Source organism: Stomoxys calcitrans, chromosome 5, assembly GCF_963082655.1.
Source record: "Stomoxys calcitrans chromosome 5, idStoCalc2.1, whole genome shotgun sequence".
NCBI lineage: Eukaryota > Metazoa > Arthropoda > Insecta > Diptera > Muscidae > Stomoxys > Stomoxys calcitrans.
In genome coordinates, this window is record NC_081556.1 from 78,944,242 (window position 1) to 79,016,330 (window position 72,089).

General features: G+C 40.7%; 2 protein-coding genes across 2 annotated transcripts; both read left to right on the forward strand.

The window, feature by feature from the left end:
- The first annotated feature begins 12,755 nt into the window (after positions 1-12,755).
- Positions 12,756-39,926, forward strand: LOC131997939 (uncharacterized). Its single transcript, XM_059369826.1, has 4 exons — positions 12,756-12,834; positions 19,093-19,344; positions 35,615-39,576; positions 39,804-39,926. Exons 1-4 carry the CDS (start codon positions 12,756-12,758, stop codon positions 39,924-39,926), a joined length of 4,416 nt encoding a protein of 1,471 aa, XP_059225809.1.
- On the forward strand, positions 33,762-42,624 carry LOC131997854 (uncharacterized). The gene is made up of 2 exons (XM_059369687.1): positions 33,762-33,995; positions 40,977-42,624. Exon 2 carries the CDS (start codon positions 40,983-40,985, stop codon positions 41,868-41,870), a length of 888 nt encoding a protein of 295 aa, XP_059225670.1. The 5' UTR covers positions 33,762-33,995; positions 40,977-40,982; the 3' UTR covers positions 41,871-42,624.
- Positions 42,625-72,089: the final 29,465 nt, after the last annotated feature.

Genomic DNA, 72,089 nt, shown 5'->3' on the forward strand with positions numbered 1-72,089 from the left:
TAAGCAAAAGAGGGATGTTTTACTTGCATTTGAATATGGCGTAATTAATATATGCTCATGCATCTTCATTATAAATCATCACCATTTCAAGTGTTTGTCACCAGAAGCAAATAAATCACGTGACTCGTGTGGACATACATGAATGAGGAGAGTTCGTTCTTTTTTGTGAGTGAGCGGCTGGCATTTCCCTGTTGAAGTTTTTTACTGGAATTGAAGTTAGTATCCGATCCCTGCGATGTGGCGTTACCTTATGGTTAAAAATGTGTTTATGTTGTCGGGAATGCCAAATATTTTTTTTATTATTTTAAGGTATAAGAAGTATTAGGGAACACATTTGAATTTGAATTAAGCTGATATAAAAAGTTATGGTATAAAAAGTTATAGTATGCCATAAATGTCAATGCGCTGCCTGCGCTGGCAATTTGGGTCGCACCTGAGGTATTGAAAAGGTTGGCTAAAAGGCTAAATCAAATACCAAATTTGCCCATGAACATTCTATTAATTCAAGTTAAAGCTCAATGATAAGGAACCTTCGTTTTATAGCTGAATCCGAACAGCGTGCCGCAGTGCGACACCTTTTTGGGGAGAAGTTTTTACATGGCATGCCATCAAAGTACACTGGTACAACAGCCGTTTTTGGATGACCTTCACGAAATTCGGCTTTGAGCGAGCGTCGACCACGACTGACTTCGTTGAACCAATTTTTATATCCACCACCGTGGGATAGGGAGTATATTCATTTAGTCATTCCGTTTGCAACACATCGAAATATCAGTTTCCGACCCTACAAAGTATATATATTTCAGATCGTCGTAAAATTCTAAGACGATTGAACGATGTTCGTGTGTCTGTACGTCCGTCTGTTCACTCTAGATCACTCTATTACTCTAGAGCCTTCAAAAATTGAGATATTGAGCTGAAATTTGGCACAGATACGTCTTTTCAATGCACGCTGGTTAAGTTCTTGAACAGGCAAAATCGGACCATGTTTGGATATAGCTGCTATATAGACCGATTTTCCGATGAAGGATATAATGCCCATAAAAACTTTATTTTTCATCCGATTTTGCTGAAATTTGAAACAGCTACCCGACAACTGACCCAAGTATGGTTCAGATTGGACTAAATTAAGATATAGCTACCATATAGACCGATCTCCCGATAGGGGTATAAAGTCCATAAAAGCCTTTTTATTACCCGATTTTGCTGAAACTTAAAACAGCAAAATGCAAATTGCAAATTTTGCCATTGAACATTCCACTAAGGAACAGGGGCAAACTTATCACATATAAATGAGTGCAGTCCGATTCAAGTTTAAGCTCAATGATAAGGGGCTTTCTTTTTATAGCCGAGTCCGAACGGCGCGCCGCAGTGCGCTCTGCCACAAAAGCTTTATTTATTACCCGATTTCGCTGAAATTAAAAGCAGTTGGTTATTTTAAGCCTCCCAACATCTGACGTAAATATGGTTCAGATCGGACTATATTTAGATATGGCTGCCATAAACGGTTTATATGGGAGGTAAATCAGGTGCTTGAGTGATTTGACGGTACTTGGCACAGTTGTTGAAAGTCATGACAGAATACTGTTTGCAAATTTTCAGTAAAATCGGACAAATATCGGTTTTTATGGAAGCTATATCCAAATCTGAACCGATATGGCCCATTTACAATCCCCAATGACCTACATCAATACTAAGTATCTGTGCAAAATTTCAAGCGGCTAGCGCGTTCGACCGGTATTGTGATTTCGACAGACGGGCTGACATGGCTAGATCGACTCAGGATGTAGAGGATCAAGAATATATATAATTTATGGGGTTCTAGGTAGATTTATGGGGTCCTTCGCTGAAATTTGGAATAGTGCGCAGTTTTAAGCCTCCCAACATCCAACCGAAATATGGTACAGATAGGACTTTATTTAGGTATAGCTGTCATATAGACCGATCTGCCGATAAAGTGTCTGAGGCCCATAAAAGCTTTATTTTTTAACCGATTTCGCTGAAATTTGAAATGGTGAGTTTTTCTCAACCTCACGATATCTGACCTAAATATGGTTCAGATCGGTTTATAATTGGGTCTGCCAAAAAGACCAATATTTTGTTCTGCAAAATTGAACAGTGACATATATATTAGACCACTCAATGTCCGTGTCGAATTTGGGTGCCTAAGTTATCCAATTTTCACCGGATTGTGACGAAATGGGGTTTACATACATACCCGTGGTGGTGGGTATCCAAAGTTCGGCCCGGCCGAATTTTTACTGCATTTTTACTTGTTCACAGTGCTATAGGATGGTGCTTAATCGCCATACAAAGATTGAAATGCAGCTATGCACTCTTTTCGTGATAATCCACATCGAAAGCGAAAAATAGTCGCATGAAAATGTTCATGAGTTAATTCCATTATTTTTGTTAAATTTCTGTAAACATCACAAATGATGATGGTACGTCTTCGGCAATGGCATGCCAATATCTTGGGTGATGTACTGCTGCGGATATGTTGCGGAAAATTTCGGAGGGGTCACATAGGCCCACGTCAATAACGCCAAGGGTGTTATTGATGCTTTCAAAACTATCTTCTACTGTTTCTTTTAGAAACGATATGGCAACACCTTTTTGGTTTTTGTATTTCAGCTTAACTCTGGGAAAATAATTAAATGAAAATCCATTAATTAAGTTGAACAGAAAACCTTATAACACATTACCCACAAAATTTGGAATACAGTGAAATAAATCTTCGATTCGAGTTTCGTTATGGTTTCGGGAAACATCTGTATTAGCATAATGTTCGTGGCAGGATCTTCATTTGGGTCAAATGAAATTTCTTCAAAATATTGTTTTCTAAAATGTTCCGCCTTCACTGTTTCGAGTTTCAAGCACCCACAATCCATTATCCTCACACACACTTCACCAACATCATCATTATTGCCACCACCAACCACTTCAGATGATGTAGGTTTCGATTGTCAACAAATCCACAACAACAAAAAAATGAAAATATTAGGTAATTCCAAATGGAGTGCTAAGTTGTTCCATATTTGCATGGGTTGTGGGCAACCTAAAATGTGGCGGTATGTCCATTGACCTTTTCCAGAGGGCTCATTTTGGGTGTCTCTGGCAAAGATGATACTATAGAATGATTAATTGCGATTTGGCGTTCCAAGTGACTAATTAGTTTGTTGGTGTTAAAGGGGGTAATGTGAGAGGGAAATGGTTTATTTTCAGATGTAGGCGGAATGAGGCAATTGTTTGCTGGGCTATTAGATGTGGAGTGAGACAAATTATTTTGATTTTACTTGGAGTGAAAAATCGATTGTTTTGGATTTCAAGTTTTTTTTCAAATGAATTGGAAGACTCTATGGGCTCTGTACGTAGGAACTGAGGAATATATATATTTGACCCATTTCTATCATATTAGTATGAACATCAAATGTGACAAAAATGATTCCTTCTATTAAGAAAAGCGAAATAGCTTTATTAGCACCACAAGTTGGTACGATAGGTAAAATCACAACCAGGAATAACGAATGAGCAGATGCAAGATAAAATTGCCTTGAATTATTGTCCCATAATTCCTAGAGTTTCTTAGAATTGATTCTTGCAAGCGGCACATACGAGTAATTACAAGAAGTGCTCCTTGTTAATTGCATAACAATAAAAACTCATGATGCACTACGCTACATTAGGCGATGAAAACATGGAGCCAAGTGTAGATTGCATATGAAAGGTATTCGGGAGTAGATTGCGAATATGGTCAGGAAGGAGAATAGGCTTTTATTGTTGATTTCGAACGGGGGCGGACTCTCCCCCTTTACCCAAAAACACCACCCAAAATCAAAAGTGAACCGATCGGGACAATATGGGTATCAAATGAAAGGTATTGGAAAATAGAATACAAATATGATATTAAAATTTAGATCTATGTACCCATCGGGCCGCTCAACCCTAAAATTCCCCCAAACAGCCATATTGGTCGATCATGTCAATATGGGCCTCAAATGAAAGGTATTCGGGAGTATATTTCGAATTTGGCATACAAAATCAAATCGAAGTATAGGGGTCCCCCTTCCCTCCAAAAACGCTTTAAATGGGCATATGACCCCTCATGACTATATGGGACTCGGTTTTTTTATTTGTTCCGTAGAATCAAAAACGGCTGAACCGATTTTTGTAAAATTTTCACACATTGTGTTTGGAAGGAAATATAGGCTATATATTGGGTTGCCTAAAAGGTAATTGCGGATTTTTTAAAAGAAAGTAAATGCATTTTTAATAAAACTTAGAATGAACTTTAATCAAATATATAATTGCCATTTTGTTCGATAACCTTTTGCCATCTTCCTGGCAAATTTAGTATTCCACGCTCATAGAACTTTTGGCCTTTATCTGCAAAAAACTGAACCAAGTGCGATTTTATAGCCTCATCATTGCCGAAAGTTTTACCATTTAAGGAGTTCTGTAAAGATCGAAATAAATGGTAGTCTGATGGTGCAAGGTCAGGGCTATATGGTGGATGCATCAAAAGTTCCCAGCCAAGCTCACTCAGTTTTTGGCGAGTGACCAAAGATGTGTGCGATCTAGCGTTGTCCTGGTGGAATATGACACCTTTACGATTTACCAATTCTGGTCGCTTCTCCTTGATGGCTGTATTTAATTTGTCCAATTGTTGACAGTAAACATCCGAATTAATCGTTTGGAAGCAGCTCAAAATTTACCACACCCTTCCAATCCCACCAAACAGACAGTATAACCTTCTTTTGGTGGATATCAGCCTTTGAAGTGGTTTGAGCTGGTTCACCATGCTTGGACCATGATCGTTTTCGACTAACGTTGTTGTAAACAATCCATTTTTCATCTCCATTTATGATTCTTTTAAAAACGGATCGAATTCATTGCGTTTAAGGTGCATATCACAAGCGTTGATTCGGTTTGTTAAATGAATTTTTTTCAATACTGTGGTACCCATATTAAAATTGACGCCAAACAAACAAATGTAAACAAAATTTCGCGCACTTTTTTTCTAAAGCAAGCTAAAAGTAACAGCTGATAACTGGCAGAAAAAAAAATGCAATTACAGAGTCACAAGCCGTTGAAAAAATTTGTCAACGCCGACTATATTACTACTATATTACCGACAATTACTTTTTGGGCAACCCAATAATTTTTAGATATCCGATGGAGGCTGTCCCTCCCCCTTACCACAACAATGGCACCCAAAACCAAAAGTGGACCGATTGGCACAATATGGATATCAAGTGAAAGGTATTGAATACTAGAATATCGAATATCGTATTAAAATTTGGATCCAAATACCCAGCGGGCATTCCCAATCCAAAAACTCCTCTAAACAGATATATTCGACGTTCATGTCAATGTGGGCCTCAAATGAAAATTATTCGACAGTAGATTACAAATATAACACAAAAAATTAGGTCCAAGTAATGGGAGGTCGCCCCACTGCCAAATACCCCCAAATGGTCATATTAGCCTACCATGTCTATATGGGACTCAAATGAAAGGTATTTGGGAGTAGATTACGAATATGACATTAAAATTTGGGTTCAAGTCTAGGTGGCGCTTTTCTTTTCAAAATTAAATCAAATAGGTTCAAATGAGAGGTATTTGAGAGTAGAAAAGGAATTTTGGAGCAAAGTGTTTGGGGGTACGCCTTAAAGCGCCCCTTAAACTGAACTTCATTTCCGATTATGGCAATATGGAGCTCAAATCAACGGTATTTGGGAATAAAGAACGAATTTGATATCTATTTTTAGGGCAAAGTGCCGGTGGCCGCCCCATCCCCAAAACACCCTCCAAACATTTCATATTTACTGACCATGGCAATATGGGGTTCACATTAAATGGATTTGGGAGTGCAGCACTAATTTTATATCCATATTTGAGTCGAAATGTCTGTGTGCCATCTCTCCCCTAAAAAGCACTTCTCATTACCCTAATTGTCAACACCAGATCTTGCAGATTGGTAATGCTATTCGTTCGAAATTTTATTTTCACTCTCACAGTCTATGCAAAACATTGTTTTTATCGTTGGGGTCGGGTGCCTCGGGTGCCGTCCAAAACCCGCCAAATGGATATATAGTTCAATCATGACAATATGGAGCTCAAACGAAAGACGCTTGAGAGAAAAAAACGAATTTGATAACCAATTGAAGAGCCATGTGTTTGGGGAACTGCCCCACCCGAAAATACCTCCCTATTATATAAAAGCTATGTTTAAATTGATTGATTTTCGGGAAATTGATACTCATTTTCGGGACAAAGTCCCTGTGGTCCATCCCACCTTCAAACAGAATTTATTTTCCGATCTTGCCATTGTGGGGCTCATATAAAACGTATTTGAAAGTAGACTACGAAGCGTATATTTACATTAAGGGACAAGTGTTGCTCTTAAACGGAAATATTTACTAATACGATAATATAGGACCCAAAAGGAAGGTATTTGTTAGTGGAGTAAAAATTTACCCAGGAACCGAGAAGAGGAACATTCTCACACATCAATGAAAGCTTTTAGATTCAAGTTTAAACTCAATGATAAGGGACTTTTTTATAGCCGAGACTGAATGCGGTGCCGCAGTGCGACATCTCTTTGGGGAGAATGGCATAGCAAATGTCGCCAGCATTAAGAGGGGATCACCACCGCTTTAAATTTTGTCCGATTACTTTACTACTCATCCGAACACTTTTGGCAAAGTCCATCAAGATCAGTTCATAAGAGTAGCGTTGAAAATCTCACTCTAGATTATGTAGATCTACTTAAGGCTTCTGGACTGTGGATACCTATCCACAAGATGATGATTTGAATGGTCCGGCGATAACAGCTCGGAAGGTATTGTTGGGACAGCATATAGTTATATATGTCTTCGCACGGGGACCGCACAAGATCTTTGTCTCTTGTTGGAGGTAGTCCACATGAGAATGAAGAGACAGCCCGTCGCAGTTCGAAGAGCGGTATTCCGAAAGATCAGCATTTTATTCCACTGCGTGTCACATAGCTGTGTTCTTCTCAGCTCGCGCTGGATAACGCATAACATACCGCAGACTGGCCAATTACATTGTAAGTGGTCAGCGATATTTCTTTGTCAGCTGTGGCATGTGGGGAGAATGTATAAGAGCTGTCAATTGTGATGCTCTATCGACACTCACTTTCAGCTCATTTATCAACTCTCGCGTGTTTAAAGTGAACAATGTGGGTGAAGATTTGATGGTGGGATATGTTAAAATCTCAGGCAGCGAAATATGCGGCAAGCTCGTTGAGGTAAACGTTTCGCTGTCGGTTCCCTGTTTGCTAGGCAGCAGTGAGTCTTCTGTCTCTCTGCTGCCGGATGTTTCTAGACCCTAGTCTTCCCAATCTCGAAAAGACATCCTTGGTCATGTAGAACGCTCTACCTTTAGTCTTAGTCAAACTTACCATGAAGACTTGAATAGTTCCTTCACAAGAAGAATTGGTTTCTCATTCTTCTCCCTGTGAAAGATCACCAATTCCTCTGTGATGCTAATCTTAATCTTGCAGAATTCCATTCCGTTCCGTTGCAAACTGGTCTTTGTGAGCTATGAGATATGCCTCTTCCCATCAAGTCGAGCTTTGTGCCCTACCAGGGAGTGTGTATACTTTTTGATCACATCAATACATCCTGCTGTTACAAACCGCATCATCAAGATTCCCAACTATACTCTCAGCTCAAAATCTGCATGAGTAGACCCTCGCCAGAGTTCAAAAACTATTCCAATGTCTGCTCATTAACCAGATTCTCCACTTGAGACTGATTATCTGGTGGAATCTTGAAATCGATCGTACGTCATCTTGTATCTGTTGTATCTCCTGGCTACTTTGGCGTAATAGGGCGGCTCCTCACATTCATCAGAGTCCCTTTAGGAGCCACAGCCCTCCCTGAAGACTCATGGACCACTCAACTTGGTATCCCTCTGGAAAATACTGTCTGTCTCGGATGCTCATCCCACTTTGTATTATTAACTCGATATTCCCAGATAGCTTAAACAGCGCTTCTCCCTTGGTTTAAGGTCTCTTCACACACCGAGCTGGTCGAATACCCCAAGTGCGGCGCAATTTCCCGGCGCAGGCTGTGGTACTCGCAGACGAGCCTGATGAGATTCGTCGCACGGACCTCACTTACCCCAGAATCAGCGAGCTGAATCTGGAAATAAACAGGGTAGTCGACAAACATAAGCCGAATTTGAGGTACCAACACTGTTAAGTCACTCTCGAACCTTGATAGACAGGATGACACGTCCTTTTGGCGAAGCAATTGTGGCTGACCCGAAGAGATGTCCCAGGTTGTTCAACAGTCAATTTATTGAGCACCCCGAGAGTGACAAAGCTATCACAAGTTAATGTGGACGAAGTTGCGAATGTCATCCGTCTACAATGTCTACAATGGGTGGAGGGACTGATGCCCAAACCATACAATCAGCCGCATATGATACGATTTCTATGCCGTCTGAAGGGGGTGGGATGGAGGGTGGGTAGAGGTTAAATAGTGCCGGAGATATTACCCCACCTTTGGGGAACACCCTGTTTCCCTACACCGTTTTTCGACTTCGTATCCCTAAATCCCACTAACGACTGGCGACCACATCAATAATTCACGACCCAGCGTTTCAGGACTGAATGGAGGAACGTGTTGGCGATGTCCTCAAATAATTTCGAATGCTTTCGATAGGTCCAGTGCTACGAGGACCGTCCTATCACATGGCCTGGACTGATTGAAGCCACGACAAATGTGTGCAAAGCAGCTAATGCTCAGCGAATGGAAATTTTTCAACGAGGCTGGGGAGGAGTAGTCCCCCAAGCGTCTAGGCTACTTGTGAGAGGAGGGAGATCGGTGTATACGACTCCTCCTGGCTTCGGTAGCGGGATCACTCTGACTATCTTCCAGACATCGGGTACTAAAGAGTGTTCAAAGACATGTTGAGAAGATCCAGAGTCTTCAACATCAGTATAGAGATTCGGTCGGGGTCCAACGCCTTGGATGACTTCGTCCACGGTAAATTATGATAGCCTAGTCACATCTCTTTGAGACAGTCATAGTTACGTCGCCAATAGAGTCTGAGGTCCTGTCATCCCTTCTTCCGGGGTTCGAAAGTGACTTAACAGTAGACCACAAGCTTACCTAGGCCGGTACCTATGTTATTTACATTGCTTCAAGAGTTCCAGCCAAATATTCCGCTACCTTGTTTCTAGATTCAGCTCGCTGATTCTGGGATTAGTGTGGTCCGTGCATCGAAACCCATCACCCTCGTTCCCGTGTACCACTGCCTGCGCTGGGAAATTTCTCCTCATTTCGGGTATTCGACCGGCTGGTATAAGCGAGCGACTGCTGCGTTTATGATGTCTCCGCATTTGAAAAAATCGTAAACCCAGGATGACACGCAGTTTATCCTCAGCCTTTCAATGGAAGTGGTGTTTCCGACGCAGAAGCAAACAACGACAATGTCAATAAATTCGTTATTGTTGCCAAATTGAAAGATGCTGGATGGTAGCAGAAGTGACGGAAAATATCGCTAAACTCACAGTGAAACCTGGCGAAAGTGCAGGATGTTTTGGGACACCATTGAAATTCCAACCACTTTTGCAAAAGCTGGTTAGTGATACTGGTTTCCCGAAGAATTGACACTGCCTCAAATCAAATCGAAAGCTTTCGAGAGGTCTGGAGCTACGAGGACCGTCCATAGCCCGGGCTGATTAAAGCCACGACAAATGTGTGCGGTAATGGCATGCAAAACAGTTGTTGTGCTATGTAGTCTATGAAATCCATGCTGATGCTCAGCGAATGCTCGGAGTAGTCTCTTAAACGTCTTGGCTACTGGTGAGAGACGTGAGATCGGTATGTACGACTCCTCCTTGCCCGTGTTCTCTCCAGGCTTTAGTAGCGGGATCATTCTGACCATCTCCTAGACATCGGGAACTATAGAGTGTTCAAAGACATGTTGAGAATAGTTGTAAGGTACTCGATTCCAGAAGATCCAGAGTCTTCAACATCAGTATAGAGATTCGGTCGGGGCCCAACGCCTTGGATGACTTGACGCCACGGATGATGTTCGTAACTTCGTCCATGGTAAATTATGATAGCCTAGTCACTCTCGGAATAATCAACAAATTGACCTGCCGCATCTCTTTGAGTCAGTCATAGTTACGTCGCCAATAGAGTCTGAGGTCCTGTCATCCCTTCTTCCGGGGTTCGAGAGTGACTTAACAGTAGACCACAAGATTACCTAGACCGGTACCTATGTTACATAGCTTCAAGTGTTCCAGCCAAATATTCCCCTACCTTGTTTATTTCCAGATTTAGCACGCTAATTTTGGGGGAAGTGGGATCCGTGCATCGAATCTCATCACGCTCATTTGCGTGTACCACTGCCTGCGCCGGAAAATTCCACCTCATTTGGTGTATTAGTGATGTCTCAGTATCTGAAAAGCCCGTAAACCCAATGTCAATAAATCCCTCATTGTTGCCAAATTGAAAGATGCAGTATGATAGCAGAAGTGATGGAAAACATTGCAGACCTCGCAGTGTAATTTGGCGAAAGTGCAGGATGTTTAAAGATACCATTTACATTCCAACCACTTTTGCAGAAGCTGGTTAGATATACAGGTTTCCCGAAGAATTGACACTGCCTCAAATCAAATAGTTTCGAATGGTTTCGAGAGGTCTGGAGGTACGAAGACCGTCCTTTCACATGGCCTGGGCTGATTGAGGCCACGACAAATGTGTGCGGTAATGGCATGCAAAACAGGTATTCTGCTATGCAGCCTATGAAATCCATGCTGATGCTCGGCGAATGCAAACTCTCCAATGAGGCTCGGAGTAGTCCCTTAAACGCCTTGGCTACTGGTGACAGAAGGGATATCGTTCCGTACGACTCCTTCTTGCTCGGGATCTCTCCAGGCTTCAGTAGCGTAATCACCCTGACCATCTTCCAGACATCGGGTACTATAAGAGTGTTCAAAGACAAGTTAAGGACAGTTGTAAGTAAGATCCAGATTCTTAAGCATCATTGTAGAGATTCCGTCGGGGCCCAACGCATTGGATGACTTGGCGCCACGGATGACATACGCAACTTCGTCCACATTAACTTGAAATAGCTTTGTCACTCTCGGAATGCTCAATAAATTGACGGTTGAACAACCTGGCGCATCTCTTCCGATCAGTCACAATTACTTCGCCAAAAGCGACTGAGGTCGTGTCATCCTGTCTACCAAAGTTCGAGAGCGACTTAACAGTACTGGTGTCTATGTTGAATTGCCCCAAGCGTTGTCGACTACCCTGTTTATTTCCAGATTCAGCTCGCTGATTCTGGGGTTAGTGAGGTCCGTGCGACGAATCCCATCAGGCTCGTCTGCAGCCACAGCCTGCGCCGGGAAATTGCGCCGCACTTTGGGTGTATTCGACCGGCTCGGTGTCTAAAGAGACCTTAAACCGAGGGGGAAGCGCTGTTCAAGCTCTCTGGCAAGATCAAGTCAACCCTTCAAGACAGACAGTATCTTCCAGAGAGAGACCAAGTTAAATCAAGCGAGAAGGGAGCACCTGTGGCCCATAAGTCTTCAGGGAGGGCTGTGGCTCCTAACGGGACTCTGATGAATGTGGGGAGCCGCCCTCTTACGCCAAAGTAGGAGACACAACAGAAACAAGCTGACAAGCGGTAAGATTCCACTAGATAATCAGTCTCAAGTGTAAAATCTGGTTAATGAGCAGACATTGGAATAGTTGTGGAACTTTGGCGAGGGTCCACTCATGTAAATTTTGAGCTGGGAGTATAGTTGGGAATCTTGATGTAACAGCAGGATGTATCGATGCGATCAAAAAGTATACACACTCCCTGGTAGGGTACAAAGCTCGACTTGATGGGAAGAGGGATATCTCATAGCTCACAAAGGTCAGTTTGCAATGGAACGGAATGGAATTCTGCAAAATTTAGATCAGCAACACCAAGTTTACAAAGGAATTGGAGGTCTCCCACAGAGAGAAGAATGACAAAGCAATTCTTCTTGTGAAGGAACTCATCAAGTCTTCTTGGCAAGTTTGACTAAGACTAAGGCAAACCATTCAACATGACCAAGGTTGTCTCTTCGAGATTGGGAAGACTGGGTTCTAGAAACATCATACAGCACAGAGGCTGAAGACTCACTGCTGCCTAGCAAACAGGGAACCGACATCGAAACCATCATCGATTCCTAAAAAGTCCGTTTACTGAAGCACCAATGATCGAGGATGTTCAGATGAACCTTCACTTGAACGAGACGGCAACACAAGCTCTGATGGATTTAATAAGTACAGGTAGGGAATATCTGGGGAATGCGTGCACTAAAAAGAAATCTCTTTCTAATGACAAAATGACAATGCAGCAACGCACAGGGGAAGCCGGAAATCGATCGAATTACAACTTAGTATTCTGTACCGAAAGCAGGCTATCGATGGAGAAATCGTTGAAGTTTAAGGCCATGGTTGCGATAATAAGAGGGCGGGAAGTTTTTTTTCGTTTTGGCGTCATTGCTCTTGACCGTCTGCCCAGGTATGAATGTTTTCACTGCTAAAATCCTAGCAAGGCCAGCCGATGATAAAAATGCTAGGAAAGGAAATAAGGTGCACGAGCCGACTGCAACTATAGCAGATTAAACTGCACCATTTCTATATAGATACGATTCAAAATCTTGCGAAAATATCGCTTTATATGGTCCGTGTTCCTTTACGTACCACTACAGAAATTGTTTTTGAGTTAACATGGTAAGGAGAGGAGAGAATAATACAGAGGTTGAAAAAAACCAACTAAGAGTGGTTCAGGGTCCCTTTGGAGACTTATGTATGTATATTAGATGTAATTCAAGCATTTCCGTAGATATTTCCAGAGCTTGTAACACTGCGTTAAACTGAATTATGTAGCCCAAGAAGTTTTAGAATGAGCATTATTTCAGTGTGTTTTTCACGCCCTTTTCCACTCCATTCTATGGTGGTGCGGTTACCACAAAGGAATTGAGATACAAGTAAGTGGTCTATTATAACTTAATGGTATATTTAGCGCCCACGATTCTTTTTACTGGTTGAAACTGTTTACAAAATGACTACGATTTTTTGCTACATCTTTCGCATATCCGCATTCAGATAAAAAATTCCTTGAAATTCATGAAAAACCACAAAATTCTCTCAAAAAATTCTAAAGAAAATGTCACACCCTTCCTCACAAACAAGAAGTAGTAATACAATAATAAAGCGTTTACGAAACACAAATACCATAATTAAAACTGTATGTTTTGGTTAATATCTAATTTGATAATTGGTTGTAATTTATGGCCTTGTTGCAGCAACGTCATTATTCATAAAAGCATCACACCACTGCACTCCATCAACCACATCAGCCAGTCTGTGGAAAGACTCCCCAAAATTTGGAGTGCGCAGTGCTGCTGCTATTTCTTCAAAACCGTTTTCCAGGGACTTGTTGGCGTTTGTGTTGGATGTAGTGTCTGTCGGTCTGTCTGTCTGTCGTGCGTATTTCTAAGAAATAAAGACATCTTAAAACATGAATGGATGGTGATGATCCCGATTCGATTGTCCCCACATGCAAATGTAAGTAGCCTGTTTAGCACCCATTTATGTGGTGCTTTGTATAAAAAATGATTTTGTCTTTCTCCTGCTGCTGAAAAGGTGGCATTTTGGTGGTGGGGCATGGAATAATGATCTTATGATTACTGTTTGGCTGGGTGCAGCAAAGAAAATTATGATTTTCTGTTGAGAAATAATGTTCGAGTGAACATTGCTCTGATGTGTTGTTTTTTTTTTTTTTTTTGTTTCTGTGAATGAATTTATGATTTAAGTGTCATATTAAGATTCTTTAAAGATTTACAAAGAGGTCATATAATTAGCATTTTTTTGTTTGAAAATATTCCTTGTCTTTAATTCGAAAGCCATCGGAGGTTAAGGGTGCCGTGAGGCCTAAGGACAATGGGGACTGTTATATTCCAAACTCGAATGATGCTGTGTACCGACTGACTTTTATTGATTAAAAGGAATTGAAACGAAGTGTCATACATACAGTTAGGGAATGAGAGGGAAGTGTATACGTATAAGAGATTATTATGGTAATAGACCTATAGCGAAGACTTATAATACACAAAATTCGTAGTATCAATGACGAATGATCTAATCAAATTCAACTAGTTATTATACCCACCAACGAAGGATGGGGTCATATTCATGTCATGTCATTCCGTTTGCAACACATCGAAATATCCATTTCCGTCCATATAAAGTATATATATTCTTGATCAGCGTAAAAATCTAAGACGATCGAGACATGTCCGTCCGTCTGAAACTTTGCACAGATTCTTTTTTTGTCCATAAGCAGGTTGAGGTTGACTATATCTTGACATTGCCCTCATATAGACCGATCCGCCAATAAAAGCCATATTTATTATTCGATTTTGCTGAATTTTGGTACAGTCGGTTGTGTTAGGAACTTCGACATCCTACGTCAATTTGGTCCAGAACGGTCCAGATTTGGATGTAGCTGCCATATAGACCGATCCTCCGATTTAGGGTCTTAGGCCCATAAAAGGCGCATTTATTGTCCGATGTGACCGAAATTTGGAATAGTGAGTTAGGTTAAGCCCCTTAATATACTTCTGCATTACCGCACAGATCGGTCCATATTTGGATATAGCTGCCATATAGACCGACCTCTCGGTTTTAGGTTTTGTGGGCCATAAAAAGCGCATTTATTGTCCGATGTTGCCGAAATTTGGGACAAAGAGTTAAGTTAAGCCCCTCCTCATCTTTCTGCAATGCCTATGGACTGATCTCTCGATTTAAAGTCTTGGCCTCATAAAAGGCGTATTTTTAATCCGATTTCACTGAAATTTGACATACTGACTTATGTTATGCTTTTCGATATCCGTGTCGTATAGCTGCTATGGTGCTTGAGGTATACCGGATTTTGACGAAATATGGTTTACATATATACCCGAGGTGGTGGGTATCCAAAGTTCGGCCCGGCCGAACTTAACTCCTTTTTACTTGTTTTTTTTTTTTCTCGGACGACACGAGATAACTAGGAGCACTAGACAGGCTGGAACTTTGAGCTCCGACTTGTGTGGCGTTATCACGGGAAGCTTAGCTGAAAGCTACCGGGTGCGTCCACAGGTTGCGGATGGTGGAAACTTCCGATTTTAGCGGAGTAGCTGCAAATGCGGTTGCGGGCAGTCAGCGATTTTCGAGACGAGGGTGTCAATGCGGAGTCAGGTGGTGAGTGCCAATGATACTCGAGATGACAAGGCGAGTTTTTGGCGCCTTCAAATACCCAATATCAGTGTCTATTCCCAGTTTAGGGGCAGCTGGAGGCTAGCGTAGGATATTGGAGCAAGCGGCTCGCCACAACGAGGGACATATGTGCAATTCCACAAAACCCATGCGGTTGGGGAGCTGGGCCAGTAACCCGCCCCCGGAAAACTATGAGAAACGAAGGAATAGTAAAAAAGGACCCCAACGTTGACGACCCACGCAAACAAAAAAAGGATAATGATTTGCGAATCTGCACCTGGAATGTCCGCACTCTTTATAGAGAAGGTGCAGTATACGCGCTGGCGGATGTATTAGAGAAATACAAGGCAGATATTACCGCCTAACAGGTAGTGCGATGGACTGGGAATGGCGTCACTACAACACCAAACTGTGACAAACTATACTATAGCTGCCATAACACGAGGCATGAATTTGGCTGTGGATTTGTGGTTAGTCGGAGACTGAAACACCTTGTCTCCAGAGGCTTACTCCAGTGGATGAGAGGCTAGCCACAATCCGCATAAAAGCCAAATTCTTCAACATCAGACTTATTTGTGCCCATGCCCTGACGGAAGACAAAGACGGGTAGACCAAGGATATTTTCTACGAACGCCTAGAGAGAGAATATGACCGCTGCCCCTCCCATGATATTAAAATCGTTCTGGGAGATTTTAATGCGAAGATAGGGAAGGAAGACACTTTTCGTCCAACAGTCGGAAAGTATAGCCTCCACGAGATCAGGTCCAGTAATGGGTTGAGGCTGATAGATTTCGCCGCGGCAAAAAACATGGTAATAAGTAGCACCAGATTTCAATATAAAACTATTCACAAAGCCCCATGGCTTTGTGAAGGCATTCCTCCAACGTGTTAAATGTACGATCGATCCGTGGAGCGAATATAGATGCGGATTATTACCTTGTTGCAGCAAAGGTTCGTCTGACCCAACTGCTTGATGAAAGCACTCCTTGGAACAGAAGTGTCGAGATGCTACTAAAGCCAAGAATGCGGCATATAGAGCAACCCTGCAATCATTGCAACGCGTCAGATGAAGGAGAGGTATCGGGAGAAAAGCAGAGAAGAGAAACGTATATTCCGCAGAAAGAAGAAGGAAATGGAAAGACATGAGTGCGAGCGAATTGAGATGTACAGGAGTCAGAATGAAGTCCGGAAATTCCAAAGAATTAAACATCAAACTGATGTTTTTTGGTGCAGCCCCATCCTCCTGCAGAGACAAAGAAGGAAAATTTGTAACTGACACCGAAAGGTATTTCAAACCATGTCTGAGTTTGGTATCCCTGTAAAATTAATAAGACTATGCAGGATGACACTTGCTGATACGCGTTCCTCAGTAAGAATAGCAAAAAATCTCTCCGAACCATTCAATACCAAACGAGGATTCAGACAAGGTGAAGATTATACGACATGCAGATGTGAATAAATAGGGCACACTAATCACAAGGGAACACATGCAACTCGCCTATGCTAACGACATCGACATCATAGATCGGTCACCGGAAGTAGTAACTGCAGCATTTGAAAGAATCGAAAGAGAGTCAGTGAAAATAGGTCTGACAGTAAATGGAGATAAGACGAAATGAATGGTTTCAACTCCCAAAACGGTTTGTACAACCGAACAAATAAAGAAAATGGAGATAGTTGGGAACCACAACTTTGAGATAGTCAGTAACTTTATCTACCTCGGCACCGCTGTAACCGAAACGAATGACACCAGTTTTGAGATAAAGCGAAGAATAATACTGGCAAACAGATGCTACTTTGGACTAAGTAAGCAGTTTAGAAAAATAGGCCACCTCTCGACAGACGAAGTTTACACTATTCAAGACACTGATATTACCCGTGGTATGGTTCTGAGGCATGGGTACTTGTGAAAGCAGTGAGGCAGTGCTTGGAGTATTTGAGAAAAAGATTCTTCGTAAAGTATATGGACCAGTTTGCGTTGATGGAGAATGTAAGCGACGTATGAACCACTAGCTGTATAACGACGATATCATAGTTACTCGCATCAAAATACAACGGCTGCGTTGGCTAGGTCATGTTGACAGAATAGATGAAAAAGCTCCAGCAATGAAATCTTTTGAAGGCAAACACGGTGGTACACATAAACCAAAAGACCAAAAGCCCGACGGAAAGATCAAGTGGTGGGAGACACTTCGAGACTTGGTGTCAGAGATTTTAGAATGAGCGCAGAAGATCGAGGCGCTAGGAACGCTATTTTACGGCCGGCAAGTGGAACAAATGTTCTGTTATAGCCAATTAAAGTAGGTAAGTTTTTTTTCTTCTGCGTGTTACTACTCCACTTACATCTGTCCTTGTTTTTGTAGCCTCAATTTTAAAATCGTAAGGGCTAATAAGTTCTTCTGATTTTGTAGTTTCAACTATCTCTTCCCCGGGTCCATTTACTTGTATTTGTTTGTATTATAAAACTCTGTTCATTATATTTTATTAAGCTGATTAACGTGTGCTTGTGGTAAATTCTCTAGAATGTTACCCTCTATCCATTTTACAATATTAGAAAATATTTTTTTTTTACTCGTTCTCAGAGAATTTAACACTTTCTTGACTTAGTACTTCTTTACTGCGATTATAATTATATTTCAAGTGACTATTATTATTTAACAATTTTAGTAATGTTCTTGGCCTGGTGTATTTCAATACCTCACTAAAAACCAATCTATCTTCGGTTGGAGTTCTGTCCCCGTCTTGTCCTCTAATAACGACTTTCTCAAAGTCGTCTTAAACGGCTGCATAGCCCTCCTGTGCCTCCATTCGACAGATGATGATATTGTGGAGACCTAAGCGGCACTATACCGTCCATAGCTCAAAAATCATTAAACCCCCGGGAGTTAAACAGAGGTCCGTTATTGCAAACAATTTGCGAAGGTAATCCAAATAAAGATCAACATTTTTCAATAACAATTCGAGCAAAAGTATTTCGCATCACAAAACCATCCATTGAATTGGATTAGGTTAAAGTGGCAGTCTGCCATCAGACCCTTTGTGACCAACTATCATTCGTTGTCCTTCGGGCCTGACCCTGAAAACTTAGCTTACATGTCGCTAGAGGGATACGCACAATTTCAGTTCCTCTAGAAAGTGTAAAGTAGTTCCAGGTCTCGCAAGCTCGTCCGCTTTACAATTCCTTGGGATATCGCTATGGCCTGGCACCCAGACAAGTTGAATTTTGAACTTTTCAGCCATCTCGTTGAGAAATCTGCAACAGACGAGCGCTGTTTTTGTATTTAGCAATACGTTCTCCAAGGATTTAATGGCTGCCTGGCTCTCTGAGAAGATATTTCTGCCAGTTGTCGTTATGACATATCATAGCCAGCACTTCTTTAATTGCAAGGATCTCCGCTTGATATACACTGCAGTGGTCGGGTAACCTTCTCGATATGACCAGTTCTAGTTTTTCAGAGTACACCCCAAATCCCACCTGTTCGTCTAGTTTGGAACCATCTGAATAGAGGTCTATGTAACTTCCATTACCGGGGATATCGTAGTTCCAATCGATTCTATCAGGAATATTGGTACAGAACTTTTTATCAAAAATCGGCACAGGCAGGGTGTAATCCACACTGCCTGGATCATCGGACATTGTATCGAGGTTAACATAGTGTGCGTAGCCGCCACATGACCAAAGAGAAAGTTCTCCTAGTCTCACAGCAATGGTTTCCCGGGAAATGTGTGTCAACGAGTAGTTCTAGTGTTACCTTACTAGACATTGTCCATGCATTCTCTGACTTCTGAATATATCCCACCGTAATAGATCTCGATGATAGGATTTTCCTTAGTCTAGTAGCCTCAGATGTATCCTCCACGGAGCTGCAGAATTCCACACAGGATTTGTTCCGAGCCTTTCTAAGTTCAGCCTTATGGACGTCCCAATCGTGTGGTGCCCTTGTGGCTTTCGCTCTGTTGAAGTGTACTCTGCAGTCGTTCCTTACACCAACCAGTTTTGGGGTCCACCATGGTGGTCGCTATTTGCCACTTGGCTTGGCATTAGAACATGCTGACACAAGCAAGTTATTCAGTGACTTCGTGAATTGCTTGATCATTTTGTCTATATCCTCCGCAGTTTCCACTTCCTTTTCTGGTCTAGAAGGGATATTCATGCAGAATGAGTGCCAAAATCTATCCCAATCCGCCTTTCTTTTGTTTAGCCGAGGGACAACTTCTGCAATATTTTCCCCAAGGGTGAAACTAATATACCGATTGTCAGAGAAGCTGTGTTCATCCAACACTTGCCAGTCACATATCTATCCGCTGATATTCTCTGATGCAAAGGTAACATCTAGTACCTCCTGCCTGTTCCTGGTAATAAAGATCGGTTTATTTCTTTTATTACAAATCGCCAGATTTTTAAGCAGCTCACCCCTTTCGTTTATATCCGAACTTCCCTATATCTGGGGATGTGCATTAGCATACTCCCAACTATGAGGCTGTTTTTCCCTGCAGAAGCGGCTTCAGCCGGCCTCTTAAGGTTTGAAGGCAGCATCTCCATATACAGGAAAGCCAACCAGTAATGAAAATTATTTATTTCAAGGCTGGCTACTAATGAATCTGCAGGGCTTAGCTACGGAAGTAGAAAAACATTAAGACTACTCTTTTCCCGGCACCGGATAGCTGTGAGCACCACACAGGCTAGAACAGTCAGGTCCGTGTGTGGTGTTCATAGCTGTCACGAGAATTTAAGCTGCGAGCCACTGGGAGCGTCCACAGGTGTCAGATAGTGGAATACTCCATACGGAGTAGCTGCAATGGCAGTCGCGGACAATCAGCGGTATCGAAGAGTCTCAGTGAGAGGCTACGCGGCACCGGCTCTTGCACAAATACTGTGTGCTAATGATGCTCGATATGGCAAGGCGAGTAATTGGCGCCTTTAAATAACCAATAAGCAAATGCGGTTCCTGCTGCGATCGGTCGGAACGAGCTTTTTCACCTACAGGAGCTTGATGAGGATCGCCACCTCCACTAAAATACAGGCTCTGTGTCTCCCATTCCCCTCACCCTTAAGAAGTCCACGAACCATTCCTCCACCCACCCATGGTTCCTGGATAAGAACCACGTCAAAACCTCCTGCCATGAGAGGAACCTTTAGTGCCACCGAAGCGGCCTTATAATGGTGGAGATTTATGTGCAGAAACCGGACCTTAGTCAAAATGCAAAGTTGCTCATGAACAGGCGCAAACTTCTAACATATCAATGAGTGCTGTCCGATTCCAGTTTAAGCTCAATTATAGGGGGCCTCCTTTTTAAAGCCGAATCCGTACGGCGTGCCGTAGTAAGACACCTCTTCGGGGAGAAGTTTTCACATGGCTGTCATACCAAATGGAGAAGTTTTTACATGGCTACCATACCAAATGGTACAGTACCTCACAAATTTCACCGTCATTAGGAGGGGAAAACCACCGCTGATATTTTTTTTCTGATGTTCTCGCCAGGACTTAAACCCAGGCTTTCAGCGTCATAGGGGCATGCTAATCTGTGCGCTACAGTGACCACCAACCATAGTCAGGATTCTGATTTTCCAAACAGATGCGTTAGCCTCGTCTTCTGAGTCGGTCAGGAATTCATCCTTAAATAGATTCGCTCGATCTTGTCACGATGAGTTTCCTTACGCATACAGCGGTATTTGAGATAGCATTGGAAGCACTCATCTACGGGACATTGAATACTTGCGTTGTGGATGATTACTCCTAAGATGCTTCACTTGCTGGAGCTGTCGAAGTACTTTATGTGTCCGTCCTTCCCCGCTGGTGTAAACCTTGATGATCCAACTACAAAGGGTTTGTCAGGTTTCGTTTTGACGCCTTCTCCTCCTGTTTTGAACGTGGCAGGGGGATTTTCAGTCTTCTGCAATCCACCAGACTTTATAGATGTTGTCTAAAGTTCCTCAGGCAAGAGTTCAACAGCAACTGCTGAGTTGTCTCCAAATTTCCCAACCCCAACGCTTTTAAACACCTTCAGTTTCACCTTGTTGAATCCATAGGATACAGGCTTCTTGAAGTCTGCGGGACAGCCGGATTTAAGTACGAATACTGCATGTCTTCTATCGCCATCAGCCTCATCCAATCTACCAATCTTCCAGTCGGTGGTAGAAAGTCTCTTAGTCTCCCAAGCGTGTGCCATTGGTCGAGAAGGAATATCTTCATTCTTTGAGCAAAATATAGAGAACGGAACAACCGATGTCATATTGAGGGCAATAGATATAGCTGAGGCAAAATGTATGCTACGATCCGTCTGATTTGCTTATGAGAAACTTTTCCAAGGAGCTCATAATACGACCAGGACTATTGTTTAGCCACTGAAGTGAAAATTATAGCTAAGGGATTAATTTATAGCCAGTGGCAATGATCATGTTTGGTTAGGTAGGTAAATTCCTCATATATATGTAAATATAGTAAAGTCTGACAACCTAATGCATCCTTTGTGTAGGTACGATAGGTTAGGTTAGGTTTAAGTGGCAGTCTGCCATCAGACTCACTTAGATGTTTTCGTTCATTGTGATACGACAGGAGCAGAATAAATCCGACAGGTTCTCAATGAAATGTGTAGCTATCTCTACATTCAAATGTTCTGCCATCTATGATCTTTGTCTCGTTCGCTAAGGATCCGAACGAGCTATGCATAAGGTCCGAAAGGGTCTTGCATATGGCATATAACTGGGCAAGACCCAGGGGTCTCAATGTTAACCCAGAGAAGACTGAAATATGCCTGTTCACGAGGAAGACGAAGGTGGGCCAATTTAACGCACCACTTTTCCTCAATAAGACGATTTCGATATCTGACAAGGTCAAAAACTTAGGTGTGATTTTAGACAGGAAACTGAATTGGAAGTGTCACATTCAGGAGCGTACTGAGAAGGCTCACAGGGCACTATGTAGACGGGCCATAGGCTCGAAATGGGGCCTGAATCCGAGATAGTTCACTGGATCTACAGGAGCGTGATTAGACCAATAATTAATTGGTGGACTGCTATGGAGAAAAAGTGCAACATAAGGACCATACAACAGGTTCAGAGAACATATTGTCTTGGCATAGGCGGAGCGATGAGGACCACGCCCACTAGGGCACTGGAGACTATTCTAGATGTCCGACCCATTGACATGCAGATTAAGTGTGAGGCAGCCACTGCGGCTATGAGACTTAAGGCGATTGGAGAACGGATTGAGGGTGGGAGCAGCTCATACCTAGTATTGTCATCTGGAAGATCATGTTATACGGATGGATCAAAGCTAGAGGACCCACGGACTGAGATCTGTTTTAGACTGCCTGACCATAATACGGACCTGCAGGCGGAGATCCGGGCGATCACAAAATGCGTGAAGTGGTGTGGTGCTAACGCTAGGACGTCGATTGTCAACATCTTTACCGACAGTAAAATTGTCATAAGGACAATAACAACCAGGACGGTAAGGTCACGAACAGTCTTGCAGTGTAAGAATGAGATTAACGCCTTCTCTGAGGATGGCAAAATCCGCATCGTTTGGGTGCCGGGCCATAACGGAGTAAGGGGAAATGAATGGGCAGTCGATTTGGCGGTAAACGCCATAGGACTGCCGTCAATAAACTTGGTTAACCCGAAGCCTTTCGGGTCGGCGCAGTCCGAGTTAAGGAAGTGGGCAAAGAATGTGCATGCAACATGGTGGAACAGCGAAACGGTCGGTAGGACGGCGAAAATCCTATGGCGGGATCCAGATCGTGAGAAGACGAGGCTATTACTGAAAGGAGGCAAGAAGGAGGCCAGTATAGCTATTGGTATCATAACGGGACACGTAGGACTACGAGCTCACTTATATAAAATCGGTGCGGCAAGTGACAGCATGTGTAGGGCATGCGCGGAAGATGATGAGACATTGGAGCATTTCCTTTGTCATTGCCTGGCTTTCGCGTCCAACAGATACCGGCACTTAGGTGGAGACACAATATCAGACATGAACCATGGTATTGAAAACAATTAAGGATTTTGTAAGTAGCACGGAATTCCTAACTCAAAATTTTCTTTTTAGAGGTTACTTTGTAGTTTTTAGAGCGCACAACAAGCCGATTACTGGCTTCGGTGTATGTCCATAGTGGCATGGGGCGGATTAATATCTGCACCCTCTTTTCAACCTAACCTAACCTTTGTTCTTTGTCACCAAAGTGACGTCATGCCACTCTCTATTACACGTTTACATCACGGCCCACCAAGTAGCCCTAGTTATCTCATTTATCGATCGATAGGTTGGACCCCCAAAAAAACTCTAGGGATCAAGTAGCGTTGGAAAATCGGCACGAGATATAAATTTCAGACCCAACCTATTTACTCTGTCAAGATCCCTCAAATCCATCACATGCTCTGTTACTGGGCAGCAGACATGACCATGCGTCAGCAATGGCCGTACCACCACTGAGAACAATTTATAAAAATATCAGAGTCGAACTGCTATAAACGTTTTTCTGGATTGGTAAACGGCCTTAAACTCCTCCTTTATCCCAGAATCCCTATGAAGATTCTAGTTAAACGTAACATACTTTCTAGAATTGCACCAAGAAATTTCGATGAATTGGCAATTCCTTTGAAAAGGCAGCCTAAGCCCCTGAATTCTCCTCCTCCGTCCACTTAGTTATTACTTGCTTCATCCTGTGCCTCTAGCGAATGTGTATTTGGGAGTAAAGCAAGTATCTGACCATCAAAATTGCTTTTAAGAATCTAAGGCTGCCAGACTCTAAAACTCTCTTAAGCGGACATTTTTCCAGGCAAATATCCATGAGGCTTTACATTTTTGGACTTTTTCTTTTATGCAATAAAGTACTGGTGAATGGGCTTGTCTAGGAGTGTTATCCACGTGGGATTATCTGTTAAACTGAAGAAATACAACCAAACATTTAGATGAAATCTCAACTTTTGTTTTACCTTTATATATAACATTTGTTGTCTTCGACGACATTGGCCACGAATATCTGCAAGGTGTTAACATCTATGCTAACAACGGTGAACACTCAATTGCATCCATAGTCTAAAGTGTTTTGAGTCAAGAACAAGAAGTACTCGCGCTTTCTTGGAAATTAATTAAAACATATGCTCATCACTTTTGGCCATAAATCTGCCAACACCAATTATCACTTGTAATCTGTCCTTAAGAAGTGTTTGATTTCAAATTGCCAAAGACCTAGTGGTGGCGAATGCCTGCCTGACAACCGCAGAATGGAATAACACCAAAAGGGTTGTTGATGCGGATGTGGATATGATATTCATGCGCCAATGCCACAGAGTAAATGAAGGGCGAAGTTTTCGCCAAGAGATTTTAAGAATTTCATGTCTGGTGGAGTAAGTTACATCTATGTTTACGATAAACACTTCGAGTCAAAGAGTAATGATTTACCCTATTTAGGCAGAGTGGTATTGAAAGTTAGTCATTGCGGTTGAATAAATAATATGTTGTCATTTGCATTAATGTCCTCTCCGATTGTTTTGTGAGTGAGGTATTTCACTTAATCGATGTATGTCTCTACTTGTGTTTTTTGTTTGGATGCCAGATATGAACTATAATCCCTCAAACGCCCATTACTAGAGTTCCACATTGTTCAAATTTTAAGTTCAAACCAGGGTTTGAATTGCTGACTTCAAAATAGTAACGGCACAGAAAAATTAACTTTGCTTGAACTTTTTTAAGTCAAAAACAAAAAAGCAAACTGATTACTAAGGCTGTGACTATGAAAAAAAACAAGTAATAACATCAGCAAAACCTAACCAGTAAGGAAGGGCAAAAGTCAGGCGGTACCGACTGTATAATACCCTACTCCTACCCTATAAGTACAATGTGAGCCTATATCCAATTCTGAACCAATTTTGATGGACCTCGGCGAGCAAATATGTTCAAGCTGTAAAAACTACGGTTGACAAATGACAACATTATGGCAAATAACCCAAAATCTGACGAACGTATATATGGGAGCTATATCTAATTCTGAACCGATTTCGAGCAAACTTCTTAGATAATGTGGTAGTCGTCGAGGAAAGCGTTGTGCAATATTTTGGCAAGATTGGTCAATAATTGTGCTTGCAGTGGCTCTAGGAGTGAAAATCGGGCAATATATACATATGAGAGTTGTATCTAAATCTGAACCAATTTCCATGAAATTCGCTAGTAATGTCGACGGTCGTGAAAAAAATCCTTCCTGCCAAATTTCGAGAGAACCGGTTAACAAAAGACAATTTTATTGCATTATTACTAAAAATCGGACGAACATATTTATGGGAGCTATATCCGGATCTGAACCGATTTTTTCCAATTTCAATAGGCTTCGTCTCTAGGCCGCAAAACATGCCTGTACCAAATTTGAAGACGATCGGATGAAAACGGACGAACATAGCTAAATCGACTCAGAAAGTGATTCTCAGTCGATCGGTATACTTATCAATGGGTCTATCTCTCTTTCTTTTGGGTGTTACAAACAAATTCACTAACTTATAATACCCTGTACCACAGTAGTGGTGTAGGGTATAAAAAGAAGCAAGTAAAAGCGTGCTAAGTTCGGCCGGGGCGAATCTTATATACCCTCCACCATGGATTGCATTTGTCGAGTTCTTTCCTGGTATCTCTTTGTAGACAAACAAAGTATAAAAGAAAAAAATTGTGCTAATTGAATTGAATGTTGGAGACCACAGAAGAAGTCTATGTGTAAAATTTCAGCCAAATCGAATAATAATTTTGCCTTTTAGGGGTTCAAGAAGTAAAATAGGGAGATCGGTTTATATGGGAGCTGTATCAGGCTAAAGACCGATTCAGACCATATTTGAAACGTATGTTGGAGGTCATGGAAGAAGCCGTTGTACAAAATTTCACCCAATCGGATTATAATTACGCCCTCTTGAGGCTCAAGAAGTCAAGATCCCCGATCGGTTCATATGACAGATATATCAGGTTAAGGACCGATTTGAAAAATATTCGGCACAATTATTGAAAGTCATAATAAAACGCCTCATGCCAAATTTCAGCCAAATGGGATAAAAATTGTGTCCTCTAGTGGCTCAAGTAGTCAAGACCCGAGATCGGTTTATGTGACAGCTATATCAGATTATGAACCGATTTTAACCATACTCAGCACAGTTGTTGGAAGTCACAATAAAACGCCTCATGCTAAATTTCAGCCAAATCAGATAAGAATTGTACACTCTAGTGGCTCAAGAAGTCAAGACACGAGATCGGTTTATATGGCAGCTATATTAGGTTATGAACCCATTTCAGCCATACTCAGCACAGTAGTTGGAAGTCGTAATAAAACACATCGCGAAAAATTTCAGCCAAATCGGATAAGAATTGTGCACTCTAGTGGCTCAAGAAGTGACTTCCGAAAATCCGAATAGTTCAAATCGGTCAATAACCTAATATAGCTGTCATATAAACCGATCTGGGGTCTTGACTACTTGAGCCACTAGAGGGCGCAATTATTATCCGATTTAGCTGAAATTTCGTACAACGGCTTCTTTCATGACCTTTAACATAGGTTTCGAAAATTGCATGACTTGGTTTATAGCCTAATGCAGCCCCCTATAAACCGATCTCCGTATTTTACTTCTTCAGTCCATAAAGTGCGCAATTCTAACAAGATTTCGCTGAAATTTTACACAATGTCTTCTACTATTGTCTCCAATGTTCAGTTCAATTATGATCCAAAATGAACCATAACTTGATATTGTTCCAATAACATAGAAATTATTTTCTTTTATTCTATGTTTGCCTAAAAAGAGATACCGTGGAAAGAGCACGACAAATGCGATCCATGGTGGAGGGTATATGTTTTGTTATGATATCCAACAACTAGATAGATCTCATATAAGCCGATCTTGGGTCTTGACTTCTTGAGCCTCTAGAGGGCGCAATTCTTATCTGATTTGAATGAATTTTTGCACGAAGTATTTTGTTATAATATCCAACAACTGTGCCAAGTATGGCTTAAATCGGTTCATAACCTGATATAGCTGCCATATAAACCGATCTGGGATCTTAACTTCTTGAGCCTCTAGAGTTTGCAATTATTATCCGATTTGCCTGAAATTTTGTACGACGGATCCTCTCATGACCATCAACATACGTGTTTATTAAGGTCTGAATCGGTCTATAGCCCGATACAGCTCCCATATAAATCGATCTCTCTATTTTACTTCTTGAGCCCCCAAAGGGCGCAATTCTTATTCTAATTGGCTGACATTTTACACAGGTCTCCAACATAAAAAAATTTAATTGTGATCCAAACCGGACCATATCTTGATATCGCTCTAATAGCAGAGAAATTTGTTAATTGCTTTAACCGTTGCTTTTCTTGTTTGTTTTTCATGGTCACAATTAATTCAAATAGTCTAGCATTGAAAAATAGTCAAGCTATTCAAACCCTGGTTCAAACCTTTAATTTTGGTACTAATGTGTCTTGATTGCTCTATGTGTGTTTTATATGAGTCCGGTGGGCGCTGTCACACCAAATTTGGATGTTAGTTCCGTGTTTTTGGGTTCAAGAAGGATACGAGCAAGTCGCTTCACTCATCTCCATGGTATCGAATTGTTTTGGAAAATTTCGTGAGTGGATCGATATTTGAATCTTCCATAGGATGGCGGCATACAGACTTATTATATCTTTAAAATATTAATACAGACGTCTTTTCTACATGCTAAAGGTAGCGTATTCCAAATGTGTGTGCAATGTACTCCGTTTCACAGATAAAAGCCTCTATAATTGTCATGGGGCATAAAACCACACCAATTAGCACATTGGCGGAAAAGAGAAGCGACATCAATTTAAAAGCGCCACGGAATTTGAGCTGCTGCTGAGCCAAATTGGCCATTGGGGTAGCTGGGATGCCATATGCTTGGATGGATCCATGATAGGGTGTAGCTGTACCAGTCGTACTATTGTGTTGGGTTGTGATAAACGATTGTCTCCTCTAGTAATTTACCGCTATTTACAAGATCTTTTGCGTTGACTTTTTCCAAGATGGAAATCCCAAACGAAATTTAACCGAGCGGGGGGAGTGAGTGATACGAACTAGAGCCATAAATCTATGTCTGCTGTGATTTTTGTTTGTTGTTTCCATTGCATTTTCCAAGTGCTGCAGAAGATGCTGATGATTTTTGTCAGTTACCGCCACTGCCACTACCAGTGTCTCGGCTAATGCGCCTGTGATGTGGTGTTGATGTCAAGATGAGCAAAGGAACAATTTGAATAATTGTTTGGGAATTAATTACCAAATGGGTCAAAGTTGACATTATTTGCTAATTTTGGATTTAATGATGGTATTTGTTCAATTAAACGAACACTAATTGCATTGGAATCGAGGATTCCCTTGGGCAAAGAATGTGCCTTGAATGGCGTCAATGTGATAAAATATAACACAAAGCCTATAAATATAAAATTGATTTGTTCTTCATCCGATACCAAGGCAGGGGGAGCAGTATTTTATTCATACCGTTTGCAACACATCAAAATGTAATGGCACTACGAAAATTTCTCACGAACATCCTTTATAGGAATAGAGGAAGGATTTTAGGGAAAAGTTTTAGCTCAATGTCCCTTTTGAGCCGACATTGAACTGCACTCCGCTGAGCAACGATTTGATTACAACAGACGGGCTGATGATACGATGAAGATATCGAACTGAATTTTTGCACAGATTAATTTTTTGTCCATACGCTGGTTAGTTCTCGAACGGGCCCTATCAAAGAGATCTTTTGATTTTGGGCCTTAAGCCCGCAAAAGCCGAAGATGATCTAAATCGGACCATATTTAGATTTCGCTGCCACTACAACAGGTTAGGTTAGTTTAAAAAGAGGGCGCAGATTCAAATCCATCCAATATCATTATGGACATACATACACTTAGCAAGTAATCGGTTTGTGGTGCGATCTAAGTCCGAAAAGTAACGCCCAAAAGAGTCTATGCCAGGAATTCCGTTTTGTCCACAAAATCCTTAATCGTTTTCCATTCTATACCCCTAAGTTGGACAATGCGATCCCATGCATTCGCACCCATGTACTGAAGTCAGTTAGCCATGTTCCAAAGTCTCATCATTTTCCCCACATATCGTACACATGCTGTAAATTAGCGCACCTATTCTGAATGAGTGCACCCACAGTCCTTTATGCTTGTAATCATGCCGATAGCCGTACTGATTACCTTCCCCCTTTCTCTTAGTAGCACCCTCATTTTCTCATGGATACCCCCCCCCCCCACCATTGAGGTTTCGTCATCTTGCCCATGCCCTTAACTCATTGCAACAAAAAATTAGATTTGATTACTTGACGTCCATATCGAATATGATCCACATCAGGGGTAGTTGCCTTAAAAGGGTCCTGATTCTAGGTCTTGAGTCCGTGGAAAAGACCTTTATGAGGGGGTAAACGGCCGAAATTTGGTTTAAGCTCAATATTGTCATGAAAAATTTTCATGTCCGTTTTTAGAGTTGGGCTAGTCCGGCCTCCTGACAAATTGACCACAAAATGCGATATGAGATTCGAACTCTGTTCCAAAATTTCATTCATTGGAGCCCCACTTCGTCATGATTTATGTACATTTTGGTGGTAGAATGCCCTTAAGCATTTGGCCCCGAAATTCGATTTCAGATTTGTACTTTTCCCTCAAAATATCTTGCAATTTTGTTCAATATTGTCGAGATTGGTCTATATGTTGGTTTTGGGGGTAGGAGGCCCCCGGAAATTTGGACCAACATTTGGATGTCAGATTCATATACTAATCCCAATTAAGTTTCCATTGAAACCTATCTTGTCATGACCTGAATATATCTCACTTTGGGGTGTACACCCTACACCACTACTGTGGTACCGGGTATTATAACATTTGTTTGTAATAGACATATGAATGGGCTAGACCCAGAGGTCTCAATGTTAACCCAGAAAAAACTGACCTGTTCACGAGGAAGCCGAAGGTGGGCCAATTTAACGCACCACGTTTCCTCAATAAGACGATTTCGATATCTGACAAGGTCAAATACTTGGCTGTGATTTTCGAGAGGAAACTGAATTGGAAGTGTCACATTCAGGAGCGTACTGAGAAGGCTCACAGATGTTGGGCACTATATAGACGGGCCGTAGGCCGAAATGGGTCCTGAATCCTAGGATAGTCCACTGGCTCTATAGGAGCGTGATTAGACCAATACTTACTTACGCCTCAGTAGTTTGGTGGACTGCTATGGAGAAAAAGTGCAACATAAGGATCATACAACAGGTTCAGAGAACATGTTGTCTTGGCATAGGCGGAGCGAAGAGGACCACGCCCACTAGAGCGCTGGAGACAAATCTAGATATCCAACCCATTGACATACAAATAAAGTGTGAGGCAGCCACTGTGGCTATGAGAGAATGGATTGAGGATGGCAGCAGCTCATACCATCGCAGTATAATCGAGGCGACGATAGGCAACCTGCAAGGAATGGAAGAGGTCCGGGAGATCCTGGCCATCACGGAATGCGTGAAGTGGTGTGGTGCTAACGCAAGGACGTCGAGTGTGAACATCTTTACCGACAGTAAAACTGCCATAAGGGCAATAACAACTAGGACGGTAAGGTCATGAACAGTCTTGAAGTGTAAGAAGGAGATTAACGCCTTCTCTGAGGATGGCAAAATCCGCATCGTTTGGGTGCCGGGCTATAACGGAGTAAGGGGAATTGAATGGGCAGATGATTTGGCGGTGAAGGCCAGAGGACTGCCGTCAATAAACTTGGTTAACCCGAAGCCTTTCAGGTCGACGCAGTCCGAGTTAAATGAGTGGGCGACGAATGCGCAGGCAAAATTGTGGAACAGCGAAACGGTCGGTAGGATGGCGAAAATCCTATGGGGGATCCAGATTGTGAGAAGAAGAGGCTATTACTGGAAGAAAATAGGAAAAAGGTCAGTATAGCTATATCATAACGAGACACATAGGACTACGAGGTCACTTATGTAAAATCGGTGCGGCAAGTGATAGCATGTGTAGGGCATGCGGCGAAGATGATGAGATGTTGGAGCACTTTCTTTGTCATTGCCCGGCTTTTGCGTCTAACAGATGCCAGCATTTAGGTGGAGACACAATACCATGAACCAACTTAGGGGAGTGGTATTGAAAACAATTGAAGATTTTGTAAGGAATTCCTAAATTTTCTTTTTAGAGGTTACTTTATAGTTTTAGAGCGCACAACAAGCCGATTACTGGCTTAAGTGTATGTACATAGTCCATAGCCTAACCTAACCTATGTTCTGGCTTCCAACAACAGTGCCAAGTACGCTTCAATTTGGTTTTTAACCTAATATAGCTCCCATATAAACCGGTTTCCCGATTATCCTTGCTCGCTACCTAGGAGCTTTAGTTTTTGCAGGTTTGACAGAAGTTTGGTATGTTAAATAAAATTATGCCGTTCAACTACATTTATTTTGTATAGATTTTTGGCAGAATCCATGGTGGTGGATTCCCAAGATTCAGCCCCGTCGAACTTAGCACGCTTTTACTTGTTATGTAATGAATTAATTCATTTTTACTCTACTTTTATTTTCATCTTGATTTTATCATTTTATTATACTTACCACCGAAGGATGGGGGTATATTCATTTTGTCATTCCGTTTGCAACACTCCGAAATAACCATTTCCGACCCTATAAAGTATATATCTTCTTGATCAACGTAAAAATCTAAGACGGTCTAGCCATGTCCGTCCGTCTGTCTGTTGAAATCACGCTACAGTCTTTAAAAATAGGGATATTGAGCTGAAACTTAACACAGATTTTTTTTTGTCCATAAGCAGGTTAAGTTCGAAGATGAGCTATATAGGACTATATCTTCATGTAGCCTCTATATAGACCGATCCGCCGATTTAGGGTCTTAGGCCCATAAAAGCCACATTTATTATCCGATTTAGCTGAAATTTGGGACAGTGAAGCAGAAATTTGGGACAAGAAGTTATGTTAGGCCCTTCGAAATCTTTCGTCAATTTGGCCCAGATCGGTTAAGATTTGAATATAGCTGCTATATAGACCGATCCGCCGATTTAGGGTCATAGGACCATAAAAGCCACATTTATCATACGATTTTGCTGAAATTTAGGACAGTAGGTTGCGTTATGCCAGTCGACATATTTCTTCAATTTGTCTCCAATCGGTCCAGAAATTTAGGACAGTAAGTTGCGTTATGCCAGTTGATATCCTTCATCAATTTGGCTCAGATTGGTCCAGTTTTGGTTATAGCTCCCATATAGAACAATCTCTCCATTTAAGGTTATGGGCCCATGAAATGCGCACTTATTGTCCGATGTCGCCGAACTTTTGGGCGGTGAGTTGTGTTAGACCCTTCGATATCTTTCTGCAATTTGGCCCAGATCGGTTCAAATTTGGATATAGCTGTCATATAGACCGATCTCTCCACCATAAAAGGCGCATTTATAATCCGATTTCACTGAAATGTGAGACACTGACTTATGTTAGGCTTTTCGATATCTGCGTCGTATATGGTTAAGATTGGTTTATTTTTAGATATAGCTACTAAAAAGACCAATATTTCGTTAATTACAATTGAACAATGACTTGTACTTATTAGTATTTGGTCCAAATCGAAACATATTTCGATATAGCTGCTATGGGGCATAAGGTATGCATTTTTCACCGGATTTTGACGAAAGTTGGTTTACATATATACCCGAGGTGGTGGGTAGCCAAAGTTCGTCTCCGTCGAACTTAACCCCTTTTTACTTGTTTATTTTTTTTATGTACGAGACAAAAATTCTGATAGAATGTAAAAGTTAAATGAACTAAATAAACAATTATTAAAACATTTCACAAACAGGTGAAGTGATTTGTTAGTCCTTACAGGGGGAAATGACTGTTTTTGTTTTTCAAATCGTTGAAGTGCGCGTTTTTCAAACCGGAGAAATTACCGATTTTTCAAACCGGTGAAAAAGTCGATTTTTTTAAATCAGTGAAATTACCAGTGTTTTAAACCGATGAAATTACCGGTTCAAAAGTTATTGGTCCCTAGTTATGACATGCTCATATAAAAATCACCGGTAATATGAATAGTCAGGGGACCGGTCAGTGGTCACTGAAAACCAGTGTAATCACCAGTTTGGGACCCGTTCAAAGTCCGGCAGGGTAATTAAATACTCATATAAACCAATCTCGGTATTTGACTTTCTTATTGGAAGATGGTTGCCGCCAACTTTTATGTCAGTGGTGCAGTTAATGAGATTATATGCTTGAGTTGTTCTCCATAAATTATTATAATTCTGTCGATGAATAAAAGTTAAAAAAATTTAAGTTAAAAAAAAAAAACAAGTAAAAAGGCGTTAAGTTCGCCCAGGCCGAACTTTGGATAACCAACACCTCCGATAAATATGTAAACCATCTTTCGTCGGGCAATAAATGTCATTTTATGGCCCCAAAACCTTAAATCGAGAGATCGGTCTAATGGCACTGTTAATGCCAAACCTTGTTCCTACCTGGTCCCCCTAATCTACTTTCTAAGTTTCGCAGCTATTTGCATTTGCATACACCCACATACCTCATACTTTATATGTGTGTGTGTGTGTGTCTCTCTTTGTACTAAAGATGTCTCGCTTTCAGCAGCCTTGTGTACTCCGTCGGCCTTTTCCTTTTCTTTTTCCTATTTCAAACTTACTTATTATCTGGGCTTCAACCACTGCTGTTCTTCCTGGTAAGAGTTTCGTTCAATCTCCAATTCAGAGCTTTCTTTTCCATCCAATAAAGAGATAATTGTAAATTCCCAATTTCTAACCCACCTGTGTTTTCATTTTTTCCTATTCTCCCCAAACTCACCTTGCGAGGAAAATATTTCTACTCCGAGAAATATTTTCCACGACTCCAGTGATTAAACCATCCACTTTCCTCCAGAGCTAACCCCCAACATTTTCATTGTGGTCCTTCGAACCGGATTTATTACTGGAAATCATCCCTTCATCACCATTTCATCCAACCCACATATCATCATCGTCATCATAGAAAAAAAGGTGAGTTTGTGCTTTGTTCTATTCCATAAAAAGTGAAAACAATAGTGCTTTTTTCCAAATATTCATTGTGCTTCAGTTGTGTTTTGCCGACGGCATTTCGACATTTCCTAAACAGTGCTTCGAAATAAAATTTTTCAAAAACCGTACTGAAAAAATTTTTTTTTTTCCAACTATTCGGTTATTAATTTTCTTAAAATTTGGTGGAAGTGAATTTCATTAAATTCCATAGAGAAATTTAAGTAACAGTGTGCTTTGCCTCTATAAGAATTGCCATTAATTTGCAAAAAAAATAACATAAGATTTTATATTTCAATCGGTGTCGCGGCAGTGTGTTCCTTTGGTTTCTTTTCTTTTTCAATCGTGGTGCATTGAAAGTGATCTTTGCCCTCTTTCATATGCTGCAGTCGCGCTGCCCATAGCATTATTTCGTCGTTGTTAATAGTTCTCGCACTTCCACAGCCTTTCCTACAAGCACAGTGATTGTTGTTATTGTTTTTTTTTTTTTTAGAACTAACCAACGTTGATCTCCATAACTAACATCCAATATACATACATCCATATATACACACAACTGAACGTACATACAAACATTTCTTGTTATTCGCTTCTATTGAGTTTCGTTGCGGGTGACATTGCTACTGCGAAGAGAATAAGAGACTTCTGTGTTGCTTTGAATTTGTTCATTCGCTCTTATATACTCTTTGTTTGCCGTGCACCCTACAGTCATTCCGTTTGTGTGGTCGCGACTCGGGGCGTTTGAGACATACCTTATATTTTGGTTCCATTGGCATATATATGCATTTGTGTGATACCCTGATCGGTCAGAGATATATATAGTGCACCCTACAGCCGGTCATAGTCGACTTTTGGTACAAAACTTTGATTTTTTCGAAAAGTAAATTTTTTTCTGATTTTCTTCACGAGACTGTTTTCGTTTGGTGTTCGTGTAAAGCAAAAATCGTATTTGCACCCTACAGTGAGCCAAGGTCGACTTTTGGATCCAAAAAGTTCGAATTTTCATAATTTTCAAGAGAATTTTTTTTTCCTCTGCTGATTTTAAGAGTTTCAATACTATAGAGGCATTTCGAACTTATTTCAACCGGCGCAACTGTTCATTCTTCTGTTCTCCGGAAATATTACGCATACGCCTACGTCATTTTCAACGTTTTTTTTCGATACCAGTTCCATTTTTTCGGATTTACTGTTCATTTAGATAGGGTTTTTCCCTAACCTATTTAAGAGAGTTAAGTGCGTCTGGTTCAGAGCTAATTCTACTTTTTTCTTTCAAGTTCGAATATGTCTTTAGAGTCGTTCATTCGCTTAGCTGATCGCCTTGTCGCATTCAATGCTGATATAGGTGATAATACGCTTCCGCTCTCATCGATTCACTTAATTAATATACACATGACAGAGCTGAAGTCATTATGGAGCGACATTAAGTCCACTTTCGATACATTCATGGCTGATCGTGATAGTGAGCAAGACGAAGACGAGGGCGGAGCAGACGATTCCGTAAATGCATCCGAGCTGGAGACCTTCCGAGCCAAGTTTAAGAGTTCTTATGTGACTTACTGCAACTGCTTGGCGACATTGTCACAGCTCGCGGAGGAGTTTCAGTTGCCGGCAACTAAGATTTCTCCAAGCCAACGTCTTGTCGCAAATCCACCTGTTTCCGAAGGTCATCCAGAATTTCAAGACACTCCGTCTTCTACGGGAAGGACTGATTATTCCTTTCATCTCCCGCCATGTGATACAGAGGTTTTCCACGGTGATTATATGTCCTGGCCTACTTTCAGAGACATGTTTACGGCAGTGTACATAAAGAATTCCAGACTTAGTTTTGTCGAGCGTCTGTTTCACTTGACGCAAAAAACGCGAGGCGAGGCTCGTGACATTGTTCAGAGGAGCCCTTTGACGAATGATGGTTTCCATTTGGCATGGAAAAATCTATGCGCTCGTTATGAGAATAGACGAATCCTTGTTAACGGGCAGCTAAAGGTTTTGTTCAATCTTCCTTCCATTTCCAAAGAGTCCGCCAGTGCACTTAAACAGTTGCAGCGCGACCTTACTTCTTGTATCTCGGCCCTAGAGTTGTGTGACATTGATGTCAGAGGTTGGGACCCTCTATTCGTATTTCTCTGTTCGAATCGTCTTCCAGAGTCCACACTTACCTTATGGGAGCAGGGTCTCGCAGATAAGACTGCAATTCCTAAGTGGTCTGACCTTGACTCCTTTCTTACGAATAGATACCGGACACTGGAGTCCGTTTCTGAAATGCGTGCCAATCCCAATGCAAGGGATCAAGATTCAAAATCCAATAGCACGAATACTAAGAGTTCGAGAAATATTAATTCATTCCAAGTGAGAGTTTCGGGTCCACAATGTCCTTTATGTCCAAGAGAGTTCCATGTGATTAGGAAGTGTCCTAAGTTCATAGCAATGGACATTAATCAGAGAAAGTCCGAGATAAGGAAGCAAGGTCTGTGTTTGAACTGTTTTTCTAAAACTCATCACGTTCGAAATTGTACAAGCAAGAACACTTGTTTCCAGTGCCAGAGGAAGCATAATACTTTGCTTCATGAGAGTTCCGCTAATCCAGAGGCCAGTAACTCAAGAGTGCAGACTCCGGCAAATACAAATTCAGGTTTGAATGCAAACTCCTCACCTTTCGCTCCTAGTCCTATACAGTCCACTAGTTCTGGTACGGGAGTCGTTCAAACCTATTTCTCTTCCAGTTCTCGTGGCGTTTTGCTGGGGACTGCTTTGGTTGATGTGTTGCACTTGGGTGTTACGTACCAGGCACGAGTGCTTTTGGATTCTGGGTCGCAGGGTACATTCATTTCAGAGAGACTTTTCAATAGATTGCAGCTCCCATATAGAAAAGTCAATGCTCAGATTTCTGGTCTGAATGATTCCATGGCTGCTTCCGTTCGAAAGGAATGTACTCTGCTTCTATGTTCGAGATATGCAGATGCTCAAATTTCGGTTAAGGCCTTCGTTATTACTAATTTATCTGGTGCCCTTCCATCTCATTCAATACCCCCCTCCATCTTCTCTCAGCTGCCCCAATTCGAGCTGGCAGATCCACTATTTCACAGGAGTTCCAGTATTGATATTCTGATTGGTGGTGACTTCCTTCCTTCCATCATGCGGTCCGGCGTGAAGCATGATATTTGTGGTTCCTTGATGGGCCAAAATACCATCTTTGGATGGATTTTGACTGGCCCCATTCCGATCCAATCTCCATCTCCATATTCCAGAATTATTTCCAACTTTTGTGAAATCTCTTTGGACAAAGAGATTTCGAGATTTTGGGAGGTGGAGAATCTTCCAAGGAAGAACTTTGTGTCAGCAGCTGATAGATTTTGTGAGGAATTGTTCGTTTCAACTACTAAGAGGGATGAAGATGGAAGGTACGTTGTTCATCTTCCGTTCAAAAGAGATTTTCCCAAGAGTATATCTCTAGGTAATTCACGGACAAGTGCTATGGCCCAATTTTTGAGAAATGAAGTCCGCCTCCTTCGCAATCTTGCGTTCAAGGATGAGTATGATTCCGTTATCCAAGAGTACGCGAATTTAAGCCACATGTGTCAAGTTGAGACTTCTAGTTCTATGGGAAGTGCGTCTCATTACTACCTGCCGCACCATGCGGTTATAAAACCAGAGAGCACTACCACCAAAGTTCGGGTGGTTTTCAATGCTTCTTCACCTTCCTCTAATGGCGTGAGTCTTAATGACACTTTGCATACAGGTCCTGTGTTGCAGAGTGATCTGACTGTGTTGATTCTCAAGTGGCGATTCTTTCGGTATGTGTTCAATGCCGACATTCAAAAGATGTACCGGCAGATTAGAGTTCATCCCAATCACACACCGTTCCAAAGAGTTCTATTTCGAAGAGATCCAAGTGACGACGTTCAAGATTTCGAGTTGAAGACTGTCACTTTCGGTGTGAATTGTGCTCCATACTTAGCTATTCGCACTCTTTTCCAACTTGCTGATGACGTTCAATCCAGTCATCCTATTGCCAGTGAAATACTTCGCAGTTCTATGTACGTGGATGATGCCCTAGTGGGTGCACATTCGCTGCAGAAGGCAATGCAGTCTAAGGAGCAGTTGATATCCGCTTTGGCTTCGGCCGGCTTCCTCCTGAGAAAATGGACAGCAAATTCAAAGGATATTCTAGCAGGTCTTCCTTCCGATCATTTGCTGTGTGAAGATTTTTTGGACTTCGACGACAGTAGCACAGCAAAAATGCTAGGAATTCGTTGGAATGCTCGATCCGATTCGTTCTATTTCACTACCAAGCCATTCCCAGATTCATCCAGAGATACTAAAAGAGAACTCCTTTCCCAGATTTCAAAGCTTTTCGATCCTGCTGGTTGGCTATCGCCATGTATTGTGGTAGCAAAGATTCTTATGCAGAGGATATGGTCAGAGGGTACGGGCTGGGACGAGGTCGTTACCCCTGGCACACTTGCAAAGTGGAAAGAGTTTCAGACGTGTTCTTCGGCTATAAATGAAGTTCGAATTCCGAGGTGGCTTCATTATGTTCCTTCCGCCGATATTCAATTCCATGGCTTCTGTGATGCTTCAGAAAGGGCATACGCAGCAGCTTTGTATGTGCGAATAGCTACAACTACTTCGGTCTCTACACATTTGGTCTATTCAAAGACAAGAGTGGCTCCTGTTAAGACATTGTCCATTCCGAGGTTAGAGCTTTGTGGGGCTGTTCTATTGGCAGAGATGTTAGATACATTACTTCCGACACTTAACATTCCCAAGTATTCTCTTTTCTGTTGGACAGACTCCACTATTGTCCTTTCCTGGCTTTCGAAACCTCCGTGTTGTTGGGCAACATTTGTTGCAAACCGAATTTCAAGTATAGTTCAAGTGGTTGACCCCTCCAAGTTCGGTCATGTTCCCTCAGAGACGAATCCTGCCGACCTCGCTAGCCGAGGTCTCCTGCCTCAGGATATCGTCGCAAATGAGTTGTGGTGGTCGGGACCTGAGTGGCTCCGCGACTCCCCTGAGTGTTGGCCTAATTCTGTTCAATCCACTATTCCCGAGATAGATTTGGAGCGTAAAGCCATAAAGGTTCATCATACTTACTTTCAGAACTACCAGGACGTTCTTGAACGTTTTTCTTCCTATCCACGAGCGCTACGTGTACTGGCTTATGTGTATCGATTCTTCTATCGTACTCATCCAAGATTTCGTTCCAGCTTTTCAAAGCAGTCCACTTTGATCACAAGTTCTGAGCTTGTACTGGTTAGAGATGGATTGATTCGAGTGTGTCAAAAAGCGTGTTTTCCAAATGAGTACAAGTGTTTGTCGTCACAAGAGCAAATTTCGAAATCAAGTTCTATTCTGAACTTAAACCCGTTCCTGGACGCTGAGGGGCTAATTCGTTCATGTGGCCGGCTGGAATCGTCAGTCGGCCTTCCGTACAATGAGAGACACCCGATAATAATGCCCTACGGTTGTCAATATTCCAGGCTGCTCGTGAAGTTCATCCACCAACTTACTATCCACGGGGGGAATCAGCTTGTACTTCGTATGGTCAGATCACAGTACTGGATCCCGAAGGTCAAGAATTTAATCAAAACGACCATCAATAAGTGCAAGCCTTGCATTCTCTACAAGAGGCGTTGTCAGCAGCAGCTCATGGCGGCTCTGCCGCCAGAGCGCACCGAGTTCACTCGTCCATTCACTCGAACGGGTTTGGATTTCGCGGGTCCTTTCGACATAAAGAGTTACAGTGGGCGGGCCTGTCGTATTACGAAAGGCTACGTCTGCGTTTTCGTGTGCTTCTCCACAAAGGCGATACACTTAGAGGCGACGTCCGATTTGTCCACTCCCACGTTCTTAGCGGCTTTCCATCGTTTTGTTTCTCGGCGGGGTTGTCCGTTGCATCTATATTCCGATAACGGTACAACTTTCGTCGGAGCTTCCAGGATCTTAGAGAGAGAATTTATTCATGCTGCTCGTGCTGGAACTGAGTCGAACTATGCGCACCAGTCTTTGAGTTGGCATTTCATCCCGCCTGGAGCTCCTCATATGGGAGGACTCTGGGAAGCGGGAGTAAAGAGTTTTAAGTCCCATTTTCGAAAATTTGCTGGTTCCTTCAAATTTACATTTGAAGAGTTCTCGACAATCCTGTCGAGAATTGAAGCATGCCTCAATTCGCGCCCGTTGTCTCCTATATCCAGTGATCCTAACGATTTCGCTGCCTTAACTCCAGGTCATTTCTTGATTGGTACTCCCATTCTTGCTCCGATCGATCCACGCATTGAGGAGAGTCCTGTATCGATTTTGAACCGATGGCAGAGACTTAAGGCTATTCATCAGAGTTTTTGCGTTCGATGGAAGAACGAATATTTACGAGAACTACAAAAGCGAGTTAAATGGCAAAGTTCAGAAAAGAATATAGAAGAGAACACACTAGTCGTTATTCAAGATGACAACCTTCCACCAAATGTTTGGCGTCTAGGCAGAGTTTGCAAGACGTATTTCGGCACTGATCGCAGAGTTCGGGTTGCTGACGTGGTGACTCAGAAGGGCACCATTACGCGACCCATTACCAAGCTTGTCGTCATTTCCTCTCCGAATTAAACACAGATTTTCTATTCTTTCCCATCACTTCCCTATTGTTTGTTTTGCCACCATAGATTATCATGCCCAAGTATACCAAAGAGACACAAAGGAAGTCATCCGCGGTTCCCTACAAGAAGGAAAAATACGATTGCCGTATCTGTCACCGGTCTCATGCCCTACGATCTTGCCAAAGGTTTTTGGAAATGAAAATGGCAGATCGTTTGGAAGCAGTTCGAAGGCATAGTTACTGCTTCAACTGTCTGGCTCATGACCACTTGGTGGTATCCTGCTCTAGCAGTCACCGGTGTCACCACTGCAAAAAGAGCCATCATACCCTCCTCCACGTCGATCCGAAACTACGGGATGCCCTTCTTAAGAGCGATCGGAAGCAATCGCGTCCCAACACTCCTGAGCGGAAGTCAAAGGATTCGTGCCCACCGAGGGATTTTTCGCCATCACCGTCTTCTAAGCAGAGGACATCTCTTTCGGCTATTCTTCGACAGAACAGCATTGTGTTGCTTCCTACGGTGCTCGTTAAGGTAAAAGGCAAGTCTGAACGATCCACAGCCCGGTGCCTTCTCGACTCGGGGTCTCCGGTGAGCAGGATCTCCAAGAGATTGGTAGATTCGTTGGCGCTCACGACATTGAGCCTGAAAGAGGAGACCATATGCCCACTTCGCCTGACCTCCAGATTCGACGAAACGGTAACCATTGAAGGCACATTTCGTGTGAGTACCCGCATTTCAACGGTGACGCCAGCTGAATCGCTTCCGGAATCATTTAAAAGACATTTCCCCCACTTATTCTTTGCGGATTCGAAATTTTTCAAATCGGCCCCGGTGGATATTGTAATTGGTGTCGATCTTTATCCCAGGGTCATCGCAGAGGGTGTATACGCCCAGAATGGTTTGCCTACGGCACAAAGTACTATTTTTGGTTGGGTGATCTATGGTGTCTGTTCGCACTGAGCGCACTACAGCGTTCTCATTATTCTTCGGTATCAATGAATTTAATCCAAACTGAATAAAAGAGTTATGAAATGCACTGTTGATTTTTACTTTACTAGCGAAGCACAAGCTCTATCTTTTAAACAGGTCCATTGAGCGGTTTGATTCATAGAAGGATGTCCACTACTGACAAGCTTGCCTTTTCCATGTACCAGCTGGATCCTGATGAGGGAGTGATCCTTTGGCTATTCTACGGAGCTATACAACTATTATGTCAACATTTCCTTTCCTTACTAGAGTAATTAAATTCATAACTAGAGTAATTAGATTCATAACGTCCGTTTTCATAGAGTTTTCAATTATATTCCGTGCGAGTAATTGTAAGCTGGTGCGAGTACACACAGTTGCATTTTTCCTTTTTTTTTATTGCAGGTGTACTGCAAGGGGGCCGGTAATGTTAATGCCAAACCTTGTTCCTACCTGGTCCCCCTAATCTACTTTCTAAGTTTCGCAGCTATTTGCATTTGCATACACCCACATACCTCATACTTTATATGTGTGTGTGTGTGTGTCTCTCTTTGTACTAAAGATGTCTCGCTTTCAGCAGCCTTGTGTACTCCGTCGGCCTTTTCCTTTTCTTTTTCCTATTTCAAACTTACTTATTATCTGGGCTTCAACCACTGCTGTTCTTCCTGGTAAGAGTTTCGTTCAATCTCCAATTCAGAGCTTTCTTTTCCATCCAATAAAGAGATAATTGTAAATTCCCAATTTCTAACCCACCTGTGTTTTCATTTTTTCCTATTCTCCCCAAACTCACCTTGCGAGGAAAATATTTCTACTCCGAGAAATATTTTCCACGACTCCAGTGATTAAACCATCCACTTTCCTCCAGAGCTAACCCCCAACATTTTCAGGCACCTATATCCAAATCTGGACCGATTTAAGCCAAATTGAAGAAGAATGTCGAAGGGCTTAACACAACTCATTGTCCCAAATTTCGGCTACATCGGACAATAAATGCGTCTTTTGTGGGCCCAAAACATTAAATCGAGAGATCGGACTATATGGCAGCTATTTCCAAATCTGGACCGATCTGGACCAAATTAAAGGAGGATGTCGAAGGGCCTAACAAAACTCAATGTCCCAAATTTTGGTAAAATCGGACAATAAATGCGCCTTTTATGGGTGCAATACCTTAAATCGAGAGATCGGTCTATATGGCAGCTATATCCAAATCTGAACCGATCTGGACCAAATTGAAGAGGGATATCAAAGGGCCTACGACAACTCACTGTCTCAAATTTCAGCAAAATCGGACAATAAATGAGGCTTATATGGCCTAAGACCCTAAGTCGGCGGATCAGTCTATATGGGGGCTATATCAAGATATAGTCCGATATTGCCCATCTTCGAACTTAACCTGCTTATGGACAAAACAAGAATCTGTGCAAAATTTCAGCTCAATATCTCTATTTTTAAAGACTGTAGCGTGATTTCAACAGACAGACGGCTAGATCGTCTTATGGATATTTCGATGCGTTGCAAACGGAATGACAAAATGAACATACTCTCATCCTTGGGTGGTGGGTATAAAAATTAGTCTATAGTAAGAGCTTGCTAAGTTCGGCAGGCCCGAATCTTATATACCCTCCGCTCGCGCAGTATCCCTTTTCAGGCAAACAAAGAATATTGTATAAGAACTGTTATGCTATTGGAGCTATATCAAGTTTTAGTCCAATTCGGACCATAAATGAATGTAGAAGTCATTGTGTAATATTTCAGTTCATTCGGAAAAGAATTGCGCCTTGTAGGGGCTCCAGAAGCTAAATCGAGAGATCGGTTTATATGGGAGCTGTATCAAGCTATTGCTCGATTCAGACCATATAAGATATGTATGTTTAAGGTCATGAGAGAAGCCGTAGTACAAAATTTCTTCCAAATCGGATGAGAATTGCGCCCTCTAGAGGCTCGTTGTTGTGATGTCAACAACGACTGAAACCAAGAGAATAATAATACATATGAATTGAGCATCAACGTAAAGGAAATTTTAATTTTGTGCACCACTGTTTTCTGTCGATAGGATGTAAAATTATAAGCTTTCTATAGGATTGGATTTTTAATTCCTATTGCTCCGTAACTGAATGCACAAGTCAAATTACTTACAAAAATTCCAATTATTTCGAAGGAATCTACAAATCAGACGCACTCTCAAGGATATCAAGGACATTGTCGCGCCATTGCGTCGTCAATCCAAATATTGAACAATCAAAGTTCAATAATTTAAAACTCCGATGGCAAATACTCCTACATATGGTTTAGCTTCCCACATTCCCTAGGCCATGGCGCCAACATCCAAGAGGGCTAATTATTATAAATGGTGACATTAAATGACACCTAAATAGTTTAAAACTATTTACACGTAGTGTTGCGTATCTTTCTTCCCCCCCAATGCATGGCGCAGCCGGCAATGGGAGTCATCAGTCCCCCTTCCATCAATAATTTCCAAACAGAAGATGAAAGTAATTTGTGTCAAACCTTATTCCAGGAGAGGTGCCTATTTTTAAATGATTATGTTGTGATTAATAAAGTAATACGAGTTTAATCTGCCGCTTATGGTAACAAAATGTTCTATTTTGTGGCAGATTTCTTTTTTGCCTTTCCGTAATTACGGAAAGAACTTTGCCTTTGTGGCTAAATTAATTTATGACTTTCTGCACCACATCAATCTCGCTCGGCTAACTCACTCAAATGCAGAGGATTCAGTCACACTTTCGGCCGCGGTATGTAGACACAAGTGATTTGATGTCGGTTTTGTTGTTGCACCAGAAAAGAGCATTCCATATTCATCTCAATGCAAGTGACACAGCTTGTGTCCATACAAGAGGATGTTAGGCGGCAGCGACGGCGCTATGATGCTGGAATGTAATTTCATTGCCAGAGCGGCCCGGTATGTTTCTAGGGTTTTTCTTACGACGACATTTTATCTACAGGGTGATATTCTTTGGAAAGATCGTCTTATACGGGTATGTATCTCAAATTCAAAGTGTGTTTGTTTATTGTGGAGCGATATTCTTGCAATTTTCTCCGATGGTGTAGGTTGGTTTGGAAGGAATAATTGGCTATATGATTTCATCTGCCCCCATACCTAATTTTTATACCCTCCACCATAGGATGGAGGTGTACTAATTTCGTCATTCCGCCTGTAATACCTTGAAATATTCGTCTAAGACACCATAAAGTATATATATTCTTGATCGTTATGACATTTTAAGTCGATTTAAACATGTCCGTCCGGCCGCCCTTCCGTCCCTCTGTCTGCACGCTAACTTTCGAAGGAGCAAAGATAGGCGCTTGAACACAAATACTTCTTGTTTATGTAGGTCGGTTGGGATTGTAAATGGGCCAAATCAGTCCATGTTTTGATATAGCTGCTATATAAACCGATCCAATTCTTATCTGATTTGGTTGAAATGAGGTGTTTTGTTATGACTTTCAACAACTGGGCAAAGTGTGGTCCAAATCAGTCCATAACCTGATATAGCTGCCATATAAACAGATCTCTCGATTAGACTTCTTGAGCCAGAGGGCGCAATTGTAATCCGATTTGAAATTTTGCACATATTGTTTTGCTATGACTTCCAACAAATGTGCTAAATATGATCTAAATGTGTCTATAACCTGATATAGCCGCCGTATGAACCGATTTTGGGTCTTGACTTCTTGAGCTTCTAGAGGGCGTAATTCTTATCCAATTTTTCTGAAATTTTGCTTGCGGTGTTTTGCTATGACTTCCAACAACTGGTCAACTCATGGTCTAAGTCAGTCAATAATCTGATAGAGCTGCCATATAAAACGATCTCCCGGTTAGACTTTTTGAGCTTCTAGAGGGCGCAATTCTTACCTGATTTGGCTGAAATTTTGTGTGAGGTATTTTGTTATGACTTCCAAGAGCTGTCTCAAGTATGGTCTAAATCAGTTCATACCCTGATATAGCTGCTATATAAACCGATTTCCTGCATTGATGTCTTGCGTGAAATTTTGGAGGTAATGTTTTTTATGACTTGTACGGCATGACAAGTTCGGTCCATATCGGTCAATATGGACCGAATAAATTAATAATAAATTTGAACGATGTACAGTCATTGCTAGTTTCTAAGTTTCTCCATGATGAAAGGCTGATTGGACGTTGAACAAACTTATCAACCAGTGCTGCCACCCGAAAGACGTAACTTACAATATAAAAAACCACACTTTATTAGGGTACAAATAAAAATGTCGCTTAAATTGGTCCACCTATGCCTGATATATTGCATTTTAAACAAGTACAAGCATGCTAAGTTCGGCCGGTGCGGAATCTTATATACCCTCCACCATGGATCGCATTTGTCGAGTTCTTTTCCCGGTATCTCTTTTTAAGCAAACAAGGGATAAAAGAAATGAATTGATATGCTATTGGAGCTATATCAAGCTATGAATTGAATGTCGGTCGGTCGAAAATTTCAGCCAATTCGAATAAGAAGCGCTCTCTTTAGGGGCTCAAGAATTAACATAGATTGAGGCTCAAGAAGTCAAAATCCCAGATCGGTTTATATGGCAGCTATATCAGGTTATGTACCGATTTAAACTATATTTGGAACAGTTGTTGGAAGTCATAACAAAACAAGTCATACAAAATTTCGGCCTAATCGGACAAGAATTACGCCCTATAGAGGCTCAAGAAATCAAGATTTTAGATCGGTTTATATGACAGCTATATCAGATTATAGCTGGATAGAGACCATATCACATTTTTTGAAAGTCATAACGAAACACTTCATGCAAAATTTCAGCCAAATCGGATAAAAATTGCTCCCTCCAGTGGCTCAAAAAGTCAAGATCCAAAATGGGTTTATATGGCAGTTGTATCACAACATGGTCCGATATGGCCCATTTACAATTCCATCCAATCTAAACTTATATGAAGTATTCGCACAAAATATTGAGCAGCTAGCTTTACTCCTTCAAAAGTTGGCGTGCTTTCGATAGACGGACGGGCGGATATGGCTAGATTGACTTAAAATGTCATGACGATCAAGAATATACTTTATGGGTCTTAGACGAATATTTCGAGGAGTTACAAACAGAATGACGAATTTAGTATACCCCCATCCTATGGTGGAGGGTATACAAAAAAGCATTTCTTACCAAAAATTTACAAAATTTGGAAGAGACCCCTTAGAAATCGTACCAGTTGCTGTTAATATCAGCATTAGCCCTTTTCCAGAAGTTTGAAGCAGTGAGACGTCTTGTAACTGCATATTGTCCGTCGACATCCAGGTTTTATTCTTCACGGAATGACTAGATTAGTATACCCCCTATCCTATGGTGGTGGTGGTCTGTCTATTTTGCTTCAAAGACAACCGTGGAAGATACGTTGCAGTCAACAGCAGTGGTGAAAAATCGGACGAAAAATTACGAAAGAACCATTTGAACTGGAACCGAGGGCAAAATTTACATGAAGTTATTTTTTAAAAGTAAATGCTAAAGACCATTTTTTAGATTCCAATAGAAATCTTGAGTATATGATGCTAATTTGAGCGTTTTTTAGATTAAAAATTATAATAGTTATCTTGATATTTGTTTTCAAAATGTATTACAACCACCGTTGCGCAGAGGTTAGCATGTACGCGTATGACGCTGAACGCCTGGGTTCGTACCCTGGCGGGAACATCAGAAAATTTTTCAGCGGTGGTTATCCCCTAATGCTGGCGACATTTGTGAGGTACTATGCCATGTAAAACTTCTTCCCAAAGAGGTGTCGCTCTGCAGCACGACGTTCGGACTCGGCTATAAAAAGGAGGTCCCTTATCGTTGAGCTTAAAATTGAATCGGACAGCAGCCTCAAAATTTTTGCTTTATGAGTAATTTTTAGCTCTTCAATTTTTTATTTATAGAAGTTGCCTATGGCTCAGTTTGAAATTAAATGTAAACTTACCTTAATACGAGTCGTCAGAAATTTGTTAAATCTTTTAAATTTCACTCATGTACTTGAATTATCTCTTAATCTCCTGTAGCAAAATTCATTGTTTCCCCACAGAAACACCCTTTAAACCTTAAATCATTCACTCGTTCAGAAATCACTCCCTTGCAATAGCACACTTTTCAAAGTGATCTTTTTAGGATATTTATTTTTCGGTCTATGATTTTTTATTTGTCTGTTTGACTCGTCTGTCTGACGGCCCTTTCGTGCCCGCGTTGTCGGTTGTAGTTTCATATTCTTGCGTTGACATTAATCATAATTTTGTTTCCACTTTATGTGACATTGTTGGCGTGATGTAAACACGATTATAGTGGAGAAGGGATTTTTTGGGGATTGCTTTCACATTTAGTTGGGCTGTCTGTCTGCCTTCTGCAATCAAATGTGCAACAGATGTCTGAATTGTTGTCAATACGTAGTATATTGATTAGTAGGAAGTTGTAGAATAGAAATCCGAGGGAAGGTGTTTTTATTTAAAAACTCATAAAATTTAAAGCAATAAAAATGTTTATTCTTTTTTATAGACTAGACCATAATGACACTAAAATAAGGGAGACATGTATGATCATCGAATATCATGTTAAAATGACAAAATTAGTTTATTTGAGAGCAGAACGAAAGTGTTATCAAATATGAACGATTTAACACTAAATGAAATGTTGACTAAAGTCGGGGAGATGTGAGACATTATGCTATTTCAATTGACCACTTACCTTAAATTATTTTAATTAGAGAAAACAAGTAAAAGCGAATGTCATAACGATCAAGAGATCGTTATGACATTTTAAGTCGATCTAGCCATGTCTGTCCGTCTGTTTGCGAAAGCACGCTGACTTCGAAGGAATAAAGCTAGACGCTTTAAATTTTTTTACAAATACTTCTTATTAGCGTAGGTCGGTTGGGATTGTAAATGGGCCAAATCGGTCCATATTTTGATATAGCTGCCATATAAACCGATTTTGGGTCTTGACTTCTTGAGCTTCTAGAGGGCGCAGTTCTTATCCTATTTGGCAAAAATTTTGCATGTGGTATTTTGGTATCACTGTGACAAGTATGGTCTAAGTCAGCCTATAACCTGATATAGCCGACGGACGGACGGACATGGCTAGATCGAGTTAGAATGTCGAGAGGATCCATAAAATTTATACTTTATGGGATCGCAGATCAATATTTCGAGGTGTTACAAACGGAATGTCTAAATTAGTATAACCCATCCTATGGTGGGTATAAAAAAACAGATTTTGTTTGCTGATTTAGCTGACCGAAATGTTTGCTAATGCAGCAGCCCTATGTTTGCTGAAACAGCTGTTATGTCTGCTTTCCCATATTCAGCAGACAAAAACTGCTGTTTTAGCAAACATTTTTGGTGTTTTGAATAATAAATTTGGTTGAGTGCATGTAAATAGATCTCCTGATTAGTCTTCTATGGCCCTAAGAGTCTTCAATTGATCATTTAGCAAACATTTTGTACGTAAAGTAAACATGTGCTCTGCAACCAGAGATTCGGAGCGGAGTTGCCATATTTTCATCGGAGCGGGAACTGTTTTCTATCTAAAAATCAAAACACTCTGACAAAAAAGCTTAATACACTTTTTTTTAAGGTTTAGGAACTTGATGTTTTGTCATCTCTTAAGTTAGCTTTTGTTAAATCGTTATCCAAAACATTTTAGGAATCATGGCTAGATCGACATATAATGTCGCAACGATCAAGAATGTATATACTTTATGGGGTCTCTGACGAATATTTCGAGTAGTTACAAACAGAATGACGAAATTAGTATACCCCCCATCCTATGGTGGAGGGTATAAAAAAGGTAACGAAGAAAATGTGAAAACATTCTGCAGAAATGTCATCGAGTTCTATGAACAAAATAGTAGCGACATGCCGCTGCGTCAATACCAATTTAACTTCAATTTATTGCAAATATAATTAATTGCTTACGAACTGGGTCAAAAACAACTCTGTTTAATGGTAGCTGCAATCAATTAATAGGCAATTTTCGTGCGAATGATCTGAGTGCTAGGCTTTTTGTCGAAAAATATGTATTAAGACAGACAGACAGGCGGACATGGATACGGTGTTGAGCGAAAAAATTGTTGCCGGAGCAGGTTAGGCCCATCCCCAGATGCCTTGATAAACACAGAAGTTAATTCTAGTCGATCCGTTTACCAATCAATGGGTTTAAATCTCTGTCTACAAAACTAAATCGATCCAATAGAACTTAAAGCATTTTTACTTACTTCGTAATACCAAGTGCTTTTATAAGGCACAAACGCCTCCCTTGTTCGAATGCCCCTCACACCAGAGCATATTTTTTAATTTTAAATTATCCATCAGTTAAACAAACGGGTGCAACGTAAATGATCAATATTTAATAAATATACCGGCTGACACAATTTTATTTTTAATAAAACATTTATGAAGTGCGCATCACCCAGTTAAAAGTCGCGCCATCTATTGGGCAATAGTCAAAACAGTGGTTCGAGCATTAACATTCTGTTTCCTCATATACAGACAATAAGAGTACATAAATGCGCTTGCTAAGAGTAAATTGTAAAAGAGAAAGAAATTAAAAAAGAAAAAAAAACTTTAGCTTGCTAGCCGCATCTCAATCATACAACACATATGCATGGACATGAACACTAATGTATGGGAGCGAGTATTGGTTGTTGGCTAAGGTCAGGGTTAGAGCAAAGAAAGATAAAAACAAAAATGAACAAAAAGAAAATCGTATACCATCACCCAATGATCTAAGCGGAAAGCAGGAGGTGCAACAGCAGATAGTATGATGAGGTGGGTGATCGCATAAGTGAGTGAGTGAGTTGGTCTGAGTGCATCATCGCATCATTGTTGATCGTTGTTGTCAATGGGTTCGTTCAACATTGAAAATTGTTTATTTTTATAAACGAAAACATTTCACGACTAAAATAAACCGCCCGACACTAACGTTGGCTCGCAGTTGGGAATAACATTTTTAACATTTAATACGAATTGCTCGCTTAGTTTCATCGTCGACAAATGAGCTATGAATGTATGCACGATAAATAGAATAAAAGGTGGTGCTATTATATTTTGTTGAGTCTCAAGCAATTGAAATGTAACGTTGCTGTTTCGACACATTTAAAGGTCGCAGTGTTTTTATGTTTATGGGTTCTTTGTTCTTTTTAATTAAAAAAAATTTTTTTTTTTTTATAATTCGCCGATTCTATTTCATTAAATGGTTGTTTATCATGACTTGCATATATATTTTTGGGCAAAGCTAGACATTTTAAATATTAAACTTTGTTTAAGGAAATGCTCAGCGATAAATGTTGACGAAATATCCTTCTTCATGTGAATGGAGTTAATCATATTAAATAGAACAAAGAAACAAGTGAAAATTCCTCATTCCATATGTCCCTAACCTTGAATTTTTAGAAATGAGAACAAGTAAGGAAGCACAGCAGTCGCCGACATTTACAATTCGGGCAATATATTTGATATTTATATTCAATCTTAACCTATTATGATGGAATTAAGCAAAGGTATTTTAATGGTTCATAAAACACAATTCGTTTCAAATTTTGTACAAATCGGGTAAATCGAGCGTGGAACTACTGCTGGGAGGACATACAAGTTTTTGTGGCTGCGACAACCCGTTGGCTTGGAGATTATTCGTCGTGGGATACCATTAAGTTGCTGGTTTGGGTTGTCTAATCCAAATCCATCCATCCCAGCCATACCCTTTGGAAGATCTAAAAGTGGTGCCACGTTGTTCAAACAGCTACAATGGACAATTGGACAGTCTTAACTTTGGCTTGGCCTTCGATCGTGATTGAAATTGGGGCAATTTTCAATTAAAAAATTGATCCAATCATTTCTATACCCTACGCCACCACTGTGGGACAGGGTATTATAGATTTGTGCATTTGTTTGCAACGCTAAGAAGGAGAAGAGCTAGAGCCATTGATAAGTATACCGATCGACTCAGAATCACTTTCTGATTCGATTTAGCTATGTCCGTCTGTGAGTCCATGTATTCTTGTAATAAAAGTGCAGGTCGTATTTGTTGTCCGATTGTCAAGAAATTTTGCAAATGCCAATTTTTCGACCCAGGGACACACGCTATTGATTTTCAAAAAAAATTGGTTCAGATTTAGATATAGCTGCTATATATATATCTTTCATCCGATATGGCTTTGTAAGGCTATAGAAGCCACAAATTTCGTCCGATCTTTACAAAATTTGGTATTTGGTATTTTATTTGAGGTCTACATATCTGTGCACAATTTCGCACAAATCAGTCCAGATTTCGATACAGCTCCCATATATATCTTTCATCCCATATGGACTTTTAAGGCTGTAGAAGCCACAGTTTTAGTCCGATCTTTAAAATATTTTGCGCGAGGTGTTTTATTTGACGTCCTTATATGTGTGGAAAATTTCATGAAAGTCGGTCCAGATTTAGATATAGCTCCCATATATATCTTTCATCCGATATGGCCGTTTAAGACTGTCGAAGCCACAATTTTTTACCGATCTTTACAAAATTTGGCATGGGGTGTTTCATTTAACGTCTCCATATGTGTGCAAAATTTCATCAAAATCGGTTCAGATTTAGATATAGCTCCCATATATATGTATCGCCAGATTTGCACTTCAATGACCGTAGTAGCTCCAATTTTCAACCGATCTGCACAAAATTTGGCACGGTGTTCTTAACATATCTGGAAAGTTTCATCAAAATCGGTTCCGATATAGATATAGCTTCCATATATATCTTTCATCCGATTTGAACTATTAAGGCTGTTGAAGCCACAGTTTTGGTCCGATCTTCACCAAATTTGACGTGGAGTCGTTGTTGTGAAGTCTCAATGTATGTGCACAATTTAATCGAAAACGGATCCGATTTCGATTCAATTTTTTTTAATTGGATTTAAACAATTTTATATATAAAATGTGCTTGAAAATTTTAACTTTTTCATAGAAACAATAACGTCCTAGACCAGCAAAAGTCGTTGCTGGCAACTTTCAGTCTGTCAGCAAGTTTTCCTGTTGGACAGTGACTTGTCATGACGGACACAATGACTGAGACGTCTGTTCTAGCCAATGACAGCAAAGCAGTAGTCCTCTTCAAGTCTAGATTAGGCCACATAGTTTTGGAATGCTCACAGCCCCCTCTTTGTGACCGTCTATCATTCGTTGTCCTTCGGGCCTGGTCCTGAAAACTTAGCTTACATGTCGCTAGAGGCACACCCACAGATTCCAGTATCCCTGGAATGTGTAGGGTAGTTCCTAGTCTCGTAAGCTCGTCCGCTTTACAATTCTCTGGGATATGTCTGCAGCCCGGCACCCAGAACAGGTGAATTTTTAACTTTTCAGCCATCTCGTTGAGAGATCTGCGACAGTCAAGGGCGGTTCTTGTGTTCAGATATATGTTCTCCAGGGATTTAATGGCTGCCTTGCTGTCTGAGAAGATATTTATGCCAATCGTCGTAATGACATTATATCCAGTTCTAGATCTTTAGAGTACACCTCAAAGCCCACCTGGTCGTTTAGTTTGGAACCATCCGTATAGAAGTCTATGTAACTTCTGTTACCAGGAATATCGTAGTTCCAATCGGTTCTATCAGGAATAGAGGTACAGTACTTATTATCAAACAGCGGCTCAGGCAGGGTGTAATCCACACTACAGTGGTCGCAGCAATTTGTCCAATTTGGCCACAATGTCCGGAGGCTTTAAATGTCGCCTTAAGTTCAGTGCATCAGAAGGTGTCGTCCTCAATACGGCTGCGATGCACAAACAAGCCATCATTTGGATCCGGTTAAGTATTGAACAGTAGGTGGACTTTTGAAGCGCCGTCCACCAGACCACAACGCCATATAGCATTATAGGTCTGACACCTTTCCAAAATGTTGGATTTGAAGTTCAATTTCTTGTCCAGCAAAACACCCAAGTATTTTGCACTTTCTGTAAATGGAACATTCTCTCCTCCCAAGGAGACAGGTGCCAATGTAGGCAATTTGTATCTCCTACTAAAAAGAACTATTTCTGTCTTGCACGGATTTATACCTAGACCACTTTCGGTAGTCTAATTTGCTCTTCCACGTAGAGCTTCCTGAAGTGTATCTCTTAGAGTGCTGGGAAACTTTCCCCAAACCGCAATTTCTACGTCATCAGCATACGCGACCACTTTTACGGTTTCTTCATCCAGAGACAATAACATATTGTTAATAGCCATATTCCAAAGTAGAGGAGACAGTACTCCTCCTTGAGGCGTTCCTCTGCTGACCCATCTTTTTAGATCCACAGATCCCAAGCCTGCTGTAATGCATATTTTAGTAAGTAAGTTATTAATAAACTTTCTTACGGCAGAATTGATACCTAGAAACTCCAACTCCTTCATGATTGACGTCGGTTTTACATTATTGAAAGCACCTTCAACTTCAAGAAATGATACCATTATATATTCCTTGACAGCGAGAGAACCCTCTATATAGTCGACTAGGTCGTAAAGGGCTGTTTCAGTGGATTTGCCTTTACTATATGCATGCTGCTGCCGCGACAGGCGATCTCCATGAATCTTCGTTCTGAGATATGTTTTTACCTACCTCTCAATAGTCTTCAGCATTAAGGATGACTGACTAATAGGACGAAAATCTTCGCCTTCATGTGGTAAGGTTTTTCTGATTTCGGAATGAAAATGAACTTCATGTCCCTCCATTCCACACGTATATATAAGACATGCGGATACAAGCAGAGTATATCTCCCTAAACCAAGGAACCAGTCTATCAGACACAGCTTGTAATTCAACCGGTGATACATCATCAGAGCCTGGCGACTTAAAGGAGTCGAAACTTGTTATCGCCCAAACGATTTTCGGCTCAGGCACAATTCCCCTGATAACCTCCGACGAATGCAAACCAGTGAAAACCTCTTCTCGCGCCACGTTGTCAATTGGAGAATTTCCCGGTAAATGTATATTAACGAGTAGTTCTAGTGTTTCTTCACTAGACATTGTCCATACATTCTCTGACTTCTGAATATTCCCACCGTAATAGGTCTCAAGGACTGAATCTCCCTTAGCCTATAGGCCTCAGATATATCCTCCACGGAGCTGCAGAATTTCACCCTGAATTTGTTCTGAGCCTTTCTAAGCTCGCCCTTATATTTTCTTAGCACAGCCTTATAGATGTCCCAATCGTGTGGTGCTGTTGTGGCTTTTGCTCTGTTGAAGAGTTTTCTGCATACCTTTCTTAGACCAACCAGCTCTGGGGTCCACCATAGCGGTCGCTGTTTGACCCTTGGCTTGGCACTAGGGCATGGTGACACAAGCGAGTCGTTCAGGGCCTTCGTGATCCGCTTGATCAGTATGTCTGTATCCTCCCTAGTTTCCACTTCCTTTTCTTGTCTAGAACAGATTATCCCAATCCGTCTTTCTTCAGTTTAGCCGAGGGACCACTACTTCAGTATTTTCTCCAAGGCTGAAACTTCCCCATTCCCCGTACCTTTGAGAAGTTTATTTCTCTTTAGATGCTTCACTAACTGCTCCTGTCGAAGTACTTTCTGAGTTCCGTGCTTCCTCGCTGCGCACACTTTGAGCCCAGTCCAACTTTGTGACCCACCCACACAGGGATTGTCGGGTCCCGTTAATATATATAATATTCTATAATAATATTCTATATATAGAAAGTAAAACTCCCCCAACAAACAGTCCGTCCATCTGTTGAAATCACGATAGCGGTCGAACGCGTAGCCGCTTGAAATTTTGCACAGATACTTTATATTGATGTAGGTCGTTGGGGATTGCAATTATACCATATCGGTTTAGATTTGGATATAACTCCCATATAAACCGATCTCCCGATTTGACTTCTTGAGCCCATGGAAGCCAAAATTTTTCTCCGATTTGGCTGACATTTCGCACATAATGTTATATTATGACTTCCAACAACTGTGTCAAGTACGGTCCAAATCGGTCAAAACCTGATATAGCTCCCATTTAAACCGATCTTTCGATTTGACTTCATGAGCCCCTGGAAGCCACAATTTTCATCCGATTTGGCTGAAATTTTGTACATGATGTTCTGTTATGACACCCAACAACTGTTCCAAGTACGTTTCAAATCGGTCAAAAACATGGTATAGCTCCTATATAAGCCGATCTGCCGATTTGACTTCTGAGCCCTTACAAGCCGCGATTTTTATCCGATTTGGCTGAAATTTTGCATATAGTGTTCTGTTATGACTCTCAACAACTGCGCCAAGTACGGTCCAATTCGGTCTATAAGTAGCTATAGTTCCCATTTTTTTTAGCAGAATCCATGGTAGTGGGCTCCCAAGATTCGGCCCGGACGAACTCTTTTACTTGTTTTAATTGAATATGCAATTTTTTTAATGGACAATTTTTTCAATCACCTTTTTCAAAACTGTGGATAATATTATCATTTTCGTGATTGAAGCAGTTTCAATTCAAAAATTAATTGGATCAATTAATTTCGTGATTGAAACCAATTTCTATTTTCTTCTGTGTATCAGTCGAAAGGTGGCCTTATTGTCAAACTGCTTGCTTAATCCAGAGAAGTATCTATTTGCCAGTATTTTTCTTCGCTTTATTTTAAAAGTTGTGTCATTCGTTTCGGTTACGGTGATGCCAAGGCAAATAAAGCTGCTGACTATCTCGAAGTTTTGGCTCCCAACTTTTTCCATTTTCTTTATCTGCGCGGGTGTAGAAGACAATGTGGGAGTTGATATCATCTATTTTGTCTAATCCATCCTAATCCAGATTCACTGTTTATCCTTCGATTCTTTTAAAGACTGCAGTTACTACTTCCGGTAACCGACCCATGATATAGATGTCACGACATAGGCGAGTAGCATAGGTTTATAAAGGGTGATTTTTTTGAGGTTAGGATTTTCATGCATTAGTATTTGACAGATCACGTGGGATTTCAGACATGGTGTCAAAGAGAAAGATGCTCAGTATGCTTTGACATTTCATCATGAATAGACTTACTTACGAGCAACGCTTGCAAATCATTGAATTTTATTACCAAAACAGTGTTCGGTTCGAAATGTGTTCAAATTTTGACAAATTTTGTTCAGCGATGAGGCTCATTTCTGGTTGAATGGCTACGTAAATAAGCAAAATTGCCGCATTTGGAGTGAAGAGCAACCAGAAGCCGTTCAAGAACTGCCCATGCATCCCGAAAAATGCACTGTTTGGTGTGGTTTGTACGCTGGTGGAATCATTGGACCGTATTTTTTCAAAGATGCTGTTGGACGCAACGTTACGGTGAATGAACACATTTCGAACCGAACACTGATTTTGGTAATAAAATTCAATGATTTGCAAGCGTTGCTCGTTAGTAAGTCAATTCATGATGAAATGTCAAAGCATACTGAGCATCTTTCTCTTTGACACCATGTCTGAAATCCCACGTGATTATTCACATCTGCATCTCGTATCATCTTCTCCAGCAGAATGTTAATGAGATGATAAGCTCTCTCCTTGTCTGAAACCTTGTTTGGAATGCTTCGGAGCGATTCTTTCCTATTCTTACTGAGGAGCGTGTATCAGCTAGTGTTATCCTGCAGAGTCTTATTAATTTTGCAGGGATAACAAGAGTTGACCTGTCTTTCTCGGGACTTTTCCAGGAATTGGCGTATTGTGAACACGTGATCTATGGTGGATTTACCACGCCTAAAGGCGTATTGATAAGACCCAACGATCTAATTGACTTTAGGTTTTAATCTTTCACACAGTACGCTCGAGAGTATCTTGTATGCGATGGGGAGGAGGCTTATTTCTCTGTAGTTGGCATATTCCGTCTTGTCTCTTTTCTTGTGTACGGAACATAGTATGTTGAGGTTCCAATCACCGTGTATGCGTTCTTCTAGCCAGATCGCGCAGACGAGCTGGCGCAAACGCCTTATCAATAGTGTCGCTTCCGGCCTTAAATAGTTCAACGGGTAACCCATCAGCTCCTGCTGCCTTTTTTTCTTCAGTCGGTTCACTGCTTTCACTAACCATGACAATGTGACGCTCAAATAAAAGATATATGTGAGTAGAGCAGATATCTGATATTCATTATCGGAGCGACGCACAGTGGGATAGAACCGAAAAAAGCTAATAAAAAAATATGACGTGTGAGAACGGGAAGAGATATCTCTTTGAAATGGTTAGAGCTGAGGTGTTAGCGAGATCGTGTGCAAAACTTCAAGGCCCTAGGTTGTCCGGTCGCCTATTGGCAGGCCTCTAAATTTGGTCACCTCGGTATTTCGAAATTTATTAGGCCTGCAAATCTAGCAAAACATGTTTGGAATCGGACCAAAAACGATGATTTCGTAGCCCCAACAAATTTTCGAAATACCGAAATTTCATACAGCATATTTTTTAATATTTTCTTTCCGAATTTCTCCAACTGTGCTGCGTATCTGGGTGGCCACCTGACTTCTTAATTGGTGTGATAATTAAAACGTGTAGAAACTCTAGGTGTCTAGTGGGGGTATGAGATCAAAAAGAGGCTGTAGAAATATATTGATTTATCTAAGAGGCTACCGCAGCGCAGAGGTTAGCATGTCCGGTTATGATACTGAACGCCTGGGTTCGGATCCTGGCAGGAACATCAAAAGATTTTTCAGCAGTGGTTAACCCTTCATAGTGCTGGCGACATTCATGAGGTACTCTTTCATGTAAAAACTTCTCCCCGAAGAGGTGTCGCTCTGCAGTATGTCGTTCGGACTCGGCTATAAAAAGGAGGTCCCTTATCGTTGAGCATAAAATTGACTCATTGATTTGTGAGAAGTTTGCCCCAGTTTTTTAATGAAATGTTCATGGGCAAATTTGCATGAGGCTTTAGAGCTAGTGTTGGATTGATTTAGCCTACTTTCAAATAACAAATTTAAACCCAATCGGGCAAAAGTTGAGATTTCAGGGGGTCATATCGAGGGGGTTGGTTTATATAGAAGCTACTTTTATTTGTGGAATGTATAAATGAACTACACACAGCAAATAATAGACAAGTTGAATGAAAAATGAGGCCCCTTAGGGGCTTAATTGTGTCATTTTCAAATTCAAAGATCTACATCAATAAGACGAATTTGTACAAAGACAGCTAAGGATAGAAACAAGTTAAAGGCTAATACTACTAAATTTCCCATGACCATTCCACTAAGAAACAGGGGAAAACTTCTCACATATCAATGAGTGCAGTCCAATTCAAGTTTAAGCTCTATGATAAGGGGCCTCCTTTTTATAGCCGAGTCCGAACGGCGTACCGCATAGCGACACCTCTTAGTACAGAAGTTTTAACATGACAGGATACCCGACAAATGTAGCCAGCATTAGTAAGAGAAAAACCACCGATCAAAAATTTTCTGATGTTGAAGCCAGGATTTTAACCCAGGTGTTCGACGTCATAGGCGGACATGCTAACCTCTACGCCACGGTGGCCACTTTACAAGGACTCAAATCACTATTTCGGACGTTACAAATAAAATGACTAAAATAGTATACCCCCATCCTAAGGTGGTGGGTAGGGCTTCGGTACCCGAGTTGGTAGCGTGATTGGATTAACATTGCAGGGGTCGTTGGATCGATTCCCGCCAAAAGCCTTGGTCTGTCGCTACTGTGGTATCACAATGGACTTAAAATTTTCTAAGTGAGTCTGTACAGGACTGCCACTCTTACCTAAGGTGGTGGGTGGTGCCATCTTACATCTTTAGACTCTTGGAAGGATACAAAAGTTGTTGGCCCACATGACCAACCATTAAAATTGAGACTTAACTTAGTTCGACTTTGTAACGGCAACCGGTTTCACAAATATTGCTTATGGATTTTTATTTATGCACTTCACTGAATGTATGGACAGGTAGACGAGATACAGGTACTCGAATTGAAGTGCTGTTGCTGCTGCTGCTGCTGCTGCTGCTGCGACTGTCGTTTTTTGCCTTTCTTAAGGTTACGCACTTTTTTCTAAACGTCTGTGTGTATATTGTAAATTTTTTACACTATACCAGTTCGTCTGTCTGCCTGTCTGTCTGAAACTTGGTCGGCATTATGAATTGGCAATTTTTTGATTTATATTTTATTCCAATATAAACGACCACACAATAGCAACAGCGGCAGCAGCAACAACAACAGCAAACAATGATACTTTTAATGAGTTGAATAAAAAAGTATTATTTTTCGCAAAATGTATTCAGGCACGCAATTTAAGTTATTTCTCCTAGACTCCGGATGGATTGAGTCGCTCAGAATTGTTATCGCTTTGTTGTGTGGCATATCATCGTAGGTAGGTAGGTAGTGGAGCAGATTGTTTACCGGAAGTTAATTGAACCGATTCATAACTGTTGTCTAAGATTGTTTCAATGAAATCTAACTCGAATTAATTTATTGCGGTTCTGTGGTTTACTATCAGATTCTAGCAATTTATGTAGCCGTTATTTGAGCACTTTTTCTCGTTGCTTTAATTACGAGTTTGTGGATATGACTTATTTTGATTGACCCGGTGAATTTGTTTTTGCGGAAATAGTGTGGGATTTTACGCACAATAAGGAAAATGTGCCATTGATTAGAGTTGCCCTTGCAAATGCAAAATTTCCCACGGACATTGGAATATTTGGAGGGAGACATCTCTCAATGATTGTTGATCGACTCAATTCAGTCATGTCAATGATAAGGACACTCTTATCTATAAACAAGTAAAAGCGTGCTAAGTTCGGCCGGGCCGAATCTTATATACCCTCCACCATGGATTGCGTTTGTCAAGTTCTACGAATGACTTTTTTAAATATGTATGAGCTATATAAAGTTATTGACTGATATGGACCGTACTTGTCATGTCGTAAAAGTCATATAAAAATATCACTTCCAAAATTTCAGACAAATCGAGTAGCAAGAGGCCCAGAAAGTCGAATTGAGCGATCAGTTTGTATGGCAGCTATGGCAGGTTATAAACCGATTTAGACTATTCTTGGCTTGGCACAGTTATTGGAAGCCAAAACGACATATGAAAAATTTCAGCCAAATTGGATAAGATTTGCGACGTCTAGAACTCAATAACTCAAATCATCATGATCGATTTATATGGCAGCTATATCAGGTTATGGACTGATTTAGATCATACTTGACACAGTTGTTGGATGTCATAGCAAAACGACATGTGCAACAGTTCAACCAAATTCGATAACAATTGCGCCCCTCTAGAGACTCAAGAAGTTTAATCGGTAGATCGGTTTATATGGCAGCTATATCAGATTATGGAATCATTTAGACCATACTCTGCATAGTTGTTGGATGTCATACCAAAACGATATGTGCAAAATTGCAGCCAAATCGGAATAGAATTGCCCCCTCTTGAAGCTCAAGAAATTAAGACCCAAGATCGGTTTATATGGCAGTTATATCAAAACATGGAACGATTTGGCCCATTTACAATCCCAACCGACCTTCACCAATAAAAAGTATTTGTGCAATTTGTTCATGCGCCTAGTTTTAGTCCTTCGAAAGTTAGCGTGCTTTCGACAGACAGACAGATGGACAGATGGTCGGACATGGCCAGTTCGACTTAAAATGTCACGACGATCAAGAATATATATACTTTATGGGGTCTAAGACGCATACTTCGATGTGTTACAAATAGAATGACGAAATTAGTATACCCCCATCCTATGATGGAGGGTATAAAAAGCAGTTGACCAGAATTTAGTCCGAGAAGATCTCGATACAAAGACACGACTGCGATACAGATACGTATATTATTTTATTATACCCTACACTACTACTGTGGTACTGGGTATTATAACTTAGTGAATTTGTTTGTAAGGAAGAGAGATAGACCCATTGATAAGTATACCGATCGACTCAGAATCACTTTCTGATTCGATTTAGCTATGTTCGTCTGTCTACAGGTCGCAGTTTTCATCCGATCGTCTTTAAATTTGGTACAGGCATGTTTTTCGGCCTAGGGACGAAGACTATTGAAATTGGAAAAAATCGGTTCAGATTTGGAAATACCTCACATATATATGTTCGACCGATTTGCGGTAATATTGCAATAAAATGGTCATCTGTTAACCGATTCTCTCGAAATTTGGTAGGAAGGATTTTCTTTAGACTCTCGACGTTACTGGTGAATTTCATAGAAATCGGTTCAAATTTCTATATAGCTTTCATGTATCCGGCCGATTTTCACTCCTAGAGCCACTGCAAGCGCATTTATTAACCAATCTTCTCAAAATTTTGTACAACGCTTTCCTCATCGACTTCCACAATGTCTATAAAGTTTGGTCTGAAATCGGTTCTGATTTTGATATAGCTCTCATATATATGTTCAGCCAATTTGCGGTAATATTGCAATAAAAAGGTCATTTGTTTACCAATTCTCTCAAAATTTGGCTGGAAGGATTTTCTTTAGACTCTCAATAAAAATCGGTTCGGATTTAGATATAGCTGTCATATAAGTATATCGCCCAATTTCCACTCCAAGAGCCACTGCAACGAATTTTTTTGATCAATCTTGACAAAATTTTGCACAACGCTTTCCCCGACAACTACCACATTATCTGAGAAGTTTGCTGGAAATAGGTTCAGAATTAGATATAGCTTCCATATATATGTTCATCAGATTTTGGGTAATAATGCAATAATGTTGTAATTTGTGAGCCTTAGTTATTACATTTTCAACATATTTGCTTAATATTTGATACGGATTGTTTAATAACCCATTCGAAAACATCCGCCGAAGTCCATCAACATTGGTTCAGAATTAGACATAGCCCCCACATGGTACTTATATGGTAGGTGTAGGGTATTATACAGCCGGCACCGCCCGACTTTTGCCCATCCTTGCTGGTTTTGTTATTTATTATTTTAAACAAAAAATGCTCAATGAGAAATTGTATTCTTAAATCAAGTTTTAATAAGAATTTAATGGATTATATTATGTTTAATAGACATTGGCAAACACAAAAATCATCCACTTATCAAAATTAATATTCATTAGAAAATTACACAATCCTCCTCATGCTCATAAAGACTGCCGCCAGAGTTTACCAAACATTTAAATGGTACATTTAATTAGCCCATTAGTATTCCAAACCTATCGCACTGACCGTTCCAGTCACAGGAAACAAGTGAGCACTGAAATCCATAATACTATACAAGTAGTGAATCAATTCAAATGGTTGCTTTCAAGAGAACACTCCCATTGTGGAAGTAAAGTTAAGGTGTCGATTATGGTGTTAACGAACGTCATCACTAAAACACCTTCCAAATGAGAAAACAAAAGACAGAACCCAAAATTTTATGAATGAGTGAAGTTTTCTTCAAGTTATGATTGATTTATAGATTTGAAGTATATGTTGTATAATTTGTTGGAAAACGTGCAGAATTTTTAAGAAACAAAGCTACTCAAACTGTTCGCCACCTTATTTGGACAAAAAATAAGGAAAAACTACAAAGTGACTGTGGCCAGTTCGAGACATGAGCTTTTAAAATTAAAATAAATGCCGCTTGATTAAATTATAAACATGTTCAGGACGATCTACAGATGTACGGAAATAAAACTAAAATAGTAGCAGCCAGCCTGTCGACATTACGATAATGGCTAATTCAATAAGATTCTTGTTTGAGCCGCTGAATGGATCTGATGTGTATTTAATTTTCTTCGTCGGATTATCTCTGCACCTCATAATAGAATTCTTTACACGAAAATTTTTACTGCGACTCAGGGTGAACGGATCAGTAGGCCTAGAATGGACGCCAGAGCACCAACAGTTGGGGTGTTGATAGTGGAGTGGTTGCGCCAGTCTTCCCAAACTGATTAGTCGAATGGTTTCTGACGAAGACTTCTGTAGCAGATCTTGTGTATAATGATGCCAATACATGCACAACTTTACCTTGGCTTCAAGTTTATTGAAAAGCTTGATGCGACGGATTCTAAAACGCTCACCAATAAGGAAAGAGAACTCCTCAATTGGGAGTCTCTAAATTGAGTGGTAGCTGCCCCACTTCGTCCTACTTCGAGGACGGCAAAACAATCAACAAGGACTGCGGTCATTTGGTGAACATCCTATCCCCAAGAAAAGTAGGGCGAACAATAGTATTTTGGGTCCAAGAATACTTGCTAATATCTTTAAGGACAGCTGGAAACAGCCATCCTTAATAAGGGAGAATAGGGGGGCTGCTTATTTAGGAACATTTGAAGTTTGATAGTCGATGAACTGTCGTCAGTATACATCAACGTTCTTACAGAATTGCCAGAGCCTCATCAATTGTGACGATCCAGGCTGGTATACTGTCCAATTCAAACTAATATTTTTTGGGAATCAACGCTCTGACAACATATATAGTTTCGTCCTAAAAAAAGGAAACATTTGGCCTGAAGCAGCACTTGATGGGACCAAGAAGAATGACATATCTTCTCGATCTTTTTTTCACGCATGGATACTAAATAAACCTTTAGATCACTAAGGACTATAATCCCAATAATTAAACCATCGACAGGAAGATTGGATTAAGCTGTTGTGAACCGGTGACTTTACCAAAAGATAAGTTGCACTGCGGCTCCTTATCATTGAGCTTAAACTTCGGTCGGATAGCACGCATTGGTATGTGAGAAATTTGCCCCTGTTCCTTAATGGAATGGCCATGGGAAAATTTGCAATTGTGTGCGAAAGATAAAGTATGTATGCTTCCAAGGAGTTGTATAAATAATTATCTTCTTCCACCGTTCAGCGCCGAAAATGTAACACTACCGGTTGACTTCGAGCGCTGTGATATGCACGATATAATGTCCGACAATCCAGCAGTGTAGACTACACATTGTCTGAGTCGCTATTTGATTAAATGCACTATTCTAACGGACATGTAGATAGATGATACCACACTAAATGACCACGAGGGCTTTACGGTGTACTCTGAAGAAATGGGACTGGGTATATTGGGAATGTTGTCCGATGACTGAAGTGTGTAAAAGAGGAGATCGTTGCAATAAAAGAGTTGGTGGAAAGGCAAAGATATATTATAATTTTCAGGGTAGGTACGAAGTGATACCAAGTTCATATCATGTAGGTATCAACACCTGCATGATATTTGTTTTATTAAATCTCATTATACATTTTACAAGCCACCAAAAATATAATAGTGTGAATGCGTTATATTTGGCTGGAACTTCACAACCGACTATTGTTGGCGAACTCAAACACTTCAAATAAACAAAATGTTTGCGCTACTTTACTAGTAGTGGCGAGTGGCGAGTGAAGGCTGTATTCTAGTGGCGGGCAAATGCACAGACTTTCGCACATATTTGTGTACGTAAACAAGAATATGAGCACATGGACTCCGAAATATAACGCATACACTAGCACATGTGCGGAACACTGCTTTAATCCAACGAAATCCGCGCCGTAATGGAAATCAAATCTGAAATTTTCCGGTGATATATATCTCCGAATGTCGTGTGCTCTAGCGGGATTTACCAATTGAACAATTTCTAAACTCCCAAATTATATTGTTCGAACAAACAGAGCGCACGAACCAGATTTTGAGCCTACGGAGTAAAAGCGATGTGTTATCGAGAAAACATTGTGAAAGCTGCTATGGAGCATAGGGCACGCAAACATTTCTGTAGTAGACCATGGACATATCAACATGAAAGTGTAAACCAAAAATGTATAAAAAATTATGTTCCGCTTTTCATTTCGTCTAGACAGTGCTTCCACAATTCGCCAGTTGCCAATCCGAAGATCGTTTCTGTTTGAGCCATTTTTGAACGTAGAATAGCGTTCCAAGCGCCTCTATCTACTGCGCTCATTTTATATTCTCTGACACCAAGTTTCGAGGTGTCTCCCACCACTTGATTTTTCCATCAAGCTTTTAGTCGTCCCGGATTGCATGTGCTTCTTTGCTGGAGCTTCTTCATCAATTTTGACAACGTGACATAGCCAACGCACCCGTTGTATTTTGATACGTGTAACTAAGCTGTCGTCGTCATGCATCTCGTACAGCTCGTGGTTCATACGACGCCTTTATTCTCCATTAACTCAAAATGGTCCATATATTGGGTTGCCCAAAAAGTAATTTTTCATATAGTCGGCGTTGACAAAGAATCTTTCTCTCAAATACTCCAAGCACTGCCTCATATGCTTTCACAAGTACCCATGCCTCAGAACCATATAACATAAGGGTAGTATCAGAGTCTTGTACAGTATAATCTTCGACTGTCGAGAGGTGGCCTTGTTTCTTAACTACTTACTTAATCCAAAGTAGCATCTGTTTGCCAGTATTATTCTTCGCATTATCTCAAAACTGGTGTCATTCGTTTCGGTTACGGCGGGGCCGAGGTAGATAAAGTTATTAACTGTCTCAAAGTTGTGGTTCCCAACTTTCTCAATTTTCTTTATCTGCTCGGTTGTGCAAGGCTTTTTGGGAGTTGAAACCATCCATTTCGTCTTATCTCCATTTACTGCCAGATCCATTTTCACTGACTCTCTTTCGATTCTTTTAAAGGCTGCAGTTACTACTTCCGGTGACTGACCTATGATATCGATGTCGTCGGCATAGGCGAGTAGCATGTGTTCTCTTGTGATTAGTGTGCCATATCTATTCACATCTGCATCTCGTATAATCTTCTCCAACAGAATATTAATGGGAATATCTGGTCGAGGGTGGATTTACCCGGCCTAAAGAGCGCAATTATCCCATTGATTTTAGGTTTTAATTTTTCACACACAACGCTCGAGAGTATCTTGTATGCGATTGGGAGAAGACTTATTCCTCTGTAGTTGGCACATTCCGTATTGTCTCCTTTCTTGTGTACGGCACATAGAATTCTGAGGTTCCAATAATCGGGTATGCGTTCTCTTAGCCAGATTGCGCAGACATGCTGACGCATACGCCTTATAAGCGTATCGCCTCAGGTCTTAAATAGTTCAGTGGATACCCCGTCGGCTCCTGCTGTCTTGTTGTTCTTCAGTCGGGTCACTGCTATTTAGACTTCATTCTGACTAGGAGGTAAACATTCTATAACTTCAACTGCAATATCCTATTCGCCGTCATCGTCGAATACTAGCAGTTGGCTAAAACATTCTTTCCATATCCTCAGCATGCTATCTGTGTCAGTTACCAGATTTCCTTTTTTGTCTCTGCAGGAGAATGTGCCTGTACCATAGTCATCGGTTTGATGTTTAATTCTTTGGTATAATTTCCGGACTTCATTCTGACTCCTGTACATCTCAATTCGCTCACACTCACGTCTTTCCATTTCCTTTTTATTTCTGCGGAATAGACGTTTCTCCTCTCTCCTTTTCTCCCGATACCTCTCCTTCATCTGGCGCGTTGCTACTGATTGCAGGGTTGCTCTATATGCCGCATTCTTGGCTTCATTAGCATCTCGACCCTTTTGGTCGTACCATGGTTTTTTGGAGGAGGCTTCCGGAACCCAAGTACGGATTTCGCGGCATTTTCCATGGAGTGGGCAATAGTTTGCCACTGCGCCATTATATCATCGGAACAAGAAGTGCTTTCATGAATAAGTTGGGTCAGTCGAGTGGAGTATGCGGCTGCCATTTGTTGTGTTTGTAGCTTTTCAATGTCCAGCTTCCGTGCAGTGTCAGATCGTACTTGCCTCGCCATGTTCAAACGGGTGCGAACCTTTGCTGCAGCAAGGTAATGATCCGAATCTTTATTCGCTCCACGGATCGATCGTACATCCAACATGCTGGATGAATGCCTTTCATCTATCACAATATGATCAATTTGGTTCCTCGTGTTTTGATCAGGTGAATATTTTTATGTTGAAATCTGGTGCTGCTAACTACCATAATGCGGGTATGGGTCAAAATACCGGCAGATTACAATCGCTTGCAAATCGTTTTCTGACCGACTCAAAGCCAGATAAAGGACGATTTCCTGCCAGCTTTCATAAAGTGCGGCGAAATAAATATGTGGAAATGACGTTTTGCAGTTCATCTGCCCCTAGGATTGCCATAGTATGTTTTTATACTCTTCACCATAGGATGGGGGTATAGTAATTTCGTCATTCTGTTTGTAACTCCTCGAAATATTTGTCTAAGGCCCCATAAAGTATATATATTCTTGATCGTCATGACATTTTAAGTCGATTTAGCCATGTCCGTCCGTCTGTCCGACCGTCTGTTTGTCGAAAGCACGCTAACTTTCGAACGACTTAAGCTAGCCGCTTGAAATTTTGCACAAGTACTTCTTATTAGTGTAGGTCGGTTGGGATTGTAAATGGGCTATATCGGTCCACGTTTTGATATAGCTGCCATATAAACCAATCTGGAATCTTGACTTCTTGAGCCGCTAGAGAACAAAATTCAAATCCGATTCGGCTGAAATTTTGCATGAGGCGTTTTATTATGACTTCCAACAACTGTGCTGAGTATGGTTTAAATCGGTCGATAACCTGATATAGCTGTCATATAAACCTATCTGGCGTCTTGACTTCTTGAGCGTCTAGAGTGCGCAATTCCTATCCGATTTGGCTGAAATTTTGCACGACGTGTTTTGGTATGACTTCTTACCACTGTGTTGAGAATAGTTCAAATCGGTCCATAACCTGATATAACTGCCATATAAACCGATCTGGGATCTTGACTTCTTGAGCCACTAGAGGGCGCAATTATTATCCGATTTGGCTGAAATTTTGCATGAGGTGTTTTGTTATGATTTCTTACAACTGTGCTAAGAATAGTTGAAATCGGTCCATAACCTTATATAGCTGAGATATAAACCGATCTGGGGTCTTGACTTCTTGAGCCTTTAGAGGGCACAATTATTATCTGATTTAGCTGAAATTTTGCATGAGGTGTTTTGTAATGACTTTCAATAGATGTGCTATGTATGGTTTAAATCGGTCCATATCCTGGTATAGCTGCCATATAAACCGATCTGGGGTCTTGACTTCTTTAGCCTCTACAGGGAGCAATTCCTATCCGATTTGGCTGAAATTTTGCATGAAGTGTTTTGTTATGACTTCCAACAACTGTATTAAGAATGATTCAAAACAGGCCATAACCTGGTATAGCTGCCATATAAACCAATATGGTATCTTGACTTCTTGAGCCTCTAAAGGCGCAAGTATTATCCGATTTTGCTGAAACTTTGTACAACGGTTTTTCCCATTATCGAATATGGTATGAATGGGTTTATAGCCTAATACAGCTCCCCCATAAACCGATCTTCCCATTTTATTATTAACTTCTACTATGGTCTCCAATATTCAGTTCAATTATGGTCCGAAATGAACCATAACTTGATATTGTTCCAATAACATAGCAATTCTTTTCTTTTGCCTTTGTTTGCCTAAAAAGAGATACCGTGGCAAGAGCGCGACAAATGCGATCCATGGTGTAGGGTATATAAGATTCGGCCCTGCCGAACTTAGCACTAAAGAAATGCATCTATTGTGAATGAAAGAGTAAATCTTAAATTATTTACAATTCGAATAATTAGCCTCTTGAGCGAATCCATAGGCTTTTGAATAATTTAAAAACTTTTTGTCTTGGATGAATTAACATCTTAATAAACCTTAAAAATCAACATATAATGAAGAATAACTCCTGCGAATCAAGTCAAATTTGGACATAAAGCAGCAGCTGTGTTTTTGACTTTATACGATTTGGTCAAAAGTTGTTATGTCACCACTTCGTTTGAGATATTAATACTTTATTTAAATTTAATAAATGTTTACGCCAATACGATTTGCCTTTTATAACACCACCTCGCCCGCACGCAATTATTTGCTTACCACTCGGATGGAAGTTTTGCTTTCCTCAAAAGCGAAATTGATGAATTTTTTCCAAGTTCATTAGCATCATTAGTTGAAGTCATTACAAACAACAGGAATTTATTTTGTGCATTTCAGAGAGTTCGCGTTGTCCTGCCAATGACCTTTGCGATTTGTAACTTTGATGCCTCACTTCATTTTGTTGAAAATTTTATTTTTTTCGAATCGTGTATGGTGTTGTTGTCGTGCCTTGCATGCATTTGAAATATAACAAGTTTTCGTTTTGTTCCAGCCATTGTGATAAAGAGCATTTGCTTTTTTATTCTCAGAAAAGATTACAATTTTTATATAAACTTTCAAAATTTAAATTTTTTTTATGTGGTGTGTGAAATATTTCCAAAAACCAGAGAGGCTCTAATTAAAAAGGTTATTTATGGGCATTTTTGCAGTCTAATGAGGAAGTCGGAGTACGTAACTTTGAGTCATGATAGGTGCTATACGAATTTTGCAGTTATTTGGTTAGTTGTTTGTTGGAATCGGATAAATATATAGAGGCTTTTGGGTCAAGAATTGAAGTTCTGGGATTATTTTTATCAAACTTATGCTTGGTGCACTATCTACGTCGTACTGAATTTAGATATTCAAGGGAACAAATGTATTCACGAATTGTCTCTGACCATAAAAAATTCAGCTAGCGATGCATAGTCTTCTGCTGCCTTAATATCCAGCCTGGCCTAGCTACATGGAACTCATTTCGTCTACATTACAGCTACACCCACAGGAAAAATCAACCACGGTTTATGTTCATAAATCAACAAAACTTTCTTGTAACGAAATGTTTGAAATTCCCTTCAAGCGTTCACATTTTGAAACGTCTATTTTAAAGGTTTTTTCTGTATGTATAACAAGATAAAGTCTTCCTCCAACGCATACCAAATATTATGGAGCGTCTTGTAAATAAACTAAAATCTTATAATTGGCACTCATCCCACTTTCAAAACGCAATCAGTTGATGTGCAATAAAGAAAATGAACCGACCCTTATTATAAGAACATCCACACTGCTGTCGGGTGTACTTACCGGGATCAATCCAGGATCATTTCTGACCATGAACGGCTTGTCTCTACAAATCTGCGTACTGGATGTTACCTTTATATCAAAGAATATGAGCGGAAGGATTTGTGACTGGAAAGTGTTTGTATGGGGGCAGTAAATTGAGACCAATCAACCAAGTGTGAAATTGCAACAATGCTATGCAAAAGAACGAACTTTCTACACTGTCCGTGTGCTTCTATTCATTTTTTCTATGCCCGTGGGCATAGGATTTTATGTGCGGTTGTGTTGTTGGCCATCTAATATATATACACTTTATAGAGTCTAAGACCAATATTGCGATGTGTTTAAAACGTATTGAAGAATTTACTTTACCACCGTCCTATGGTGGAATGTGGGGGGTTTTGGATAAAATTTGATAAAAATCGTCCAAATTCGGTCAAAAGTAAAAAATACATATTTTGTATGAAGCATTTGATTTTTGAAAAATTTCTCCAAAAAGATATGTAGCCAGAGGTGGTCTGTCGGAAACTGCGGCTTATATGATATACATTTCTGACCTATAAAACATATTTTTGTTTCATTGTTTTTCCAAGTCGATCTTAATGACCAAGCGAATATAACACCCAAAGGAGAGATTGTTAAATGAGTCTTGAAGAAAAGAAATTGCTAGTTCCTCAGACAAGTCAAGACACATGTCACCTCACTGGTGGACGCGTTTCGATAATTGGGTTACTTTATCTCATCGGCACCATCGTGAACTATGTCCGTCTGTCTGATCGGCCTACAGTTCACAGCCTGTTGTTCGCAGTACTTAAAGTTGAGATCATAAGCAAAAATCCGATGTGAAATCTCAACTACTACTACCAGACTGCTACTTGTAAGCGTTTTCATTGAGCAATATCTCTTCAAACAAACTCCAACTCCCCTCAATGGCCTTGCCTTCATTTTATTCCTTTGTCAATATGGCAAGCACCGCCTGCCGACGTCAACATTACCACCACACATTTGGTGGATTTTGTTTTTTGGAGACGAGCTTTTCGTCTTCCATTTAGAAACAACAACATTGAAAGCTGTTTTTCTAAGTTTCCCGTGCTCAGGGTGTACTATCATCTTTCTCATCTGTTTGGCTTTTTAACAGCCGGTCATGCGAGTCAATTTTTGTTTCATTGTTTTTCAAGTCGAGCTTAATGACCTAGCGGATACAACACCCAAAGGAGAGATTGTTAAATGTGTCTTAAAAAAAAGAAATTGTCAATTCCTCCGACAAGGCAGGACACATGCCACCCCACTGGTGGACGCGTTTCGATAATTAGGTTACTTTATCTCATCGGCACCATCGTGAACTATGTCTGTCCGTCTGTCCGGCCTACAGTTCACAGCCTGTTGTCAGTCATAAACCTCATAAAAAAAAATCGTTTTGATAGAATTGAC

Excerpts from the sequence above, each read along its gene's own strand:
- LOC131997939 (XM_059369826.1), top strand. The coding sequence starts at position 12,756 with ATGGTAAGGAGAGGAGAGAATAATACAGAGGTTGAAAAAAACCAACTA. Across the intron at positions 12,835-19,092 it reads GGGTCCCTTTGGAGACTTAT|ATCTCGATGATAGGATTTTC; the intron begins GTATGTATATTA and ends CCACCGTAATAG. Across the intron at positions 19,345-35,614 it reads ATTAGAACATGCTGACACAA|AGTCGTTCATTCGCTTAGCT; the intron begins GCAAGTTATTCA and ends ATATGTCTTTAG.
- LOC131997854 (XM_059369687.1), top strand. The coding sequence starts at position 40,983 with ATGCCCAAGTATACCAAAGAGACACAAAGGAAGTCATCCGCGGTTCCC.